Below are 69260 nucleotides of genomic sequence, written 5' to 3'. Positions count from 1 at the left end.
CTAAAAGCTTTTTCTCTAAGATCTAGACAAGGCAAGGATGCCCACTTTCAACATTTCTGTCCAACACAATACTGGAAGACCACAGTAATTATGCAAGAAAAAGAAATAAAAGGCATCCACATTTGAAAGAAAAGAGGTAAAATTATCTGCTTGCAGGTGATATGATGTTATATATAGAAAAGTCTAAAGATGACATACCAGAAAAACACCAGAACTAATAAGTAAACTCAGCAAAGTATCAGAATACAAAGTCAACACACAAAAATCATTTGCATTTCTATTTACCAACAATGAGCAATCCAAAAAAGCAAATTAAGAAAACAATTCCACTTAGCATCAAAAAGAATAAAATACTTAAGAATTAATTTAACCAAGGAGGTGAAAGAGTTGTATAATAAAAACTACAAGGGGCACCGGGATGCCCACGCTTGACTTGTGGCTCAGGTCATGATCTCATGGTTCATGGGTACGAGCCCTGTGACAGGCTCTGCACTGGCAGCTCGGGGCCTGCCTTGGGATTCTGTCTCCCTCTCTTTGCCACTTCCCCCACTTGCTCTCTCTCAAAAACAAAAAACAAAAAATAAACAAAACTACAAATATTGCTGAAAGAAATTAAAGAAGACATAAATAAATGGAAAGACACCCCATGTTTATACACTGGAAGACTCAATATTGTTAAGATGTCAATATTATTCAAAGCAATCTAGAGATCTAAGGCAATTACTATCAAAATCCCAATGATGTTTTTTGCAGAGACAGAAAAACTCATCCTAAAATTCATATGGAATCTCAAGGGACCCCAAATAGACAAAGCAATCCAGAAAGAGAAGAACAAAGCTGGGGGACTCATACTTCCTCCAAAACTTTCAAGCTTACTATAAACTATGTTTATTACAAAAGTTACTACAAAGCTATAGTAAGTACTTAGTAAGTACAATGTACTTACTGTCACAGTATTTTGTACTTAGTAAGTACAAAATAGTGTAGTACTAGCATAAAGACAAACATATAGGTAAATTAAATAGATAAATGTAAAACAATAGATTCTAGACATAAACCTTTGCATATGTGATCAAATGGTTTTCAACAAGGGTGACAGGACCCTTCAGCAGGGAAAATCAGTCTTCTAAACAAATGGTGCTGGGGAAACTGGATATCCACACACAGAAAATGAAGTTGGACCCTTACCTCACATCATACACAAAAAATTAACTCAAAATTCATCCATAACCTAAATCTAAGACCAAAAACTATAAAATTCTTAAGACAAAAACATAAGACAAAAGCTTCATGGCATTAGATCTGGCAGTAATTTCCTACATATGACACCAAAGGCACAGACAAAAATTAAGAAATGGACAAACTGGACTTCATGAAAACTTTAAAATTAATTTCATTGAGGTGGCTCAGTTGGTTAAGTGTCTGACTCTTGATCTTGGCTCAGGTCATGATCTCATGGTTCGTGAGACTGAGCCCTGAGATGGGCTCTGCACTGATAGCACAGAGCCTACTTGGGATTCTCTCTCTCCCTCTCTCTCTGCCCCTTCTCCGCTTGTGCTCTGTCCCTCTCTCTCTCAAAATAAACAAACTTAAAAAAATAATTAAAAAAATAAAAATTAGTTGCATCAAAAGATTCTACCAACAGAATAAAAAGGCAACCCACAGAATGTGAGGAAATATTTGCAAGTCATGTATTTGAGATGGAATTAATGTCCAGGATATATAAAGAATTCCTACAACTCAACAACAAAAGAACCTGACTCAAAGATGGGTAAAGGACTTGAATAGTTATTTCTCCAAAGATATGCAAATGGCCAAAAAGTACATGAAAAGATGTTCACAACATCACTAATCATTAGGAAACGCAAATCAAAACTACAATGATATGCCACCTTATACCTATTAGGATGACTGTGATCTAAAAGCAAAAGGAGTGGTGTCTGGGTGGCTTAGTCGGTTAAGAGTCTGACTTCGGCTCAGGTCATGGTCTCACGGTTCGCAGGTTTGAGTGCCGGATGGGACTCTGTGCTGACAGCTCAGAGCCTGGAGCCTGCTTTGGGTTCTGTGTCTCCCTCTCTCTCTGCCCTTCCCCTGTTCATGCTCTGTCTCTCAAAAAAAATTAAATTAAATTAAATTAAATTAAATTAAATTAAATTAAATTAAATTAAATTAAATTAAAAATTAAAAATTAAAAATTAAAAATAAATAAATAAAGATAAAAACAAAAGGAAACAAAACCCGGAAAATGACACAGTGATGAAGAGGTGGAGAAACTGGAACGCTGTCCAACACTGGAGGTAATGTAAAATGGTGCACTGGAATGGAAAGCAGTACGGCAGTTCCTCCAAAGACTAAGCATAGGTCGCTATACTTCAATTTAAAAAAAGTTAAACAGGGGCACCAGGGTGACTCAGCTGGTTGAGCATCTGACTCTGGATTTCAGCTCAGGTCATGATGTCACAGTCATGAGATTGAGCCCTGTGTCAGGCTCTGAGCTGGGCATGGAGCCTGCTTAAGATTCTCTCTCTCCCTCTCCCTCTGCGCCTCCCCCTCTTACACGTGTACACTCTCTCAAAAGAAAAAAAAGGAGGAAAACTAAACAATTCAACAGAACTGCCATGTGATCCAGTAATTCCACTTCTGGGTATACATATAAAATAACTGAAAGTAGTGTCTCAAAGATATTTGTTCACCCACGTTCATAGCAGCATCATTCACAATAGCTAAAACATGGAAGCAACCCCAGTGTCCATCGATGGATAGATAAGCAAAATATGGTATATGCACACAATGGAATATTATTCAGCCTTAAAAAGGAAAGAAATTCTGATGCATGCCGCAACATGAATGAACCTTAGGGGCATATGCTAAGTGAAATAAGTCAGTCACCAAATGACAACTACCGTATAAGTCTACGCACATGAGCTACTTAAAGACAACTGTCCCACGATAGGTCTTGCTACTCTGAGCGACTAGGGATCAAGGACAAAAGTACTCTCGATGTTGCTTCGGAAGGGCCAATGTGTCTTCTGTCTGGAACTGGGAAACAGGCTAAGATAAAATGTACTACTGGCTCCAGGACTCATTACCTCTGATGACTGCACAACTGGACAAAGCGTGTCTTGGCAACCTATTTTCGAGGCCCTTCTGACTCACAGACAAACCTCATCCCGAGAAGGCACTCAGGTATGGAGCTCGGCAGGCCTCCAGGCCTCCCCGCGCCTCCCAGCCGTCTAGCACACCGGGACCGCCCACAGCTGCTCACCAGTGTTGCGGATGATGTAGTCCAGCACCACCAACCGCTCGAACTGCAGCAGTAGTTGCCGGTTAGTGTTCTCAGGGAGAGGTTCTGCTTCAAAACGCCGTAGCCAGTAGTCTGCGTCTTTGTAGCCTTCAACAAAGAGCTGGAATGAACCAACCTGCAGCCAAAGAGGAGGAATAAAGAGACTTCCCTGTAGCTCGAGTCCAAAGAGCCCAGGAGTAAGCCAGGTCGCCCACAAGGCACTGTGGAGTTTATATCAGAAAAAGGTCATGGGAGTGCTTGCCCAATCCAAATTCAAGAAGCCTATCTAAATGGGCCAGAGGAGTAAAGTGAGAAGTTAGGAGCTCTGTTCTCTGGAAAATTATTCCCCAAACCTTAAAAATGAGGAAGACAGGAGCCTCAAGGCAGGCTATTCGCATGTCTACATGCAAGTCTCTAGGTGCCTTGTTTCACCACTTGGATGGTTATGCCACCATAAATCATCACCTTTGCAGGTGCAGTTTATACCTTTGGCGGTAGCCCGATGCGATTAAACCGCTGCCCAACTTTTGGCACTTTCTCTAGTGCAAGCCGCTTGCCCCTGGACTTCACTCGGTCAATGGCACTATAGTTGAAGGTATCGCTGGCCAGATACACTACCTATAGTGGAAAGAGAAGAGATATCTAGGTTACAATCGAGTATAAGAACTATACCATTGGAAGGGAACAGCTGGACGCTCACCAGTGCTGCTCCTCTCCCAGGGCATGCAGAAAGAATGCACTTCTCAGCCCTTCTAAGGACTAGTTCAGGCCAATGGAATGTTGACAAAGTGATACATGTATATCACCTGCAGGGCTGGCCCCTAAAATCTCCCATGATCCTTAGTTCATACTCTCCCATCTGTGCAGCTGGAAACGAAGGGCTCTGAGATGGCAAAAACACATCATGGAAGGATTTTAGATCTCTTGTTACTACATGGAGTGACAAGGGATCTAGGAGAGCTGACTAACTGGCATGGATCTATTATGTGAGCAAGATCCATTAAACCACTGAGACCCAGGGTTTGTTATAGCAGCTAGCATGAATTCCTCTAATACAGCCACCACCTGGGTTAGGAGAAGAGGGCCCAACACCTAATTTCTGTCCACATAAAAACAAATTGTAATTTACTCCATACCCTTATATTTAATTTTGAATTTTGTACTATGTACAATTATTCACATTTAAAAAATAAACACTAGGGTCGCCTGGGTGGCTCAGTCGGTTAAGCGGCCGACTTCGGCTCAGGTCACAATCTCACGCTCTGTGAGTTCGAGCCCCGCGTCGGGCTCTGTGCTGACAGCTCAGAGCCTGGAGCCTGTTTCAGATTCTGTGTCTCCCTCTCTCTCTGACCCTCCCCCATTCATGCTCTGTCTCTCTCTGTCTCAAAAATAAATAAACGTTAAAAGTAAAAAAAAAATAAAATAAAATAAAAAATAAACACTAGGGGTGCCTGGGTGGCTCAGTAGGTTAAGCGTCTGCCTCTAGATCTCAGCTCAGGTCTTGATCTCAGGGTCATGAGTTCAGGTTCCGTGTTAGGCTCTATACTGGGCATGGAGCCTACTTTAAAAAATAATAATAATAATAAAAATAAATAAATAAATGTAAACATTAAAACTTGTTTTAATTTTTAGTAGATTACTATATATAGGCATATTTATGCAGACTGTATCTGGAATATTATACAAGAAACTAGTACTAATAGCTGCCTCCAAGGAAGGAACAGAGTGGCTGGAAGACAAGAGGTGGGAGAGAGGCTGAACTACTCTGTTTACCCTACTGTGCCTTCTGATCTCTACACTAGATGTATGCATTGCCTATTCAAAAAAACATTTTTTAATGGGCCACCAATATTACACTTGGTTGTTAGGGTGCCTGGGTGGTTCAGTCGGTTAAGCTCACAGTCATGATCTTTGGCTCACGTCATGATCTCACAGTTCTTGAGTTCGAGCCCCACGTCAAGCTCTGAGCTGACAGTGCAGAGCCTGCTTCAGATTCTGTATCTCCCTCTCCCTCTGCCCCTCCCTCCCACCTCCCTCAGAAATAAATAAACATGAAACAAAAAAAAAAGATAACTATGATTGATTGTCAAATTATAGTAATTTCACTACAATCTGTATGTGTCCATTATCACCCTTTATCACACTGTCTTGCGATTATCCATTCATTTATCTAACCCCTCTCTTAAGATTAAAGAGATTTGGGGAAAAAGAGATCATATTATTCACATTAGCATCCTCGGTACCTAACAAAGTGATTGGTACATGCTCATTAAATATTTATTAAGTGAATGTAATATTTATTAAGTAAATGCATATTCTTTCGGAGATAGCAACAAGTGAGTTTCAGCATATAAATACCTAAATTAAATAAAATTAAATTTAAAAGAAAATTCTTTCTTTTCCTAAGCCTTGCAGAACTCATTACAAATAACTAAATATTGTGCCTATGAATCTTAGGGACGAAATCATTCCCTCCCTCCTTACCCATCCATCTGTCCATCCAATGTTAACAGAGTATCTAAAATGGATGTGCAAGTTCCTGTAAGTTGGCATTCTCTGCTGAGGAAACACATGCACAGGAATCAAGGGGGAAAAAGGCCTTCCTAGGGACTACCTTGTCAGTTTCCACAGTGACAACCCTTGCTTTTCTCAAGTGATAAACTACCCTTCCCCCCTCCAGTCAGATTTATCTTCTGTCGTTCTCTTTAACAACCCACTTTTTCCGTATGATTAACGAAGCTATCATAACCTGAAACCCCACAGGAACACAGAGCAGAGACAGCTACTGAATGAGAACTACAGCCTTACTATTTGAAGCTCCATCACAACATGAGCCCCGTTTCCATAGTGACAGATGCTCTAATCAACTGGATAGAATCTTGTCAGAAGGGTGGGTAGGCTGGGAGGGGAGAGACATCCTCTCATTATTCTTTAGCAACTCTTTGTTAAACTTGCAACGTTCTAGCTCATCTCAGTCTCATGGAAGACAAGTATTTTTTTTATTGTCGCTGACTTTCTCATGCAAAAGATCATCAGGCCACATTAAAATTCTCCATAGGGACAGAGGAAGACCAGAGATGGGGAAGAATGGGATTTTGGGGGGTGACATTCTATTATGATTAGCACTGACATAAAAATACTACGGGCTAGGACGTGTGGAGTGTTTATATTGTGCAAAGGCACTAGGCTACGTGTTTTACATGGATTATCCTGTGTAATCTTAATAGCTGCCCCATAAAGTAGGAACTATTTATATCCCTATTTTTATAGTAAGGAAACTGAGCAAGCAGGGGATATGGGGGTGTTTTAAGTGACTTGCCAAGGGTCACCCAATAAAAAGCTGCAGAGTCAGAATGTGGCCTCAACCTCTGATTCTCAGGCACTGCACTCCAGAGGCACAAGCAGAGCAGGCACATGGCTAGGCGCTGACTATTTACCTAGTGAAGAAAGGGAATGACAGTGCTGAGCAAGGAGTATTTAAAACAATTTCTAGAATCTAGGAGGGGCCTAGTAGGAGGAATTCTGGTTAGGCAGGAGATCTTTAAAGCATTAATTATCATACAAGATGTTCAAAGTGTGCTATTTAACTCTGTGTACAGAGAAAACTAAAGCATAGAGGGAAGGAATGAACTGTACAAGACCAGGCAATGAATCAGATGTCCATGGGAGCTACAAGCATACGCTCTCCCCACGGACCTGAGTCGGGGGGATCTCTAGAATTGTCCCTCCTGGTTTGATACTCGCTCACTGACTCAACTGGCACTTATGGAATACTTCCTATAAAAACAGCACTTTGCTAGGTGCTGAATATAAGAGGAAATTTCAAGAAATGGTCCCTGACCTCTACAAACTTACAAACCAGCTGGCTTATTGTTTGGAGTTCAGTGGCAAAGGAGCAGACAGTTAAACAACCACAACAATCACAATTTCTTCTAAAACACCCTGGGAAACAGAAAAAAAACAGGTTTGAAGGAAAGCTTCTATCTGCTGATCAGTCTCTGCCCACAGTCTACTATCTAAACCTTCAAAGAAAATCTTAAGCAGGGGTTTTTAAGCTAGAGGCATGGTCCTTACAAGGTAAATGAGTAGATTGCAACTGGTCCATGAACCATCCCCCTGAAATTCTATGCAAACAACAACTGCAAATATATGATTTTTTTTCTGGGAACAAGATGTATAGCTTTCATCAGATTCTCAGAGGATTAAAGCCCATAGCTATAAAGATGCTCCTGCAGCCTCAGGGCATATCAGATCAGAGCTCCACCTTGTTACTAAACCTGAGGTAGCCACATACTAAATGGGTGATGATGTGTCCTTGAATGTTCATATGCTGACCAGCAGATTCCTTCCCCTCATAACTCTTGGAAAGTTTCATGTAACACCCCGCAGTACAGGGATTCTTAGCCTGGCATCAGTAAATGTCCTGAAAATGCAAGCAAACAATTCTGTATTTCAGCATATTGGGAGGAGGGGGAGGGAATCATTATTCCCTTAGAACCTCAGCTAAGTCTATAACAAACATAGGGGATGTGCAAATCCATTCTAAGTGTGGATTTGCCTGGATCTGGGACCCTGATTTTACTATGTTCAGAGAAGTACAAGAATTTCACAGCAAAAAGATGGATGAGAATTCCAGGTCAGTTCCCTGCACAGGTTCAAGCCAGACTCTCATCCCATCCTAGATTCCTCCTTGCCAGACCTTGTATAAGTGATTAGCTGACATAAGCTAGTCCATTCTAGATTATCTCTAAATCATGGAATAGCTCAGAAATCTAAAAGAATGAGCTATAAAAGTAGCTAGGTTTCTAACCAGTTTACAGTTACCAGGGATTGAGAAACACAGGGAATCCGTAAGTGTGCATCAGAGGGTCAGTGAATTTCCTGAAATTGTGTGCAAAAATTTTATGCCTATCCTTCTCAGGATGGCTTCCATCAGATGATCAACTCATGAGCCTAAATCTACTATCTGCCCCCCCAAAAAGGCTGAGAACCCTAGACTCAGGACATAAACAGCCCTCCCTGGACCCAAGCCCCATTAACATGTAGCAGGACTTAGGCCCAGGAAAACTCTGGATAGGCAGTAAGGTTCCCTGGAGAGACAAGTCACTGACCTTTGTACGGGGTACAATGTTGAGTTCCAGTTTTTGGTCCACCAGACTGGCCCCTGCCTCTGACAGATAGCCCTGGTTGAGGACAAGGCAGTCACGGCCAAAGCAGCAGGGACAGCATAGCTTCTGCAGCCACTTGGTCCACTTAGGATTAAGGTGCCCATATGGCTCTTCATTCTTGGGTTTGAAGACAGCAATGATCTTCTACACAGAGAAAAGAAAAATAGGATGTTAAAGGCAATTGATTCAAGTAGCTCATAGACCAGGTCAGCAAGACTCTAGAAAGAAATGAGAAGGCACAGGCAGACAATAGCTATAGACAGACACTAGCTTCTCCCAGCTTGTAAGGGGAAGATACAGCTCATGTGTGCAGCTAAGAGACCCAGTGCCAGAAAGGGTTATGGCCAAAGAAGATGCCAAGTCTAGTATACATGGTAAAACGGACTCAAAGCCCAACTTCCAAGGTACATTCATACAAACCGTTGCTCTGCATCAATTAGGTAAAGACTCAAAAAAGTATCAGTTGAGAGGAAATTAGTAAAGTATTATGGAATGGGATTAAGGAAACTCCATCAATGGCTGATTTCCTCTAGCAGCCTTACTATTCCACTCGCAGGGTATTAACAAAACCTTAAAAAGTTTACGAAAGACAAACAAAGAAAGCAATGGAAGGGAAAAATCACAACAGGAAAAATAATCTGCTACCTGGTTAGAATGGGGTTCTTTTAAGTAACTCTGGTAAGCAAGAGACCAGGACATGAGAGTCCCCAAAGATTAAAATCCACCTTCTCTTGCAGGTGGTAACTTAATCCTCAGAGGTCCTTGGAATATGGGACAGTGAAGCAATCTATACACTATGGACCTCCCTCCTGAGGTTTTCTTCCCCAGGCCAGGGAGCCCTCCAAGGTTATTTCACATTTACCTCATTCCCTCCAGTCCCCAACCTGGTAAATATGAAGAAGAGGAAGAAAAGTAAATATGCTATCTCAGTGATTCATCTTCATATCATATGACTCTCCCTCTCCCCTCACCCCACAGCCAACTCAAGCTAGTCTGGGTCATAAGACATTTTCCTGTGGGTGTCACTTCCTGACAGGCAGGTCACAGCAAAAAACATACACCCATCTGCCTGCATTAAGTATGTACTCATATTAGGAATTGGCTGGGTGCGTGTCTCCAACAATAATTGGTCCATCTGGAGGCTAGTTCTTTCAAGAAGCCTTGCAAGAATTTGAGAAGCAAGAAAAACACAGAAGTCTCCTCCCTCCAAAGGAAATCAATTTATTCTTAAACACAAACAACCTTACATATTCAGGAGAGAAGTCAAGTGCATATATTCATATCCTAAATCTTCAGGATTACATTCTTATCCAAAATGGCTAGCAAAAGGCCTAAGGGACAGCAATCTTCTTGTCTCCGTACCCCCTGGAACCCAGGGCTCGGAACCAGACAGCAGCAATAGCAAGGGGCTCCTGTCACTCACAGAATGACTCATGAGTCCATTGTAACTCTCTGGAACTGGGCAGTAAAACCACAGGACAACTTGAGGCATGCCCTACAACTCAACAGTCAGTTCGACTGAGGTACAAAGTGGAGTTCAGCAAGCTGGTCTCCAGTGGAAGGAAGACTGAGACATTCTTTCTATTAGTATTTTTCAGCTACCCAGACTGAGGCTTAAATACTTCCATTAAATAAAACAGAACTCTGGGGTGCCTGGGTGGCTCAGTCAGTTGAGTGTCATGACTTCAGGTCATCATCTCAAGGTTCGTGAGTTTGAGCCCTGTGTCAGGCTCACTGCTGTCAGTGCAGAGCCTGATTCAGATCCTCTGTTCCCGTCTCTCACTCTCTCTCTCTCAAAAATAAAAAAATAAAGGAAATAATATAAATTAAAAAAAAAAACAAAAAACAAGAAAAGCAGAACTCGAAGGCCAAGATTGCAGCCAAACCATCATTTACAGACTGACCTCTCAAACTTCTCAATTTCCTTCCAACATAAAGAGAATCAGAAAGCATTTCAACAACTCTAAAAGCATTAGTAATCATCATTATCTCGGAATCACACAGGTTTCATTAAATAAAGACGTGTGGACTGGATAAAGGAGGAATGGTGGGTGGGAAGGATGGAGGAACCGAAGGACATTAGGCAGAAAGGAAGACAAGTGCCTTTCAGGACTAAGTGTGGCCTCAGTTCAATTCAATTCTGTTAACGTTTGCTCAGTACCTCATTTGTGTGAGCACTACAGGTTTGCCAAATGATACATAACAGCATTGGGCCTAATTTCCAAAGCTAATGTGAACTTCACATTTTCAACTGTGTTCCTGAATACTCAAGGATATCTCCTATTCACAGAAAACAAACTCTAGAACCATTCAAATTAGAAAGATACCCACCATTATTTGGTTGAGAAAGAAAATGACTACTGCCTAATTTTTCTGTCTTCTCTCTTCCCTACTATAACTTCAATTTCTTTATTACATTTAGTAGTAAGCTTTGGTTTAATGCTATTTTTATTTTATTTTATTTTATTTCATTTTATTTTATTATAATTTTATCTTATCTTACTTTAGAAAGACAGACAGAGAGAGAGAGAGAGCAGGGGAGGGGCAGAGGTGGGGAGAGAGAGAGAATCTTAAGCAGGATACACGCTCAGCACAGAGCCTGACGCGGGGCTCGATTCCACGACCTTGGGATCATGACCTGAGCCAAAATCAAGAGTCGGGGATGCTCAACCAACTCAGCCACCCAGGAGCCCCTGATGCCAATATATATTTTTTTGATGTTTTATTTATTTTTGAGAGAGAGAGAGAGACAGAGTACTAGCAGGGGAGGGGCAGAGAGAGAGAGAGGGAGACACAGAATCCGGAGCAGGCTCCAGGCTCTGAGCTGTCAGCACAGAGCCTGATGCGGGGCTCAAACTCACAAACTGAGATCATGACCTGAGCCAAAGTCAGATACTTAACTGACTGAGCCACCCAGGCACCCCGATGCCATTATTTTTAAAAAGGCTTTCCTTAACATCCCCTTACTAACCCTCTTTAATAAAGAGGGTGAAGTACAGGTAGTTTAAGCAATAGCAGTCAGTGAAGCTAGGGATAAAAACAGAACTGCACAGGAAGAGACCACTCACCGGCTAGTGTCAGAACCCACAACAAATACTAAGAGACCTGGAACTCACAGGTTTCTCCCATCTGTCCAACAGCCCTAAAAAGGAGGGTATTATACTGTGCTAACATTTAAGATAGTTTTGGAGTGCCTGGGTGGCTCAGTCAGTTGAGCATCTGACTTCGGCTCAGGTCATGATCTTATGGTTGATGAGTTCCAGCCCTGCAACAAGCTCTGTGCTAACAGCTCAGAGCCTGGAGCCTGCTTCGGATCCTGTGTCTCCCTCTCTCACTGCCCCTCCCCTGTTTGTGTTGTCTCTGTCTCAAAAATAAATAAACATTAAAAAAAAGAAAAGATAGTTTAAGCATATCACTCACTGTTGCACGGTGAAATATACAGACACAACTTTTAAAAGTTTTTGTTTAATTTGTTAAACATGAAGCTGATGGTTCTCAAACAATTTTGGTCTCAAGATCCCTCTAAACTCTTAAAAGTTAGTAAAGACTCCCAAAACTTTTGGGGGTAATGTAAAATCTACATTTGCTGTATTAGAAATTAAAACTGAAATGTTATGACTGTTAATTCAACTTAATAATAAAAATAGACCTGTTACATGTTAACCTAAGTGATATGTTTTTATGAAAAATAACTATTTTCAGAAACAATTTTTAGTGAGAAGGCAGGCACTATTTTACATTTTTGCAAATCTCTCTAGTGTCTGGCTTAATAAAAGGCAACTGTATTCTTAACATCTTCCTTAATATTCAGTCTGTTTCAATATCACACATCATGTAGCCTCTGGAAATCTCCACTGTATACTTACACAGAAGTGAGAATGAAAATGGCAAATAGTCTTAAAATTGTATTAAAAATAATTTTGACCTGTGGACATCTAATAGGATTCCTATGGGTCCTTTGGCCCCACTCTGAGAACTGCTGCATTCTGTATTAGCAGTTGGATAGAAATAGCACTGCCTGACTTGGCTATTTAGGCAAAGAAGCCTTATTTACATGCTAACTCTCAGAAAAGAGAGGGATGGGCTACTCTAAATGTATGAGACCCTAAAAGAAGATGGGATCCAAATAGAAGGCAATAGAAGAGATTTAGCCTGTATTTATTTTCCTGTCCACTGCCATTGACCCAACCTTCCTCATCCATTACAACTTGTGGTCTGGGACAGGTCCCTAGAACAGACAGTAATGATGCTTCAAAATCTCAGGGGTGCCTGGGTGGCTCAGTCAGTTGAGCATCTGACTTCAGCTCAGGTCATGATTTCCCGGTTCACGAGTTCTAGCCTCACATCGGGCTCTGTGCTGACAGCTCAGAGCCTGGAGCCTGCTTTGGATTCAGTGTCTCCCTCCCTCTCCACCCCTCCCCAACTCGTGCTCTGTCTGTCTCTCTCAAAAATAAACATTAAAAAAAAATCTCAAGGGGGCGCCTGGGTGGCGCAGTCGGTTAAGCGTCCGACTTCAGCCAGGTCACGATCTCACAGTCCGTGAGTTCGAGCCCCGCGTCGGGCTCTGGCCTGATGGCTCAGAGCCTGGAGCCTGTTTCCGATTCTGTGTCTCCCTCTCTCTCTCCCCCTCCCCCTCCCCCGTTCATGCTCTGTCTCTCTCTGTCCCAAAAATAAATAAACGTTGAAAAAAAAAAAATTAAAAAAAAAAAAATCTCAGGAACTACATCTAAATATGACATACAAACTTGACTGCCTCTTAACATTTAGGTAAAAGACAATTAATTATCCTGTTTGAGATCTTTATTCTTTATCAGGCTATCAGTGTTACTCTCAACCACGTGTAAGGACATCAGAATTTCTTGGGAGGGCACAGGTAGTTGGAAGAAGCACATTCAATATTATAACATAATTTTATATTTGAAAAATGAAAAAAGAAAAACCTGTATCATTTTATGACAAACTCTTGGTCGATAAGTTTGTTTAAAAGATTGAATATTACTGATACAAGGCCTAGGTCCTAGCACATGTGATCAGTATCTGTAAAATTCTGAAGCAGATACAAATTAGCATTAGCTAATAAATTACTATTCTCAGTGGTCATAAAATCTTCTCAAAATTATACTACTTTTGCTTTATTCAATGCCATGTGTCCAACAAAGCCTAATCCAGGGGTCAGTGGGCATACGACTTAATAAAAACCAAAATACTCTGAACCCCTGCTAAGCAACAGGAACCACGCCAGGGGCTTTCATGTGGGATATCGCATTTAATCTTCTTAGTAAACTCATGAATCACATGCTATTCTATGATTCTTGGAATATGAACATCTAATATTACTAGCCTCGCAAAATAAAAAAAGCTTTAAAAATATTTTCATAGGTGATTGAGCTTAAGACCAGAAGCACAATAATACAAGTGAGGAGGGTAATATGAGCGTTCTCTATCAGGCCTTCTGATCTAGCCTTTTCCATCTTACGGTTCTAGGTCCCCATTTGCTCGCCCTGAGGGAGAAACCAGCCTAAATTGGGAAAGGGAATCAGGGTTATTATCTCCAAGAACCTTCTAGCCTCTCTAGCTCCAAAAGCAGCTCTGGCAGAAACAGCTGGTTTCCCCAAACTCTGTTCCCCCTTCTTCCTTGGACATAGGACTCCTGATTTTTAGTGGGGCAAAATAAAGACTACACTTCCCAGCCACTACTGCAGTTAAGTTCTGGACAATGGGATGTAAAAAGAGTCTGGTGCAACTTCTATGAAACGTCTTGAAGGAAGAGGGCATACTCTCCCTCATCCTTTCCTTCTTCCAACTGGCTGAAAAACAGACCAGTTGTCTGCAGTCTGAGTAGCCATCTTGGATTATGTAGTGGAAGCCACATTCTAGGGATGGCCCATCAGCTGGATGGAAGGAGGCACATTGTTCATACTGCCATGCCAGCCCTAAGCAGCCTATAGACTTCTTCTATGAGAGTTAGGCGTACTTTTATTCAAGGCATTGTTGTTTTAAATTTTGTCACACATAGCCCAATGTAATCCTAACCAATATGGTAAACAAAAAGAAACCAAAAATTCAGATGACTGACTTCGAGGCAGCCCAGCATAGAGGTTAGGAGCATGAATTCTGGACTCAGTAGGCCTGAATCCTGCCTCCCACTCACTAGATGTTAGGACCCGAAGAAAATTAGTTATACTGTGTGTCTCAGTGTAATCTGTCGGAATAATAATAATAGTACCTACCTTCAAAGGTGTTATAAGTACTAAGTGAATTATTATTTGTAAAGCATTTAAAATAGTATCTAGCATATAGTAAGTGCTACCTATGTATTTGTTCAATAAAATAAATAAACTAATTTGGAACAGGGCCAAAGACCACACGAACAACTACAGTGAGTCTGTGGTCCCTAACCTGACCCACCACAGCGTTGAGGAAGTGATCCTCTGCTCTGAACCATATTTTACTCAGTGGGACTAAGATGGTTATATTAATAAGTTTTGCCAGGGCATATGTGTTTTGACTTCCTCTCTACGAAAGGACAGTGGCCAGGAAATTTTAGACCTTGGGATCCTGCAAATCACCAAGAAACATACCCACAGTCTGTTATTCTCCGTGGCCCATGCACAGAGGCGGTAATACTTTACCTGCCAGGGAGAAGTGAAAGATCTTATTACTCCCACCTGTCAGAGCACCAGGTCACTTCTCAGCTGACCTGACACACTTCCAAAACAACTGTAACAATGTCACGAAAGAAAAATAAAAACCTTCCTACTGCTCCTATACCTATCAAAGATACTCAGCTCCTCCTTACATCAGCCAACAAGCTAAAAAAAAAAGAAAAGAAAAAGTAAAATAAACAAAAAAATAAAAACCACTTATATAAAAGATGAAAGCATCTTGCTAGCATTTAGACCTAAGGAGACCCACTTTTTTTCTAGAAGTAATGGTTCCCCTTTGAGCTTTCAGTTTAACTCACTCCTCCCCTTACTTGAGGGACTTGCAAAGACTTACTATTCTCAAAGTTTTCCCCACCTTTTCCCCAGCTCAGTTTATGGTAACTGAGTTGATGGTATATTGCTTTCTGGTTCTTGAGAATTCAGGGACAACATCTGGAAGAATGACCAGATCATTAAATGAACCTAACCAAGAGCTACAAGTCAGTCCATCCTGGCCACTTGGCACTCCTATCAGAACAGCACGCCAGCCATGTAAAGAGTTCACACAGGAGAGATGCAGGGAAAATCTGTGGGAGATTTGACAATCATCATTTTAATAAGTATCACAATAATACATTTTTCCAAGAAACCATTCTGATCTATCCAAGAACTCTGACAGGGAAAAGTTAATACTTTTTGACCCACTGATATTCCTCTGATCCCTCTGGTCTTATATAAATGCCTTAAATTCTTCTGCAGCTATCAAAAGAATAAAGGTCACCGCTCAGCTGCCCTGGTCACCCCATGTCCCATCCCAACCCATCTCATCCCCATCCCCCTATTTATACACATGCAGGGGACAAAATAAAGGCCAGCAAACACTTTGCCTTAGCTAAAAAGAGAACTGCTGATAGTCGTAGGAGAGAAATGAAAGTAAAATGTAGCAGGTAGTCCTGTGTTTCTAAAACTCCACATTCTTTACTGAGAAGACATGAAAAAGAATTTGAACAATTTCCCAGAAGTGAGCAATAATCAAGGCAGATGAAACTGGTAAGTCCACCCACTTCATCACCGACGTTTGCCAGTAAGAGACCTGGGGCAGTGGTAGACATCCCCACGACACAGAAGGCTGGAACTGAACCCTCAGAGATCCTGATGGGTCACCCGTCCTTCTCAATAAACAGCGACAACGCTGGTTCGGTCCAAAAAAAAGGAAATGGGCCCAAATCTCAAATCTGTAGTACAATGGACAACGCTGGTTCAGTCCAAAAAGAGGAAATAGACCAAAGCTCAAATCTGTAGGACAATGGCCGAATAGCAGTCTCTGTAGTTTAAAGCTAAGGAACCTACTAGAAAGCAGCATCTCCCCGCGCGTCTCTGTCGAGAAGCCGATTGTCCCACCACACCGCTGGGCCCCTCGCCTGTATCTGGTCAATTTCTCTTTTTCATTCTCCGCTCACTCCTCCCCCACCAAATAGGTTCTGATTTATTTCTTCATTCCGCAGAGCTTCTCCATCTCCAGTCCTCAGGGGCATTCCAAAATCTTGCCAAGGGGCTCTGCACTGTGAAGTTTCTCCCTTTTGCAGCCTTTCAACCCCCCTTTTCCCCGTGGCTGTGCGAAGCTGCTAATTCCCCCGGACAGGCCCACCCTCCCCGAAGGCAGCGGCGGCAGCCCCCACCCCGCTCTCACCCCCTGAGGGTCCTTGACGAAGTAGCTTCCGCTGGAGCCCTGGTAGATGCGCTCGGGGAAGATGCAGCGTTCGATGGCCAGCTCCGCCTGCCGCACCACCGTCTCGAACTCGGGGTCCTCCGGAAACTCATTCCGCTCGCGGTGGGCCTGCGCGGCGTGCGCCGCCGCCACCGCCTGAGCGGCCAGGGCTTGGGCCTGCGCCGCCACGGTTTGGGTCTGGCCCTGGGCCGCCGCGCCCCGAGCCCGATCCAGCAGTGGCTGCCGCTCCCGGTCGTGGCCTGGCGAGCCCGGCGGAGAGGGGGCCGGGCCGGCCGCCGCCGCCACTCGGACCGCGCCCCCCGGCACCTGCGGAAAGTGAGCGCCCGAGCCGGACGGGAAGGTGTAGTCCGGGGGTTGGGCCCGCTCGGGGGACACCAGTGGGCTCGTTTCGTCCATCCCTCAGGCCGCCGGCTCCGGGTCCCGGTGCGCTCCACACAGCTGAGCCCCGGGCAGGGACCAATCGGAGACACCCCCAACCCCCGCCTGACCAACCAGGTCGCGGCGCCTTGCCGGCCCCGCCCCTACCTAGCCTGTTTACTTGGCGACGCGTAGGCACGACCCCTCGCGCGCGAACGGTAGCCAATCAGAACCACTGTCTACGTAATCGCGCCCTCCGCATTTTTCGCCCGTCACCGTCGATAAAGACCGCGCATGCTCCAGGAGCCAGACCCAGGTCAGACACGCCCCTTGCTCTTACCAGCCCCGCCCCGCCCCTAGCTTCCTGTTGCTGACCTGTCTCTGGGAGCTTTCAATAAAGTAGCCTACCTAATCAGTCATTTGTTGAGTGCCTGCTATGAACCAACCAGCTGTGAAACTGGAGAGATCTAGTCTTTGTATCTGCATTCATTCAATCATGCACTCATTCATAAAATATTTATTGAGTACCTACTATGTTCTAAAGTGCTAGCGAGACAAAAATGAAGCAAAGAAAAATACCTAATCTGCCTAAATAAAAAGGTTTTTAAAAATCACAGCCGTAATGCAATTTACACAGTGTCTGGCCCGGATGCTTAATGCTTATTTGTTAATTGATGGAAGATACGGTCTTAGACTAAAAAGTTCCATGAGGTAAAAGTCCATGACTGTTTTATTCACCGCTGTAAAACCTCAGTGTCTAGACACAATAGGGACTCAGTATATTTTTAGTAGTGGAAAAGAGAAGGAAGATCAAGCTGAAGACACACAGCCCTCTGAGGCAGCAGAAAAGGAGCCAACAATGAAAACTGAAAACTCCATAATAGAAATTCAACGATTTGGGGGGAGGGCTTCAGCAAAGGCCTTAAAGGGGGTGTGTGCTATGAAGGAATAATGTAATTATATTACTGGAGGAAAAGAGAAAAAAGAATGAGAGTCATTTGAGTTTGAACCCCATCTGAACACTTAAGGAGTGTGTTTTCTCATCTGTAAAATGGGAATTATCCCTTCCTCAATTAAATAAAAATTAAGAGAAGGTATGTAAAACACTTAGCATAGTGGTTAGTACACTCAACAAATGGTAGCTTTTTTATTGTTGGTGCTGTTTTTGTTTTGTGCTTAAAATAACCAGCAGACTAGACTATGGGTTTTCACAAGAGATGACCAGCCAAATAGTAACCAATATTTCATAATCATTCTTTCTTGAATCAAAGTATTGCCACAGCTAGTAAAAGTACTGAATCGAAACAACTTATTGTTTATTTTGTTTTTGTTTTTTGTTTTATTAAGTTTATTTATTTATTTTGAGGCGGGGAAGGGGCAGAGAGAGGAGTGAGAGAATCCCAAGCAGGCTCCACACTGCCAGCTCAGCCCCTGATGTGGGGCTCGAACCCACGAACCTTGAGATTGTGACCTGAGCCAAAACCAAGAGTCCAATGCTCAACCAAGTAAGCTACCCAACCACCCCGAAACAACTTATTATTTAATTACATGTATGACAATGTCTTAATGTTTTTTTGGCATGTAACCCATTTTAGGCAAAGGTCCATACAGTTTCCCCTTTCAGTTACAAGACATATATTTCCCTTCCCTATACAGATATAAAATAATTCAGTAGTACTTGCCCTTGTGTCTGAGGGATCATAGTCACAGAGATGATCTCTTGGTATTGATCTCATTTAGCCCCTAAGCTTCAAATTGTCAAGGAAAGCTGCAAGATTTAGAGTTCTCCTTTGAATTCTGGGTCTTCTCTATGGAAAACTCTCAGAATTTTTTTCTGAATCTACCCCTTAGAACTTGATTTTCCTTTTACTGAAAAAAAAGGAGGGGGATCAATACATTCCCTATTACCTATGAAGAGCTAGCACTCACCAAATGCTACGCACGTGCCAGGCTTTATTTTTTGTATATTCCATGGATGTAAATGGACTACATGTAACTGGCATTACAGCTCCTATGATGTTAGAAACTGAGTAATGTATGCAGCTGGTCTGTGGCAGAGCTGGATCCAAATCCAGGCACACCAACTCAATGCTTTTAACACTATATTGCTTCTTATTAAATATCTCTATGGGATGTGTCTCATATGAACCCCCTTTCTTTCCATTTTCATGGATGCCACATTACTTTTGAGACTCTCAAGATGTCTTAGCTATATTATTAAAATAGCTTATGAATTTGTTTCTCTGCTTCCAATCTCTCTGATTATCTCTGAGTATCACTACCAGATTAATTTTCTTAAAATACTGGTTTCCTTTGGGCTCCCGGGTGGCTCAGTTGGTTAAGCATCCAACTTCAGCCCAGGTCATGGTCTCACGGTTTATGAGTTCAAGCCCTGCATAGGGCTCTCTGCTGTCAGCACAGAGCACACACTTCGGATCCTCTGTCTCCCTCTCTTTCTGCCCCTCCCTCATTCTCTCTCTCTCAAAAATAAACAAACAGGAAAAATGAGGAGACTGAGCTAAAAGATTAAAAACAACAACACTGGTTTCCTTGTGTCACTGCTCTGATCAAGAAACTACATTTTTGGGGGGTGCCTGGGTGGCGCAGTCGGTTAAGCGGCTGACTTCAGCCAGGTCACGATCTCGCCGTCCGTGAGTTCGAGCCCCGCATCAGGCTCTGGGCTGATGGCTCGGAGCCTGGAGCCTGTTTCCGATTCTGTGTCTCCCTCTCTCTCTGCCCCTCCCCCGTTCATGCTCTGTCTCTCTCTGTCCCAAAAATAAATAAACGTTGAAAAAAAATTAAAAAAAAAAAAGAAACTACATTTTTTGGGGGAAAAAAAGAAACTACATTTTTGGGACGTCTGGGTGGCTCAGTCAGTTGAGCATTGGATTCTTGATTTCTGCTCAGACCATGATCCCAGGGTCATGGAATCAAGCCCCAAATCAAGCTCTGAGATGAACTTGGAACCTGCTTAGGATTCTCTCTCTCTCTCTCTCTCTCTGTCTCTCTCTGTCTCTCTCTGTGTCTCTCTCTCTCTCTCTCCCTTTGCTCCTCTCCCCTGATCATGAGGTCTCTTGAAAAGAAAACATTTTCGTTGCAGTAAAATATGCATAATATTTATCATTTTAACCATTTCACAAGTGTACAATTCGTTAACATTAAATACATTCACAACGTTGTGTAACCATCACCACTGCCTATACCCAAAACTTTTTCATCATCCCAACAAAAACTCCATATCCATTGAACAGTAACTCCCTCCTCCTCTAGTTCCTGGTAACCTCTATTCTACTTTGTGTATCTATGAATTTTCCCATTCAAAACACTACATTTTGCAAAACATATCTTCCCCCTAATTTTTCTCCATAGTTTAACCACAACCCATCCTTATTTCATCAAATTTCGATATATATATTCTTCAATGCAATAAGATCTATTTTCTTGACACTCCATTCTCTCAACAACTAATTATATCTATATTCGGTACCACACAGTTTAGCATGTTTAACCATTGAATGTTAGAGCTGGTTGAATCTTATAGGTCTGCTAGTCCAATCTCATTTTACAGGCTGGAGAGCTTAATAACTTGTTTGAAGCCCCACACATTTGGTGGCAGGCATGGGATTTGAACACAGAATCCAAGTCTTTTAAAATAATGTAAGAATGGTGTTTATTGAGCACTTATACACTGTACTGTCATACAAGTCCTGGGGAGTCTTTATCATTATTATTATCATTTTCATTTTCTATTCCACAGATGAGGAAAACCCCAATTGAGAGAAGCAGTTTGCTTATTCTCTTCACGCGTTTGCCTTCTTTTAATAATTAAATATAATCTTGAATTTTACATGTACATGAATCTTTTGTTCTCCACATGGAGGCAGTAAGTTCCAGGAGGGCAACGATCGGTGTCTTTTCTAGCTGCATTCACTTTGTTCAGTAAATAAATACTGTATACGGATAAACGGATTGGTGTGCACGGTATTTGGAGGATTTGCTCCAATATTGACACTATATATATTTTTTTAATGTTTATTTATTTTTTGAGGGTGGGGGCACAGAGAGAGAGCCGGGGGGTGGGGGGAGAATTCCAAGCAGGATCCGTGCTCTCAGCGCAGAGTCACAGGCGGGACTCCATCTCATTGTTTGAGATCCTGACCTGAAGCCGAAATCAAGAGTCTGAGCTTAAGGACTGAGCCACCCAGACACCACAACACTATAAATACAAAGGATCTGAGTAATGACAGCACAAATCCTAACAACGAATGAATGCAGAAGTGTCCCGATACCACAGTGCTGGCACAGGGTTGACGCTCATTCAACTGCAGTTGCCTAGTCTAGCATGTTACCATTTACAAAACCGAACCTCAAAAGCCAGATTTGGGTTCTGCCCTTAAACTCCAGGGAGGGGCCATTTACAACTCTGAAGGTCCGCACAGGATCGGAGCCCCTTGAGATGGTGGTCACTGTTGCTTCTGACTCAGGTTTTGTTTTGTTTTGTTGTGTGTGTGACATTTCGGCTAGGTTGTCTCTGGGTAGGTAAGACCTGAGGTCTTCGCCAGGGTGGCCAAGGTGGGATCATGGGTTCAGCCCCACCCCTCTCTCGGATGTTTGTCCAGAGATCCAGAGACACTCCGCCCCGCACAAAGATGGCGCAGAGTTCGGGCCGGACCAATGGAGAGTGGCGTTGCTCCCGGTTGCCTAGGTAACAGCCAATGGGCAGCGGGAACTGCGCCCAGTGCGGCCGCCGGGGATGGCGGCGTCAAGTGGGGCAGTCTCTGGTGGAGGTGGTGGAGAGGCAGGTGGCAGGGGCGATCCCGGCGGAGCGGCGGTCCCGGCAGCTGGATCCCCGCGTCGGGGCGTGACTGTCATCCCGAAAGGCGGAGCTCAGGTTGGCTGGCAGAGCAGGAGGGAGGGGGCCAGGAGAATGTGGTCGGTGAGGAAGGGACTGAGGAGACCATCCCGAGATAACCGGCTGGGGATCGTGACTCCACCCAGGACGCGCTGACCAGAGGGTGGGGTCCATAGGGTGTCAAACCCAGACCTCCAGTCTCTACCGCTGGGGCCGAAGTCCGAGAGAGCCCACGGTACCCGGCTTAGCGCGTGGGTGGGGGCTGCGTCCGGAGTGGGTGGCAGACCAGTGTGAGCAGAGACCTGACCCAGGCGGGAGAGCAGAGCTCGGGTAGAGGGAAGGATCGGTGCTGGGATGCAAGAACGGGGTGGGAAATCGACTAGGAAGTGTTGTTAGTTGGGTCTAGGGCTTTGTTTGCCCTGGGTCCGCCTCTCACACTCTGGTGGAGAGACGTCCCACACAACGAGGCTTGGGGAATGAGATGCCTCAATTCATGGTGGCACCCCTGCTGGGTGGCACCTCCAAACTGCTTAGATATCCGCGGGCGTAACTCGGCTTTATTAAAACCCGGTCCAGGCATTTTCTTTTCCATGAAACAGAATAGTATCGTGGCCGTCCCCATCACCCCTAGGTTGTTTTGTTTTGTTTTGTTTCGTTTTTTTACTACCCTCAGTTCTAGTGTCAGGATTTTCTTCCCACTTTCTTCGATCTAATCGCCACACCGGTCTTCCTAAATAAGACCTTTATCTAGTAGCAACACATTTTTATTAATTTTTTTTTTTTTTTTTACTTTTCGAGTTCAAGGGAGATTTACAGTAAAAAGACTTGCAGACTTATAAGAAAAAAACAGTTTTTTCAAGCTCATTTAAAACATTTAAAAAAGAATGTTTGACTTTTTGTTCTAGGTTTCTTACAAGCCTGTTTTGTTCATCAAGCTCTTCCTCTTCTCTTTAGGATTCTGAAAGCCTAAGACTGCTTCCTTTATAATTAAGAGAACTTTGACAAGACGTTCATACTCTGGGGAGACTTTGGAGGAACCATGTAAAGGTATATGTGGGAAAAGCTGGCTGTCTCAAAACAGTATTCTTAAACTGAAAATCTGTTCCTTTTTATGTTAGTTTTTAATCCTCTGAATTTGGACACAAGTTATTGTGAATGCATAAGTATTTTTTTTAACAAGTTTGATTTCTAAGATCTGAAAAAAGACAAATGGAATACAAATAAAAGTTACATTCCTGTCTCCAAGTTCTATTTGGAAATGTCAGGGTCAAGAGAAAATAAAGATAGCAGGGAGGTAGTCTGTTGTGCAGACCAATCGTGTATTCATTTCAGGGACAAAATAGTTATTTTCTTTTAGATAAATGTTTGGATTGATCCTTTGCAACGCATCTACCAAAAGAGCAGAAAGGGTGGGTATCTGTTTAGAGGCATGAATGTTCTTGCTTTTGTGACTAGATTCCGTATGCATAGCTGAAGCCTAAACTCCTAGGCCACCTGTTCTCTTTAAAAAGGCTTTTATGGTAACTGACACAAATACTGGTTTACATGCTTATTAAAGTGTTGGGTTTTCAGTCTTCATTAGCACTGGCTATACTGTATTGAACTAGATTTGTCTCAATGACCATGATTTCTTTTTGGGTCATTGGATATGCAAAGTGACTATTACTTAGCATGGCTAGTGACAGAAGTTATAAATGAAGATCCCGACACTGTCCCAGGTGGTGACGGTATCAATTATTTGGACTAGGTAGAAGTTTCTAGTCAAATGTGTTCAACCATGGCCTGAGGCCATAGAGTCTACATGTGTTTCCTTAATTAGCGCTTCTGATTATGTTCTTGGGGATGGGCGTCATTTTGACCAGCTGTTGAAGGGAGTTTGCTCTGTCTCCCTAGGTAAAAAAAGGAATGGAAATGTATTTTTGAAAAACAAATGAGAGATGATGGTGGCAGGGTTAAGTGGAGAGATGATGTTCCACTTACTATATAGCCATATAATATATTACCCCAAATCTAGCTGCTTAGAACAACCATATGATGCTCACAGGTTCTGTGAGTCAGGAATTTGTACAGGGCATCATGGGGATGACCTCCTTCTGCTCCATGATACCTTAGATGGGACGCTGACTTAATGGCCGGGAGCTAGAATCATCTGAAGGCTCCTTTGCTCACAGCTGGTGCCTGGGCTGGGCTGATTCAAAGTTGAGAGCAGCCAACTAGAGCACCAACACGTGGCTCTTTGTGGCTTAGCTTCCTCACAGCACATTAGCCTCCAGGTAGTCAGACTTCTCATGTGGTGGCTCAGGTCTCTAAGCATAAGTGTCCCATTGAGCAAGAGGGTAGATGTATCACCTTTTCTTTCTTTCTTTTTCTTTCTTTCTTTCTTTCTTTCTTTCTTTCTTTCTTTTCTTTCTTTAAGTTTTATTTATTTTGAGAGAGAGAGTGAGCATACACAAATTGGGGGAGAGGCAAAGAGAGAGGGAGAGAGAGAATCCCAAGCAGGCTCCAAACTGTCTGTGCAGAGCCCGACTCAGGGCTTGATCCCACAAACCGTGAGATCTTGACATGAGCTACTAACAAGAGTCAGACGCTTAACCCATTGAGCCACCCAGGTGCCCGATGCATCACCTTTTCTGATCTGACCTTAGAACACACCATTGCTTCCATCGTGTTCTGTCAGTTGAAGCATTCATAAGCCTGCCCAGATTCAGAGAAGAAGAGTTACACTCCATCTTTATCATGGAACAGTGGCAAGGTCAAATTGTAGAACGTGTAATACAGGAGATATGATTGCAAACGTCTTTGGAAAATACAACCTGCCCCATTGGGTAGAGGATGATCTCTCAAGTTTCACTGGAAAATTTAGGATATATTCCCTAAGAGCTAACAGCATACCAAAAGAGTGGCAAAGTTTACAGTTTGAGTGGCCGGCTAATACTTTGTCCAAAGATAGTCTTCAAACTGGAGAAACACTGTTCACTTTCTTTCAGGGACCTTCTACTAGTCCATCTGAAAGGAGTGGGATGCCACTATGTGGAAATTTCATGTAGCCTTGAGAAAAAGCAAACAGGGGTGCCTGGCTGGCTCGGTTGGTAGAGCATGCAACTCTTAATCTCAGGGTCTTGAGTTCAAGCCCCATGTTGGGCATGGAGCCTACTTAAAAAAAAAAAAAAATAGGGGCATCTGGATGGCTCAGTCAGTTAGGCATCTGACTTTGGCTCAGGTCATGATCTCCCAGTTCGTGGGTTTGAGCTCCGCACTGGGCTCTGTGCTGTCAGCGCAGAGCTGGCTTGGGATTCTCTCTCCCCATGAGCCATTGGGCAGTCAAACTGACTCCTCACATGACACCACAAGAACTCCTTCCAGACCTCTGAGTGAAGACAAGTTAACAGCTGCCAAACATCAAAAGGAAATGCCTTTATCTTATCATCTTACTGCCTGAATAATGATTTTGTGTTTTATGTTTTGGAACGGTGGTTTAGTTATAAGATTTATTATAAGATATGGCCCTTAAGATTCTGACTTGTTTTGAAGGAATGAAATATTTCAGCTTTGTGCCATAAGCTGCGTTTTCAGCGTGCTGACCTCACTAGTTCTGGGAAGAGCTGAAGACGGCCTGTAGTTATCAAAGCCTATCTGGACTGGAAAGTTTTCCTCTGGCAGTTTCAGTGGGAAACTGCTTCTCTTCCTCTCATTAATGTTGTATTTGCAGCACAGTCATGCTGGCCTCTACCCCAGGCACACTGATGCCGGGCTGACAACAAGAGGCTTGTGGACCTGAAATTGGATGCTGACCTTGTGGAACGTTGATGGGACAGAGATGGCACACCAGGAACCAGCGTCATCTCTCAGAGAAGATAGCCCCAGAGGTTTTGAGGGGCTTTAACACACGAAGAAAATGGCCCCTGTCTCAGGATATCTTCTGCTGTGTGAGAGACCCTGGACATGGAGCTCCCAAGTCGCCACAACAGCGAGAAAATCCCTGGGGACGCTGTGGAAGGGGCTCCCAGACATCACTGGAAGAGCTTCCGAAGCTGGCCTCATTAAGGAGGTAGAAACAAATGCGGCTCCAGGTTTGGGTGAGAGCAAGGGATTCTCAAAACTCATCTGTCCTCATAGCTGGGAAGAAACGCGAGCTTTGAGACAGGGCCAGGGCCCAGAAGATGTCACTGAGCCCCACTCTGTTCAGGCCCAGCTGTTTGCACATCACACCATTTCTGGGCTTGCGGCATCTGTATCAAAAAGCATCATGACAGAGGCCAAAATCAAAATATCCCGTAGGGTGGTGATAAAGAATACACGAGTGGCAATTGTAGTTTACTTTTCCTCACCTTAGAATTTTCACCTCATTAGTCAACATTGGCTGATTTTTTTTTTTTCCAAAATGTTATTTGAATCACGTTGGTAGCATTTTTATAATGAGACTTTAAAGAAATTTCCATTACAGTAGATGTGAATGTGTGAGTTTAGGTGTCTGGTTTTTGGTTTGCTTTTTTATTTTTTATCTTCAAAAACATTTCTTTAATATTTATTTTTTGAGAGAGAGAGAGAGAGACAGACAGACAGAGCATGAGCAGGGGAGGGGCAGAGAGAGAGAGGGAGACACAGAATCCAAAGCAGGCTCCAGGCTCTGAGCTGTCAGCACAGAGCCCAATGCAAGGCTCAAAGTCACAAACCGCGAGATCATGACCTCAGCCAAAGTCAGACGCTTAACCAACTGAGCTACTCAGGTGCCCCTCCAAGTTGAACATTTAAAGCATTTTAGTATCAAACATGCCAGATCCCTCTTGTACTGTGGAACCTACTTTTGGCGACCCCATCTTGATGTTCCATAATGGAGACAGCAATACAACCCTTAATGTTGTGTGTGATTTGAGCTTTTCTGGGACTTGAAAGAAGCTAGCCATTGGCGCCAGGCCTGCAGGGATTTAAAATCTCACTCCTGTTTGGTCCTCCAGGTCTGGCCCCCATGTTGTGAAGAAGGGGTGCACTTGTCCTGTCGTAACTCAATCAGATGCTTGAGGGTCAGACTCTAGCTTCACTGTTAATAACAGGGGACCTTTCAATGATGATTTCTAGGTCAGGGAACTTTCACACATAGTATAGCTGTTTATTGGAGTAGTAGTTCCCATGCTTTCAAATGTTTAACAGTCTAACGATGTGCTTGTTGAAACTGCAGATTCCCAGGCTCTAACTTACAAAATCTGATTCAGTAGATCTGGTTGTGGGCCTAGGACTCTGCATTGTCACAGTCACTTGCCAAAATGTTTTATTGCTTAGATCTGGAAAAGATGAGGTGAGTAAAAAGACCTAGGAAATTATAAAAGGACTAGGGATTGCATTTTTAAAAAATATGTCAGATGATTCTGTTTGTCTATGCATTTAATGATATTTTGGGTTATCTTAACCCCCTTCTTTTTTTTTTAATTTTTAAATTTTGTTTAAATCCAAGTTAGTTAACACAGAGTGTAATAATGATTTCAGGAGTAGAATTTAGTGATTCATCACTTACATATAACACCCAGTGCTCATCCCAACAAGTGCTCTCTTTAATGCCCATCACCCATTTAGCCCATCCCCCACCTAGCACCCCTCCAGCAACCCTCGGTTTGTTCCCTGTATTTAAGAGTCTCTTATGGTTTGCCTTAACCCCCTTCTTATTGGATATCTTTGAATCGAATACAAGCATTCTTTTACTACACCTGTGAAGCCATACCTAGCCAGCCTCTCTGTCCTACTTATTCCTTCCTTCTGCTCCCATTATGCTGTTATCCCCTTAGCTCAGGTCTTATGATCTTGTACCTGGGTGTATCAGTTAGCTTTTTCTGGGTAATAACACACCATGGCTTAAAATAACAACCATGTATTTAGTCCGTGATTCTGTGGGTCATTAATTTGGAGCTGGGCTCGAGAGCAGCTCCGCTGGTCATGCCCGAGCTCACCCTGCATCTGTGGTCAGTTGGTACGACAGCTCCACGTGACCCCTTGTCACCGGCCGGCTAGCCCGGGCTTGTCCACATGGGGGCAGAACAGTTCCAAGTGCAGTGAGAAGGCAAGCCCAGTGTATAGGCGCTTTGCACACCTCTGCTGTATCACGTTTGTCCGCGTTCCATTAGCCAGAGCAAGTCATAGAACCCACCCAGACCCAGTGCGTGGAGGAACAAACTGCCTGTTAATGGAGGTGCTGCCATGTCACATCACAAGGGCATGAGCAGAGGGGGAGTAATTTGTGCTCATGTTCACAGTCTACTGAATTAGCACATCTCCCGCCTTGCAAGCTTTTCTGGCTGTAGGCTTTTGCTGCTCCAAAGCATCCTGCTTCCCGCTTCCACATTCATTTTCCATGAGCGCCGCTTTCATATTAACATCCCTGTTCACAAACCCCCAGAACCTTCCCCTTTCCCCCGTCTTATTAGCTGTAGACTCTTCTGCCTAGCTTTCGAAGGTCTCCTTAAGGTAGCCTGGCCCTGAAAGCAGAGCATGCAATACAAGAGAGAAAGAACCAGCAGCAGTCAGGGGAAGCCAGGGCACTCGTTCCAGCTCGGGCACAGACTTGCTTATAACTTCTCTGGGCTTCTGTCTCTCCATCTATAAAATGAGGGCGTTTGGATGAAATCTGAAAGGTTTTTTCAGATTTCAGATTTCGGCTGAGTACCTAAGACAGACTTGTTTCCTGTTACTCCTTAAATAAACCTTCAACTGCAGTAAAACCCACATTAATATTTTTCCACCGAACATACAGGCATCATTGCTCCTTGTGCGTTCATTGCCCAGCTTTTCTCTATCTGCAGCTGCCCTTTGCCCTCTTCACTGCTTGTTTGTGGCCCATGCTATCTTGTCTTTGTTCATCTCTGCCATCCAGTCTGATGCTTAATTACATGACCTCTCGTCTTGTTCAGTGGTTCAGTTATTAGCCTCAGCAACTAGATTGCAAACTCATTGAGGGAAGAGACTATATTTTATACATCAACTAAACACATAGTAGGTATCAAGCCAATATTTGTAGATTAATCCTCAGTTTCTATCCCAGGTCATAGAAAATTGGAACTGGCTGATAACTTTTTATTTATTTATTTATTTATTTATTTATTTATTTATTTTTTTTTTATGTTTATTCAGTTCCTGACAGAGAGAGCACGGGAGGGTCAGAGAGGGAGAGGGAGACACAGAATCCGAAGCAGGCTCCAGGCTCTGAGCTGTCAGCACAGAGCCCGACGTGAAGCTCGAACTCATGAACTGCGAGATCATGACCTGAGCCGAAGTCGGAGGCTTAACTGACTGAGCCACCCAGGTGCCCCCTGGCTGATAACTTTTAAGATCAGTAGGAGGATAAGACTGCTTGAACAGAGGGGATGGTTGCGGGTGGGGTTTGGAGAGGTGGGTATATTTGTTAAATGTATCTAAGGTAATATCTATATACTTACCAGGCTGGTAAGTATATAGAATATATCTGTAAAATTGCTTTGCTGGCCTTTCCTCCAGCCATCCTGTGACTCCGATTCTCCTCTGCTTGTTCCCTGCAGTTTTCATACTTTTCTTCCATAAGCTGGCATCATGACCCTCACAAAAGGTTCCTTCACCTACTCTAGTGGGGAGGAATATCGCGGCGAGTGGAAGGAAGGTGAGAGGGCCCCTAGGGGTCAAGTGACGAATACTTCGTATGACTAAAGGACAAACACATAAAGCTATAGAAGCCAGCTGGATGAGTCTTCATGTCTAAGTCCAGGATTTAATCTGAATAGCGCCTTTCCTTTATTTGATTTTAGGCTTAAGTAAAGGAATTAGAAAATGCTGTTGTTTGCCCAGTCTCCAGCAATGAGTTAAATCTTAGCAGTTCTGAATATAAAGTGTTTTAGTATCCTTTTACCCTTTAATCATGTGGGAATTGTTTTTATAAATGCTTATGTACCAGGCAGAGTACAATGAATTATTTTAAGTGCCCATAAATTAGAAAGTGCAGAATTGATTGTAATGACTTGGTTCTAGTGCATCTTAAAAAGTTAAGGAAGATCTAGAAATTAGGACAGACGCTTGAGAGCAAATGACATCCATTGCCTTGAATTTCCTGTGACAGCTCATTACATTCGGAAGTAACTATTCATAGGAATGGTGAAATTCTTCAGAGCCTGAGAAACACAGTCTGGCCACTTAAAAGCCTCGTGGGTCCAGTCCCATCAAGCCAGGAACCACCCCGAGGAGAGGAGCCTTCACTTCCCACAGTCAGTGAAGAGACATTCAGGCTGTTTCCAGACACGCACCCACATCTTTTCACGCTAGATCCCTGCAGCTGATGAATCCTTGAGCCTTGAGAGGAGAAACTGTGCAACTGGGTGTGACCTTGTCTCAGTACACCCCCGTGCCTCTCCCCTGCCTCCCCAGCACCTGCTGTCCCCTCGGCTCCAGCCATTTAGAGCGGCCACCCTCTGTCCCCTGCAAGGGCTCCGTCGTACTCTGTTAGAGGACAGGATTGCTCCTCCAGCATCTTGCTGTTTTCTGGTAGGTCAGTGGGTAAGCACAGCCCTGCTGACCTGACCAAGCCCAAACCAGCGTCGTCATTCTGGCTGGTAGGTTGGAGCCCTGGCTTCGAGGTGCAGAGGGGCACTTGTTTTCCTCAGAGGGCAGCATAAGTAGGTGTTGAGGGCTCTCTGGCCAGGATGCCTGCCGCATTTGCTCTCTTGCTCTGCTACTTAACTGCTCTGTGATCTCGAGTAAGCGATTTGGCTTCTCCCTAGCCTTGGTTTCTGCATCTGTGAAATGGGAACAATAATAGTACTGTGCCCACCTCCTAACGCCGTGAGGATTAAATAAGATGATAAGCACAAAGAGCTCAGAAGAGTGTGTGACACACAGTAGAGGGCCTCTTATCATTCATACCTACAGAGACCTGCTGCCAATCTGATATTTGTGACAAGATGGGAAGGTCCAGGGAGCCAGATTTTCCTGCCTGACTCTGGGTAGTAGCTCTCTGCCCTGCCAGCGTCACTGCTTCTCTTCTTTCCTTTGTGGGTGGGGTGGCAAAAGGCAACAGATGTTAAGCAGCGAGGGGGGGTCCCTGAGGCTGCCCCATCCCAACCTGACGACTGTCTTTCTCTTTGCTCAGGCCGCAGACATGGTTTTGGTCAACTGATGTTTGCAGATGGCGGCACCTACCTGGGTCATTTTGAGAATGGGCTCTTCAATGGCTTCGGGGTACTGACCTTCTCAGATGGCTCAAGGCGAGTACTGGGTCATTCCTTTCTCAGCTTTGGTAGTGATAAATAGCTGGTCAGACCTGAGATGTCCCAGGTCCTCTGAAAACAGGCAAGGAGGAAGCAGTTCTTTTATTAGTTACTTTATAAATAGATCTAAAATTTGAAATGGCGTGTCGCTGAGCGACCTTCCACCCCACTGCCATTCTCTTCTGTTATCGCCTTGAAATTAGAGCCTCACATCACACTTGCTCTCTGGCCCGTATCTGCCGGTTGGGAGTGGGGTGAGTGGGGGCAGGGTGGAGCTTGCTCCTTGGCATTAATAAGGAACACTTACTGGGCGCCTGGGTGGCTCAGCTGGTTGAGTGTCTGACTCTTGGTTTTGGCTCAGGTCATGATCTCATGGTTCATGAGATTGGGTCCCGCAGCGGGCTCCACACTGACAGCATGGAGCCTGCTTGAAAATTGTCTTTCTCCCTCTCTCTGTCCCACCCTTGCTCATTCTCTCTCTCTCTCTCTCTCTCTCTCTCTCAAAATAAATAAATAAACAACACTTATTGGTAGCTGCTTCATGCAGTTAACCTGGACTGCCCACTACCCCTCTAAAGGCTAACGTGTCGTGTTTCTGCAGGTACGAGGGGGAGTTCGCCCAGGGCAAGTTTAACGGCGTTGGAGTCTTCATTCGACATGACAACATGACATTTGAAGGGGAATTTAAAAATGGCAGAGTGGATGGTTTTGGTAAGTCACAGCCCACCAGGACGGGTGACTGGGGGAGCATCATACGGGCGGAGGGACACCTTGTCAGCTGTAGTGCTTTTATGGGTGTCCAGCGATCCAGAGTGACCGGGCCCTCATTCCTATTCATCGAGTGCGTGGACTGCACTCCAGAGCAGACCTGTGAGTCCTCCTCACGGCTTGGCATCAGGCCGCTCCCTGAGTCACTAACGCCCTCGTCCATCCCGAATTTTCTCTGTCCCCCTCCAAGGCCTGCTGACTTTCCCCGATGGTTCTCATGGAATACCTCGCAACGAAGGCCTGTTTGAGAATAACAAGCTGCTGCGGCGTGAGAAGTGTTCCGCAGTCGTGCAGCGGGCCCAGAGCGCCTCCAAGTCCGCCAGAAATCTCACTGCCTGACGGGGCGTCGTGTGCCAGCTGACAAGTACTGGGTAAAGCAAAGGCCCTGTTACTCACTCAAGGTGAACAGATGTACTGGCTGTGAGAGGACATGAGGATGCCCGCAGAGAGCAGAAGCCTTGGGACGCCCCCACACCCGCCAGGCAGGGATTCCATCACAGAATTCTGAGACTCGGGCCCCGCTGCCCACAGCAGGGTCACCAGTTCTCTTTCCTTCTCTCACTTGTTGGTATTCTGTGTCCCTAACACCTTGGGTTGCCCAGTGCAGACCTGCCTCTCCTTGATTTCCTGCCAAGCGGGGCAGAGCCTCTTCGTTCCACCTGTATTTGGGGCAGTTGATCCCAGCCCCAAATTAGGGCTAATGCTTTGTGCCCCCCCGAAGAAACAGGGAGAGAGGCAGGGGTGGCTTAGGCAGTTTAGCAGTCCTGTGAAAGCCACGGCCAGAGCTTTTCTGCGTGTCCCCCCGCCGCCTCCCCATTTGCTGCTGGTCGACTTCATGGCTCCAGGCCTCCCCCTTTGTCTTACCAGACTGCTATTTGTGTCTGCTTATTCCCCCTGTGAAGGGTTTGGTAAGAGTGCTGTTTCCCTGTCCCTTGACTTTATAAGCTGTCTTCCTTACCTGAGTTCCAGCAGCTAATGTGTTCCCTTTTTTGTGCCTCTCCTTTCTTAGACGGGACAGGATCCCTTCTGGGGATAGTCAAGACACTGATGTAAAGAGTCACCTTAGGACTTGTACTTTTTAGTTACTCCAGGGTGAAGGGCAGACATCCCTGGCCCATTTCAGGCCCTATCACGGAGTAATTGAATCCTTAGGGATGGCTTGGGCTGACACAGCCCCTTCCCAGTGGACTAGGAGGTCAGACCCACCTCAACCCCTTGGGGTTTGGGTAGAATTGGACCCATTCTAGGAATGCAGTGAACCAAAAGAGAATTTGGCTCCCTGCATTTGGTCCACTGTTTACTCTTCCACCATGAGCTTGGCCATCAGGCCTGGGAGGTCAGATCTTGACCGATAGGATCCCTATGTAGTTCATCATGGAGGCCCCCCAATTATCCTGTGACCCAGACACGCCCAGCCCACTCCCAGCCCCTTATCCTCACACTGAATGTCTCCTCAACAGCAGACTGTGGTGGAAATTATAGCCGTGTGCCTCCATGTATTCTCTGAGTTGTACTGTAGAAACGAGTGTTTATGAGGAATAAACAAATCACCAGAACTGCCTATACTTCATCACTTTACTCTTGCTCTGCATCCTCATGAATCAACCCATTTGCTGTTTCTAAAAGTTAATCACAGATGGGGACTTAGTACCGACATTGCACGCTTTACTACATAGTACCTAATTCTCAAGACCTCTGCAGGGTAGGGGCATTTTTTTTTTTTTTTTTAATCAGACAGACTCAGGTTGCCCAAACTAGGAAGTGGCAGAACTGAGTGGGATTTGTCTCTCAGTCTTTCTGATTCCAAATCACTTTCTACTGTATCCTTGCCCGGAGCGTCAAGAGTACCCACGTCCTGAGACCAGTTATTGTCACACCTGCTGGGTTACCTCAGGCAGGTCAACTCCTGCTGGGGTTTCCCTTCTTCTGCAACAAGTAGAGTAATCCTTCCCCAGCTGAGCTAATGTGCAACATTCACCAGTCATGCTAACCCCTTTTAGTAAAAGGCGAAAGATTTATACGATCTGAAGAGAAACCAGAGTATTAACCCCTTTTACACACACGATCTTACATAGCCCGGAGAGAAAGGGACTGTTTTAACTATCCCCAAATTACAGATCAGATTGGGCAGCGAAGTAGCTGTCCAAGGTCCCCAGACCATAAGTGGCAGGTCTAAGAACTTAAATGCAGGCCTGCTTAATTTAAGCCCAGAGGTTGAGTGCTTTACCAGTGTACTAGCCAGCCTCCCGAGTCCTAATTTTTTGCCCCATTCCTTAAGCTAGATTCTCCGCTGAGCCCAGATCTGCCAGACTTTGCCTGTGAGAAGAGCCCAAGTGCTAAGCCCCAAGCCTCAGTACCATCCAGATGGCGGATTTCAGTTGAAGATTCACACCTTCCCTCTAGCCTCTGTCCTAAACAAGAATCTGTTTACCTTCCTTTTCAGCCAGAGTAATTTTTAAAAAATTCATCCTTGGTTTACTGCCACTAGTCAAGTATCACTAAAAGTTAAACATTTTTGGAGAAAGCAACCTTTCTGATTAATGGGCTACATGTTTCTAAAAATCTTAGTTGAACTTTTTTGCCTCCTGCCTCCCACTCAAAACTTCAACTAAGCCTTTCCTCTAGGCCACTGCTAATCTAATACCTGTTTGCTGAGTATTGTTAAGGCCTCTCTCAAAGCTGAGAAGGCCTTGACAAGTTTAATTGCTTCAGGGCGCCTGGGTGGCTCAGTTAAGTGTCAGAGTTCAGCTCAGGTTCCTGAGTTTGGCTCATGGTTCCTGAGTTCAAGCCCCACATCTGGGCTCTCTGCTGTCAGTGCAGAGCCTGCTTCAGATCCTCTGTCCCTCCCCCCTCTCTGTCCCTCCCCACCACACGCTTCCTCTCCTCTCAAAAATAAATAAACTTAAAAAAAGTTAAATTGCCTCTAGGAAGGTTCTTGACATCTAGGCAGGAAACCTAAGGCTTGCTTAGCAGTGAAGTGTCAATTTTTACATAGCCACACTGTTTTAACTTACTCAACTTTATTGCAAGAACAAAATATTATTTTTAACAACAAAAGCACAGTGCCTACAGGCAAGAGGATGGCCAGGTCTCAGGCCAAGTCTTCTTCCCTAATGTTTCAGACCTAGGTTAGCTAGAAGTCTCCTAGAATGTAACATTTATCCACCAGGTGTCATTATTTACCAATTCTGGTAAGTCACTGGGCCGGGTCTGTGCTCTCTAGTTAAGATCAAGGCTAGAGATGAGACTATGAGATGATCGAAATGGGTTTAGGAAAGAGCGCTGTGTCTGGAATGCAGACGGGGTGGGGGTGGGGTTGGATTTCAAAGGCTAGTGATGCTTTTCTGACCAGGTTTCCTAACCCACCACTTTCCCTGGAAGGAGTCAGAACTTGGGTTCTTAAGAATAGCCCGGGCTCTGTGCTGCATGTGCTGGGCTCAGGTGTATACCCCAAGTCTCAGCGGTCTTCCCATCAGTAAGATACATGACCTTCCTTGTACCTGGTTGCCCCCCCTGTTCTTCCCCTCTGGCTCCTAGTCACATGTCCTGGGGCACAGGAAAGCACTTGCTCCTTCCCAGACTGAAGGTCTCTAGAGAGCCAGAGTTCAGGATACAAATGCCAGCAGTCATAGGACTATGAAAATAGGAAGTGGGTGTGCACAGCAGAGCCTGGTCAGAGGCTACCTGCAAGGCTGAACTAGGGAAATAGGCCCATGTGCCTCTTCAGCTCCAGGTACAAGCAAGGCAGGAAGACGAGATGGGCTCAGGCCAGGCATGGCCTCTCCTTGCTCTCAGAGCCAGCCATTACTGGTGAAATCCATACGCAGCGCCTCCTCATCCGTGGGGCTTAGCTCCTGTAAGGGGGCGCGGCAGGGGCCTCCGTAGTAGCCAAACCAGTCCATGGTTTTCTTCAGCCCAGGGATCCCAAAGCGCCGGGTCACCTGTGAAGCAGGGCCTTTTAGAAGAAACTGGGGAATCCCTGCCCACGCATGTCTGGGATCCAGACACGTGTCACTCTCAGAAAGTTAAGGTTCCCACCCTCTTCCCCTCGTAAAGTAACTTTTTGTTTTTAACGTTTATTTATCATTGAGAGACAGAGAGACACAGAGGGTGAGCAGGGGAGGGGTAGAGAGAGGGGGAGACTTAGAATCTGAAGTAGGCTCCAGGCTCTGAGCTGTCAGCACAGAGCCCAATGAGGGGCTCGAACTCACAAACTGAGAGATCATGACCTGAGCCGAAGTCTGTCGCTTAACCGACTGAGCCACCCAGGCGCCCCCCTTTGTAAAGTAACTTTATCAAATCTGTGACACCAGGGTAGATTGGAAATCCGGATTGAGAGACCAGAAGGCAGGTCAGCAGTAGAGAACACGATGCCAAAAATTCAGATTAAGGAAGGAAGTCACCTCCTCTTGTTTTAGGGGTAAAATCCACCCCATTGGGGAGAAAAGTGGCATTTGGTCATCAAGCTGGGATGCAAGAAGATAGCAATACTTTGGGCCTGGGCACTAGATCATCACAGGTCTGCAGCCCAGGTTCCAGGAACCAGTTCCCAGGCCTGGTGTGCCCTGGGAGTCAGGAAGGGGAAGGGTGTGTGAGAACTATAGGCATAGTCCAGACTTTGGCCCTGCAGCAGGGACCCCCACCCACCCATAGCACCTCGCTGACCCCAACTCTGAAAAACAACGCATCAGTTGCCCTGACAAGTTTCACTGTGTAACCTTATATTATGAACTTACTATATCTGAGCAAGTTCTAAAAAAATGCTCACTAAATCTGAGCAAGTTCTAAAAAAATAAGCTATTGTCATAACTTAAAATCATGCATGGGGTCTTACAGAAAATGAATTATCGAGCTTCTTGGCTTTTGGCATAGCAACTGGTTATTTCATGCTGATCAGAAGTGTTAGAAGACTCTTTGACTACCCAAAAACTAAGAATGTAATCATTACTTAATAAAGTTTTATTTGAAGGGAAGTTAAAACCTTAGAAGGGTGGGCTTCACGAAGGGTAAAATAATAAAAGGGGTTTCTTGGGGTAAAAAAGTTGAGAGCCACTGATGAATGACTGACTAGTAACTATTTACCACTCGACGCCAGGGAATTTTTTCTTGGAATGAGTGACAAGCCACCCTCCTCCTAAGCCTGGCCTCAGCCATGATGTTCCAATAACCTGGGCTTTTCACCCAAAACCTGAGCAGGGTGGGAAAGACCTAGGAGAGAGGATAGAAACAAGAAGTACCTAGAAAAAAGTCTTCGTCCACCATAGGTGTATAAGATCTCAGAGTTGCCCCCTCCTCAGACCCACAGAAAGAATTGAATGCTTTGGTGTGTAAAGAACATGGAAAGTCCTAAATATAGCCAGGGCAGGAGGCCGGCTGGGTGGGAAGGCGGAGGAAGGACATTGTGTTCAAGCAGGGCAATAGGGTGACATCAAGCTGCTCCTGGGGTGGCTGAGCCCACAGCCCAGGCAGCAGAAAGGTGTTCCAGGCATTCCTGAGTGTGTGCCCAGAGTTGGCACAGGAGGAGGCACAGAGTGGAGAGTAAGGCAGGATGGCATGCAGAGAGCTAGGACGGCAGCACACATCCTCTCTTCCCAAGGGGCCGCCCGCTGCTTCATCTGTAGAACGAGGGAGAGGACAACACCGACCCCACGTCACAAGAGTCATACGAGAAAAATGCCACTGCGAGACCCGATCCCAGGAGACCTAAAAGTTACCCCTTTTCCTGTCCTGGGGGAATGCAGCTTCTGGGACCGACTCTCCTGCAGGTGGGTGGGAGTGGAGAGCAGAGGTCCCACCCCAGTGGCATGTCCAGTACACAAAGGACAGTGTGTTCCCTGATGGGCCTCACTTCTGCAGTTCTTCCACCCTCTGAATAGACTATCCTATCCCAGGAGGACCGTCACATCCAGGAGACTCGTGCTTGCCTCCCCAGCTGTCCCTTCTCTAACTCTGAGTGAATCTGCCCCTTGGAGGTAAACCTATAAGCTGTGAGGGAGATCTAGAGCCCACCCCCCACTTTACCCAAACAAAACATTACCCGCTTAGCCTGGGACTACCAGCTCAGATGCAAAACTTAAGGGAATGCCAAAGAAATCAGTCATCAAGGTAAGTAATATTTAGTGCCAGATTTTTTTAAAAATCAAAACCGATGCAAGAAAAAAAATCCATAAATGAACAAAGTGTCAATGTTTTAAACAAAGACCAGATCCAACAGACCCATGCCCTGCCACATGTAACCTGAGGCAAAAGCAAACGCGGGCCCTTCTATACATGTGTTGTGCATTTTTCATTGGTTCATTTTTTTTTTCTAGGAGTAGATGCAGAAAAACAAATTTTTGATGAGGTTGTTTTTATTCAAGCTGGGAAAGCAAAATTATAATAAATTATGTTTTTAATATATATAATACTTAAAACTAGAAGAAGGATGTTTTAATATACTTACTTTTTAATTTTTCAAAATTTTTTTCAAATAGTTTAATGTTCTACGGGGAGGGATTACCATTTAGAAAAATACTTAGAGGGCTGGCTCAGAGCCTACAACTCTTGATCTCAGGGCTGGAGAAAAGAAGTGAAGGAAGGAAGGAAGGAAAGAAGGAAGGAAGGAAGGAAGGAAGGGAAGGAAGGGAGAAAGAAAGAAAGAAAGAAAGAAAGAAACTTAGAGTTTCCACTTGCAGGAAGAGGGAATAAATGTACTTTGCCCTATTCCTCCCAACAAATATAACTAAAAAACCTTGGACATTATATAAAAACAAACATGAGACTCCAAAAGGTAGAGAGAAAGAAGATGAACTAGGGACTTCAGGACCCAAGGAACACAGCAGTAAGTTCCCTGGCCTCCACTTGAAGTTGAAGCAGCCGGCGATGCTGAAATGCATTCAATGGGTACAGATAATAAAAGCTCCCAAAAAAGCCTGTTCACTCAAGCCAAGGACCAAGAAGTTGCAGCCCAGCAAGATGGAAAACTTTTAGGCCATCACCACTCTGCTCCAGCCAAGTACCCCAGAAAAAAACCATAGCCCTACCCCCACCCAGGCTAGCAAAGGTTGAATTGGGAGCCAGAACTTCTACCCCCCACTTTGCCCCCTCCACAACAGATGTTTTCAGCAGAGGCCCAGGGAGGAAAGTCAGAACTTTTCACACCACCGCCCACACTTAAGGAAGCCACTCTCCCCAGACATATTTGCAAAGTCAGTGGAGGCCAGGTGGGAAGCAATAAGGAAGCATTCCTACCCCTTCAGGTCAGGGAGGTGTCAGTGGAGGCCAAGGGCAGAGCTGTACTTTTAAAAACCTCCCCTCAAAAGAAATTTCCAGGTCCAGATGGCCTCACTGGAGAATTCTAAAAAATGCTTAAAGAAGATTTAACACCAATTCTACACAGTGCCTTCCAGAAAACAGAAGAGGAGGGAATACTTCCCAGTCAACTGATGAAGCTATTATTACCCTGATACCAAAATCAGACAAAGTGCCAAAAAAGGGGGAAAACTACATGCCAATATCTCCTATGCATAGACAGAAAAATCTTCAACTAAGAATTAGCAAATGTAACTCAGCAACATACGAACAAGTTACACACCATGACTATGTGGGGTTTATTCCAGGAATGCAAGTCTGGTTCAATATTAGAAAATTATCCACGTAACTCACCGTATCAGCAGCCTAAGAGGAAAAACAATCACATGATCATATCAATCAATGAAGAAAAAGCATCTGACAAAATTCAATACCTTCTGCAAAACCACACAGACTTGATTACTGTAGGTATATAATAAATCTTAAAATCAAGGGCGCCTGGGTGGCTCAGTCAGTTAAGCGTCTGACTCCAGCTCAGGTCATGATCTCATGGTTCGTGGGTTCGAGCCCCATGTCGGGCTCTGTGCTGACAGCTCGGACCCTGCTTCAGATTCTGGGTCACCCTCTCTCTCTGCCCTTCCCCTGCTCACACTCTGACACACTCTTTCTCAAAAATAAACATAAAATAAAATTTTTTTTAAATCTTAAAATCAGTAGACTAATTCTTCCCACTTTGTTATTTTTTCCCAAAATTGTTTTAGCTAGTTTTTAATTCCTTGGCCTTTGCATATAAACTTTAGAATAATTTTGTATGGTTTTACAGAGGAATAGATAGACATAGATAATGGAAGCAACAGAGAACCCAGAAATGGAACCACACAAATATGCCCAACTGAGTTCTGATAAAGGTGCAAAAGTAATTCAATGGAAGAAAGATCATCTTTTCAATATTGGAGCAAGTGAATATCCAGAAGTGAAAAGAAAAACAAAACAAAACAAAACAAAACCCTCCACCTAAGTCTCACACATCCTACAAAAATTAACTCAAAATGGGTCATGGACTTGTAAAACTATAAAACTTTTAGGAAAAACAGGAGAAAATCTTCACCATCTAGTGCTAGGAAAAGTCTTCTTAGGGTTGACACTAAAAGCATAAATACAAATAAAAATATTGATAAATTGGACTTCATCAAAATTAAAAACTTTTGTCCCGTAGAAAACCTGTTAAGAGAATGACAAGGGGCATATGGGTGGCTCAGGAGGTTAAGTGTCTGACTCTTCATTTTGGTTTAGGTCATGATCTCATGGTTCGTGAGTTTGAGCTCCATGTTAGGCTCTTTGTTGACAGTGCAGGGCCTGCTTGGGATCCTCTCTCTCTCTCTCTCAAAATAAACAAATAAACTTAAAAAAAAAAAAAAGGAATGACAAGACAAGCTACTGACTCGGAGAAAATATTTGCAAACCACATACCTCGCAGAGGACTGGTATCTAAAAGATATAAAGAAAGAACTTCCAAAATTCAACAGTAAAAAAAAAAAAAAAATCCAATCATAAAATAGGCAAGAGACATAAACAGACATTTAATTTAAGAAGATATAGGGGTGCCTGGGGCTCAGGCGGGGCTCAGTCGGTTAAGTGTCTGATTTCGGCTCAGGTCATAATCTCATGGTTTGTAAATTTGAGCCCCATGTTGGGCTCTGTGCTGACAGCTCAGAGCCTGGAGCCTGCTTCAGATTCTGTGTCTCCCTCTCTCTCTGCCCCACCCTGCTTGCTCTCTCTCTCTCTCTCTCTCTCTCTCTCAAAAAATAAATATTGAAAACAATTTTTTTAAAGAAGATATACAGATGGTGGGACAGGACAAAAAGAAGATATAGAGGTGGCAAATAAATACATGAAAAGATGTTCAATAGCATTAGCTATCAGAGAAATGCAAATTGAAAGCACAATGAAGTGTTACAACACACCTATCAGAATGGCTAAAATGTTTTAAACAGTAGTCACAGTGCCTAAAGCTGGTAAAGATGCAGAGAAAATGAGTCAGTCATACATTTACACTGATATAAATGTAAAACACTCCAAAAAACATTTTGGTAGTTTCTTAAAAAACTAAACATGCAATCATCATATGACCTACCAACTGTGTATTTATCCCAGAAAAATGAAATTTTAAGGTCACGCAAAAGCTTGTACATGAATGTTCATAGCAACTTTTAATAGGCCCTAACTGGGGCGCCTGGGTGGCTCAGTCAGATAACTGTCTGACTTCGGCTCAGGTCATGATCTCACAGTTGTGATTCGAGCTCTGAGTCCAGCCCTATGCTGACAACTCAGAGCCTGGAGCCTGCTTCAGATTCTGTGTTTCTCTCTGCCCCTCCCCCATTTGCACTCTGTATCTCTCAAAAATAAACAACATTAAAAAAAAATAAAATAGAAAAAAATGGTCCCAAACTGGAAACAATCTAGTTGTCCTTCAACAAGTGAATGGTTACACAAGCTATGGTATGGCTGTACCATGAAACACTATTCATCAATAAAAAGGAATGGGCTATTGCCCCAGGCAACAACTTTGAATCTGAACGGAATTATGCTGAGTGAGGAAAGCCAATTGCAACAGGTTATATACTCTGAGGCGCCTGGGTGGCTGAGTCAGTTAAGCATCCAACTTCAGTTCAGCTCATGATCTCGCGGTTTATGGGTCTGAGCCCCACGTAGGGCCTGTGCTGACCGCTCAGAGCCTGCTTGGTATTCTGTCTCCCTCTCTCTGCCCCTCCTCCGTTATGCTCTCTCTTTCTCAAAAATAAATAAATAAACATTTTTATTTAAAAAAAGGTTATATACTCTGATTCCATTCACATAGCAGTCTTGAGCTGACAAAACAATAAAAACAGTGAACGTATTTGTGGTTGCCAGGAGTTAAGGACAGGATGGAGGTAGGAGGTGAGTAGATGTAACCATAAAAACATAACATGAAAGATCTTTCTGGTGATAAACATACTCTGTGTCTTTACTATATCAATGTCAAAATCCTGGTTGTGATATTGTACTTTAATTTTGTGAGATGTTCCATTGAGGGAAACTAGAGGACAGGTACATGGACTCTCTTGTATTATTTCTTACAACTTCATCTGAATCTACAGTTATTTCATAATTAAAAGTTTAATTTAAAATATAGAGGGGCACCTGGGTGGCTCAGTTGGTTGAGCGTCCGACTTCAGCTCAGGTCATGATCTCTCAGTCTGTGAGTTTGAGGCCCGTGTTGGGCTCTGTGCTGACAGCTCAGGGCCTGGAGCCTGCTTCAGATGCTGTGTCTCCCTCTCTCTGTGCCCCTCCCCCACTCATACTCTGTCTCTGTCTCTGTCTCTGTCTCTGTCTCTGTCTCTCTCTGCCAAAAATAAAATAAAACATTTAAAAAATAAAAAAAATAAAATAAATAAAATAAAAAATATATATAAATGTGTCTATAGGAACACACATTTTCCTTCCTGCCTCAGACTCCAGTGTGGCTCTGAACAGCACTGCCTGGCTCTTGACAGGCATTCCACCTTGGCTCTTCTCCTTGACTTGCCCAATATGGAATTGGGGTACAACCGTCTGACTGCAGAATAGATTTTTTTAAATGTTTATGTATTTATTTGGAGAGAGAGAGAGAGAGTGAGAGCATGAGCAAGTGTGAGCAGGGGAGGGCCAGAGAGAGAGAGAGGGAGAGAGAGAGAATCCCAAGCAGGCTCCATGCTTTCAGGGTAAGGCCTGATGCGGGGCTCAAACGCACGAACCATGAGATCATGACCTGAGCTGAAATCAAGAGTCGGATGCTTAACTGACTGAGCCACCCAGATGCCTCAGAAATAGACTATTTGAAGACAAAACTCTCCTGGGAAATCTGGGCTCTGAATGCCTCCAGCCTTCCAACTCCTTTATTCCCAATCATTCTGTTTTCCAGGATTTGGCCCTTTATAAAGCTGATGGAAAGGCCCACGGCTCACTCTTTCTAGGCAGTGCATCTCTAAGCAAGGTCCCGGGATTACTTATGTCACCACAATCAGCCAAGATGTTTGTTTCAAGGCTTATTCCTGGGCCTAAAGGATTAGAATTTTAACTAGCACCCTAGATGAATTCCAATGCAACCAATAGGGCTCAACTTTGTCTGAAGTCATGATTTTCTGGAGAGGCACAAGGAGTTCCCACACTGGGATATTCTCTAAAAGGACTTTCTGAAAGGGAAGAGGCTAAGTGGGGACCCCTGTGCCTGCCTTGGCTCCTGCTCCAGTGAGGACACAGACACCCCCCCCTCCCCCTTGGGGCCATTGGCTGGGAACTCACCGCAGTGTTTGGCTCAATGAGGCGGTGCTGCAGCTTCTGGGCATCTTCCCATTGCCCTGTGAGGCAGAGTCGCTCCAGCTGGCACACCTGAGCCCCCAGGACATTGGCCAGGGCACACACGCCCCCCACAGCTCCTGCCCCAGAGTAAGATGCAGAACATCAGCCAGAGCCTCTTCTCACAGACAATGTCAGACCCTGGTCCCCAGCACCCCTTATTCTGGGGAGAGAGGATGTGGATTTCTGTGCCACTGGCCGGCCATGTCAAAGGCATGCTCTGTGAGTCCACAGAGAACAGATTTCCAGAGAGAAAAGCTGCCAGCATATTTGAAGTAGAATCCCACAGGCTGAAGGTCAGGGAACAGAGCCTGAGGCTAACCTGAGAACAGTTCCTTCCGTGCACCCCCCCCCCCAGTACACCTCCCAGAGTAAAGTCCCACCTGCCACTTGACACCTCCATGATCCTCTAATAAATAGCCCCCTGACTCATCCGTGCGGGAAGGGGGTGGAGTGGACGGGAAGCCTTTGCTCTTCTGAAATCTTATTCCCCCCAGTGAATTCAGCCTGGGACAGTGCTGGGGGTGGGGGGCAGTGGAAAGACCTCTGGACACAGTCAGGAGACCAGGCATTTCCTCCCATTGGTTGCATGAACTTGCACAAGTCATAGACCTCCCGGTCCTCTTTGTTCTTATCTGGGCAATGAAAACGGGCTGGCTGTGATCTCAGGAGGCCCTGCCACTCTGCCAGCCTGGGATGTGATTCTAAGTCTAGTTAGGAGTGGCCTCAAGACTGGAGAGTGAGAAATTTGGAATGAGCTTATATAGCTGCCATTTACTGATCCCCACTCTGCCAGGCACTATGCAGACACGGGGCCAATGCTCTCAAATTCTTGTAACACCCCCCTGCTTTAGAGGGTAGAAGTTCAGGCCCAGAGAGGTTGAACACCTTGCCAGGCGGTACCCAGTACATGGCAGAGCTGAGATTCCAACTCACATCCCCGAGCCTCCAGAGCCTGTGCTCTTTCCAGCTGCCCCCCTCAGGAACGAGGCTTCAATCGGTCCCCTCTTCTGCCATTGCTCTTTAGAGACTGTGACGTGGCAGAGGAGAGACGTGCAAGGTCCTAGACAATAAGCCAAAGTCTTTGGAGACCAGAAAAAAGGAATGGGCACTGCCCTCTGCAGTACCAGAAAAGTAACTCAGATCTGCACTTGCTGGGGCTTCAGCCGAAGGGAGAAAATGCTTCTTCTCCTCCCTCTTGAGGGCTTAAAACCAACCCGAACCCAAGCACCTTGACCCACAACAGACAAGCTCATTTGGTCCAATGGTGACATTCCCGGGACCTTGAACTGGAACAGAATCAGGCAGCTGAAGGTCCCTGGCCCATTCCTACAGGTCTGATAATTCCTTCCGGCCTAGCACCCAGGTGAGAGGAAGCCAGACTCCTGGATGAGAGGAGAGGCCCTAAGGCCTGTGTCCTCAGAGAATGATTTACAAGGTGAGATCAGAGGAGCTAAGTCTGTTACCGAAGCACCGAGCTCAGGACTTAGAACAGCAGGCATCCCTGATACAGACCAAGGATGGTACAGAGCCACCCTCTTCTGCCCAAGAAGGTCACTCGTAAGCACCCAATATTGAGACTTCTAAGGTTTCCAAGCAGACAGGCTGGCAAAGGGCCCCCTGCAGACCCAGACGCAGCCTGCATGGTTTCTCCCAGCACACCCAGGGTGGTGGGGGTGGGTGGGCACGGGTCCTGGGTGTACCACCCATGACAGTGTGAGAGCGGCGGGAGGCCTACCCACGGCATAGCTGGCCAGCAGGAAGCCAGCCGATCCAGCCAACACCTGGAAATCCTGCCTCCCGGTCTTGTGAACAATCAGCCCCATCCTGGTCACCTGCAACAGCAAACCCGGGTGAGAGCTGCACCCAGAGCCTCAACACCAACGGAGAAGGGGGCTGAGCGAGAGTGGGAGGAGAGCCCAGGCCTCAGAGAGCCACCCCAGAACTCAGACAAAGCCCCAGAGAGCCCACACGATGGAAAGAACCCAAACAGGAGCCCAGGACTGGAGCGGGTTCCAGAGCTGCCCTGAAGTCGCTAGCACAGGAGAAGAGGAAGGAGCCCCAGCCAGGAGCTGCTGCCACTCACATCGCCACCACTGTCCTTGATGCCCACGATGTTTGGGTGCTGGGAAAGCGTGACCACCGCATCCACCGGCAGGTCCAGCCCCGTGTTGGCTGGGACGCTGTAGAGCACCACAGGAATCGGGGAGAGGTCAGCGACCTGCGAGAGGCAGAGAAGAGGGGAGAGGCAGAGGGCAGCTGCCCCAGGCCCGCCACCAGCCCACCACCACCAGCTCCGGGCCTGGGGCGCTACGGGGCCCCTGGACAGGCCTACCTCCTGGACTAGAAGTCACAGTGCCACGTGCCCTGCTTGTAAGCAATTGATGAGTAATATTTCATGAGTGCTTTCTGTGTGCCAAGCTCAGTTCTAAGTCCTCTATATTCTGATGGAACTTAGTCCTCACAACAACCCTGTGAGGAAGACACCATCATTCCGACCATCTGAGAGGGGAGGAAACAGCAACACAGTGTGGCCGGGCCAGTGGCCCGGCACCAGGTGGCGGCTAGCGCCTGGGGGCATCCCTCCCGTCCCACAGGTGTCATTCATGGAAGTAGGCTCACCCCTTGGCCCCTGGCCTCTCTGCCTCCTCTCCCCAGGCAGTCTCCTCTCCTCGTCCAGCCTTCCCTTGGTCCCAGGCCCCAAACCCATGCCCAACCCTCACACCCTACCTTGGTGTAGTGGTGAATGAGGGCGGCACTGCTCATGCGGCCACGATAGAAGCAAGGGGTCACCACGATGGCGGCGTCAGCCCCAACCTGGGCCATGCTCACAGTCATCTCCACCGTGGCTTGAGTGGCTGCAGGAGGAAAGAGGGAGTCTTCCCTGTAGGCCATGGAGGGTGAGAGCAGGAGGCAGAAGGGCAGGGCTAGGACCCTGGGGCAAGCAAGGGGGGCAGAAGGGAAGGAACCAGCAGGCTGAACCAGCCCCAGGGCCAAGGAGCCTGGCTTCCCACCCCAGGCACCCCCAAGTACCCCTAGGACCCAGAGCATTGTGGCCTCACACTCGCAGCCAGAGCCAGCTAGCAGCAGTTTGTCCTTGGGCATGGCCTGGCGGACTCGGCTCACCACCTCCAGCCTCTCGCTGCTGGTCAGGAAGGGGAACTCGCCATTGGAGCCCTGCACCACGAAGCCTGATGAACAACCAGGATATTGGTGTTACACTCACACAGGTTCCTACCTCCCCAACACCATAGCTTTGCGCGTATCTCCTTCTCATCTTTGTCCTGAGGCAGGCAGAATGTTTCACCCAGTTGCGGTCACAGTGTCCACACCGTTTTTCTTTGTGTTAATGAAATGTGTCAGCTATACCCCAAAGAATCGATGATAATGTAACCCACAGGTGCATACCCAACAGTCATGGCAACCCTCCCCTATCACGTTTTTCTTCCTCCTCTAACCGTCCTGACTCAGGTGCTATTGTTCCCACTCAAGTCTTATACCCTAAGACATACATATGGACCCATAAACAACATATAACAGTTGTGGCCATTTTAAACTGTATAGAAATGGAATCAAGATCATACAACCTTCTGCAGTCTGCTATTTTTGCTCCAGATTATGCTGTGAGCTTTGTCCATAGCAGCGCACAGGTCTGATTCATTCATTTTAACGGCTACAGAATATTCTATTTGAAGTCAGGCTACAATTTACTTTTCATTTTCCCTCCGAGGACACTTAGAATGTTTCCTTAGTTTTGCCATTACAAACAATGCTGAAACAACCATGTTCTACAGTCTTCTGTGCCCATGTCTGAGCTTCTCCACGGTTTCTTTAGGTTTGTAATTGCTGCATCACACGTATGTGCATTTTCACATGCCAAACATCTCTCTCATTAGCCAGTTCATACCCCATCAGCACATAGAAGAGTCTGTTAGTGTTCATCCGTGTCAACACCGGGTATTGTCAGAATTAATATTTGCCAGTTTTCTGGGTGAAAAGTGGGTTGAAAGTGGGTGAAAACACGTTTTCCTGTTTTATTGATCATGTGAGAAGTTTCTAACATCACTAGGTAAGGTGTCAACTCTTTTTTATAAATCCATGAGAGACCAGGAGATTTGATGCTGTTTGACTGAATCCGAAGGGAAGGTTAGTAAAACCATCCTCCTCTCCGCTTTTTCATTTAACTCTCTCTACCCTCTTCTTCCTCCTCTCTACTCCAGTCCATCCTCAAAACACTGTTCTTAAATAGATGGCAAATACAGCATACGGCACGGCGAGACTATTAATAAACAGGAGACTGCTTGGGAGAAAGGAATGAAAAGAAAGCTGGAGGCGATACTGATCTACAACACAAAATCCCCACTGCACCGTTGAGGAAGATGGGCCATCATTTTGATTTGGAGCTTCCTGACAGTCCGAGCTAAAAGGGAAATGTGATCAGCTGACAGATATGCAGAACTCCAGATAAAAGCAAGGCAGCTGCCCAGGGGAAACACACAGTTTCCTGGCATCGGGACCAAGAGAGACTGTTCCCGTGAGTCATCCTTAAGGGACACAATGTGATGTAGAGTCAACTTTTCACCACAAACCTTTTTCCATGCTGTTCGCTTCACTGTTAGATTCCACTCAGTGGACTGCCAGAATGGCTCACTGGATACTTAGCAATCCCACCCCCTGCCAGCTTTTTGCCTTGGTGATATTGTAGGGAGCATCTTGAGGCAAATAGTTTTTGGCTTCTGTTGTGCTGCCTCCTCAGGATCCATTTCTCCGTGTCAGGCCAGGAGCCTCCTTCTGTCTCGGTACAAACGCTGTTAGTGCTTTCCCAGTGGGTCACCCCCACTCTTGAGTTGCCAACCCTGGAGAGAACTGGACCAGCACCCTCTGACTAGGATTCTGAGGTCAGGCTTTCACCAGTCTCTCTGTGCAAATGCCAAAGACATATCCCTCCCTCCCCAACCCTGCCCGCTTGCCCCCACCTTGCCCCCACCGCCCAGCCCGGTTCTTACTCCAGCTGCTTCTTCAGCCATGTCCACTCACTCCCAAGTCCCGCTTCATTCTGGCGGCCCGTGCCACGGGCCCCTGAGCAGTTAAGACCGCTGGGTCTTGCACTCTCAGACAGGAAGCAGGCCCCTGTGCTCTAGACTCCCGGTGGCCTTTCCCTTGTCTCCTGTAAAGGAGCATCTGACCCAGGCCTGACTCCCGAGGAGGAGGCCAGGCCAGGCTAGGGAAGAGGGAGTATCACAGAGTCGGGGACGCACTGGACCCAACTCCCCTCTGGCTTTTGAGGAAGTTAGTTATATCAGGTCTCTGAGTCCCTGTTTCCTTTTCTCTGGGATGGTAATAAAATCATTTTGATCCTACCTTATAAGGCTACGTTAAAGGCCCGAACAAGAAAAGGTAAGAGAAAGCATCCTGAAATCTGTGAACTGATGCCGCCGAGAGCCCCCTCCTTCTCCTTGGAGGGATGCCCAGTTTCAGGCCCGATGTGCCTCTCTCTGCTGGTGCAGCAAGGGGACTGGAGGAGTGGAAGGGCCAGGGTCCCAGATGGGTGGGGGAGTGAAGACAGGGAGCGGTTCTGAACTCAGAGGAACCTGGGTGTAGCTCTCAGTGCAGCCCCTGATCAGCTATGAGATCTTGGGCACGCGGCTTAACCAAACCTCAGCTTCCTCACATGAAAAATGGGGAGAGTATTAGTGCTCTCCTTAAAGCATTGTTGTGAGGCTCAAATGAGATACTATGTATAAAGTGCTTGGATGAGAACCCAGCCTGCCGGCCGTGTTAGCTGTAATTACTATGGAGTCAGGAGAAAGTGCACAAGCCTTAAATGAGAAGGGTGGCAGCTTTCCATCTGAGGTGGAGGAGGATGGCTGGTGTGGAAGGGAGGCCGCACTCAGGAACCTCTCCCGTCCCCTCCAGCTGCAAGACAAAGGGGCTCATCACAGAGGCTACTCTCTCTTGGCGCCATGGTCAGGCTGGCCACTCCAGGGAGCCAGAGCGGCCTGGGAAGAGGAGTGAGTGTTTGGGGCTGGGGATGCCTATCTCCTTACCAAGAGAATATAATTGAGTTGGTGGCTTAGTGGCCATTTTCCCTATGGCACAACTGTAATAAAACCTTGACATTTTGAACTACTTTTAAATTAATAGAAAAGTTGCAGAAATAGTGCAGGGGATTTCCACACCTCCCTCACCCAACCTCCACCAATGATAAGGTCTTACTATTTATTTAGTACAATGATCAGAACCAGAGAATTAGCGCTGGTAAGGTACTAACTTGCAGACTTTAGTTGAATTTTGCCAGTTTTAAACTTCTTTAAAGATTCCAAATTCCTAATTAGCCAATCTGAAATTGTATGCAATAAACTTTTAATAAGGGATTTAAGATCTTCCGGATAAATGCATGCATTTTATGCATTTTTACAATCACTTTCAGAAGCCACACCTCACCACCCTTGCTTTTTGTCTAATTTAGCAGCTTCCAACATTTTCTAGTATGACAGACCCCATTTTTTTCCATTAATATTTTTGCAATAAAGTATTTTACCTTTTTACTTTTTATTTAATTACTGTATTTTTAAAGTAGGCTCCACACCCAATGTTGGGGCTTGAACTCATGACCCTGATCTGAGATTAAGAGTCATATGCTCTACGGACTGAGGCCACCAGGCTCCCTTATTTATTGTTTTAAAGTAGTCTCTACATCCAATATGGGGCTTAAACTCACAACACTGAGATCAAGAGTTGTGTGCTCTACCAACTGAGCCAGCCAGGCACCCCTGTTATGAAGTTCTGAAGTATTTTAAATTTAAAGCATATGTATGGGGCACCTGGGTGGCTCAGTCGGTTAAGCGTCTGACTTCGGCTCAGGTCATGATCTCGGGGTTCGTGAGTTCAAGCCCCACGTCGGGCTCTGTGCTGACAGCTCAGAATCTGGAGCCTGTTTCAGATTCTGTGTCTCCCTCTCTCTCTCTGACCCTCCCCGTTCATGCTCTGTCTCTCTCTGTCTCAAAAATAAATAAACGTTAAAAAAAAATTTTAAAGCATATGTATATTAGTATTTATATAAAGTCACTATTAGTAATGTTAAAAATATTCAAATACTGGGCATCTGGCTGGCTCAGTCGCTGGAGCATGTGACGCTTTTCTTTCTTTCTTTCTTTCTTTTTTTTTTTTTTTGTATTTTGAGAGACAGTGAGGGGAAGGGGCAGAGACAGGGAGAGTGAGAGAATTCCAAGCAGGCTCTGCTCCTCTGCGTGGAGCCCGGCGTGGGGCTCCATTCAGGGCTCGAGCTCACAGACCATGAGATCACGACCTGGGCCTAAGTCAGACACTTAACTGATGGAGCCACCCAGACACACCTGGAGCATGTGATGCTTGATCTCAGGGTTGTGAGTTCGAGCCCCACGCTGGGTATGGAGATTACTTAAAATAAAATCTTCAGAAGTGCTTGGGTGGCTCACTCGGTTGAACGTCCCGACACTTGATTTTGGCTCATGCCTTGATCCCATGGTCACGGGATAGAGCCCCATGTCGGTTCAGCGTGGAGCCTGCCTAAGAGTTTCTCTCCCTCTCTCTCTGCCCTTCTCCCCTGCTCGTGCTTTCTCTCTAAAATAAAATAAAATAAAAATTTAAATAAAATCTTAAAAATAAAAATAAAAATATTCAAATGCTTCCAATTATGTTCGATAAAATCAATTGACCACACTTAGGGTGTTTGTAGATTTTTCCATCCTTTGCAAGGATTCGGGGGACCTTCTTCCCACAGGTTGAGGCCAACAGGCTGGGAAACACTGGTAAGTTCACAATTGATGCAAATGGGACACTTCTGTGTAAAGGAGTCATTGGGGGGTTAGACAGTGCTGTAGAGCTGACCTCTCTCAAGTCACCGGAGAGATAGCTGCCTCACTGGAGATCATCCCTTGCCCCAGAAACGGCTTCTTTAGACCCAGGAAGAGGAGGCAGGGAGAGTCCCAGGCTTGTGGGAGGGCACAGAGAGTGTCAGGACACGGGGGAAGAGGGCAGGGATAAGCATGAGTGAGGGAGACCCGTGTGGGGACGGCGAGGCACCGGCCTAAGGGGCAGCACAAGGAAGGGATTTGGGGTCTGAGCTTTGGAGTCGGGCAGAGCTGGGCTCCACCTCCAACAACATCGCATAGTGTCTATGCCCTATCAGGCGAATGACACCTCTGAGCCTCACATGTCTCATCTGCAAAACGGGGACACTGCAAACCTTCCTAATGGGGGCCTTGCTGTAACAACACACAGCATGGCGTAGACTAAAGTCTGAACAGGAAAAGAAAAAAAATTAATAGTAATACTACTAATTAGTAGCACTAGCATCAGCGGCAGCCCCGGCATTAAGAACATAAACAAGAAGGGAGAGTATGGGGCACAGGGGCTCTGTAGGCAGGTGGTGGGAGGCACTAACGCAGGTCCCAGTGGGCTGGGGGAAGCAGGGGGGGCAGGGGGAGGGCACTGCAGTGCAGGATGCCACACGACTTGAGAAGCAGCAGGCAGGGTGAAGAGGACACCAAACAGGACAGGAGACCCACATCCCAGTTTGCATACGAGCTTCTGAAAGCCTGTCTATCCCCCCACCACCCACACACCTGGCTGCTTCCTCCTTCTCTGGCAATAGCAGATTGGTGGGTGCTGAGCTCCCTGGAGACACCCCAGAACCTGAGACCCGGAGAAGATTTATGGACTTTTTTTTTTTTTTTTTTCTGATTTACGGAGTCTTGAATCAGCCTAGCATAAAGGCCCACACAAAGAGGACTTTGGGGCAGGAAGCCTCTCCCCATATCCCTTCCCAGTGCTGAGGCTGGCCACAGAGCCCCCAGACCCAGAGTGAGGGTATACAGGGCTTTATTGGCTCAGTTCCAGGCGTTCGGCATCAGTGTGGGGCTCTCAGCTGCTCGTGGGCTCTGCCTCTATCTTCTCCCGGTGGGTCTTCAGGGGCCTGCGAGTCTGTCTCAGCTGCTTCGCTTCCTTCCACCCCCGCCCCCTCTATCGGGGGCCATTCTCTGTGGCAGACCGTACTCACAGAGCCAAAGGGGCCTAGGGCCTGCCCTTCAGGAAGAAGGGATTTGGGTGGCACCATCTCGCCACAGGAGAGAAAACAGGCCTGCAATTGTGTGCCAGCCCTGTTGGGGGAAAGGGGCGTCTCCATCCGTGGTTAGGTGGCTTCAAAGGGGTGGTAGGTCTGGTGGCTGCGGTTGGGCAGGCTGTGGCTCTGGTGGCTCGGATGACCCTGGTGTCCATAGTGACCGTGGCCATGGATGGCGTGTGTGTGGTTCGTGCCAGCTAAGGTGGCTTCCCGCTGGGTGAGGAAATTCCCTTTCAGCTTCAACTCCACCTCCTCGAGGGCCTTCAGCTCCTCCTGGTTGACGTCTCTGGACTCCAGGTGGCCTGAGTTCTGGTAAGCTATGGCACGCTGCAACATGGAATTAGCCAGCTGCTGTCCTAGGGTGTCAATCTCCTTGGTGCAGGCAGCCACAGCAGCCCATGTGGGCTCGTCCATGGACGAGGATTTTGCAGACTCCTTGTGGGTCTCTTTGGTCACTGAGGCCCCAGACGTCCTCTGCTTGCTGGTGAAGGACTCCCGGCTCAGAGTTGTGCCCACCTCTCTTTGCCTTGTGGTGAGAGTCTCCATGTGAATGGTGGTGCTGGCTTCTCCACTGCCGCTCTCGGGTGGTGGGGTGTCCGTGCTGCTGCAGGAGGCCAGCTTCTCTTCGGAGAGGCGACTAAAGTGAGATTTAATCCAGTTCTCATTCTTTGCTTTGTGACATTCCGGTGGCTCCTGCACATTTTGTGCAGACGCGGCGGATGCCTTCCTTCTCCTCTTCCTCTGAATCCACAGCATGAGGCCTCCCCCTCCGAGTAAGAGGGCAGTCCCCAGCACCACCCTGCATGATGGTTGCTGGATGAGCTCCAAGAAGGCCTCCAGGACCCTAGGCTGGGCGGGCAGAGCTAAGAGCACACTGGGAGTGGAGGAGCCCGGATGGTATGGTTCATGCTTGAAAGGGTAGGTTCCCAGAGGCTGTCTGGCAGGTAGGGCCCCAGCTGTACCCTTCCTAGGATGCCCCTCCCACCTCAGCAATGAACCCCATTGTGAGGAAGGTGGTTGGGGGGGCAGGGCGGGGGGGGGGGAAGAGGCCACAGCATCCCTCATGTCCAACCTGGTAGGCATTTCCTGAGGCCCAAGTCCTGTCTCCCACCTGACAGCTAGTCCCAAGGTGAGTGGAAAAGCAGCTTCCCCAATTCTGAGTTTCTTCCACCTTCTGCTTAAGACCCATTCTGCAACTCAAGCCTTCTTATTTTCCAATCTCTGGTTTCTCTCCTTCTCTATTCCTGTGCCCCCTCCCCGGGGGTGGGGGGAGGCAGGAGCCACTGACCATGGCTGAAGGACCCCCTTGGCCAGGCTGGCATCCATCCCTGGCTGCCTGACACAGGTGTCTCCTTCCATTCAAGGTCCACCCCTGCTGGCAGCTTAGCACATCCCATCCCCATTTGCAGCCCCAACCGCCTTAACTAAGCAGAGTCCAGAAGGAAAGGGGCCCAGGAAAGAGCTCATTCTAGAATAACATGAGGTCATAACTGTGGGGAGACAAGCAGTGGGTTGAGAAGGCAGAGCAGACAGGACAGAGGGATTCACCAGATCCCAGATCTCAGGGGCCATTCCAGGATGGGGGCTGCTACCTCTTGTCTTAGTGAGGCACCTGCAAACCCAGAATGTGCCCCCCTCCTCCATGTGCCCTGGTTAAAGGGCACAGTTTAGATTGTGAGCAGGTGGACCACCTGGCCAGGCTCTCTGTGGGTACAGACAATGGAAAGCCTGGCCCACAATCCGAAATTATATCAGAGCGTCTCGGGGGGAGAAACAGGCCTGGGCCACTCTATTTTTCTTCCAGAGGCACATAACACATTAAAAAAAACATATTTTTTACTCAAAAAAAATTTTTTTTCCTTAAAAATAATTTTCACTTAAAAATTTTGTTGAATGTTCATTTTTTTTTGAGACAGAGGGGCAGAGCATGAGAGGGAGAGGGGCAGAGAGAGAGAGAGAGAGAGAGAGACAATCTGAAGCAGGCTCCAGGCTCTGAGCTGTCAGCACAGAGCCCGACGCGGGGCTTGAACCTGCGAACCGTGAGATCATGACCTGAGCCAAAGTCAGACGCTCTGCCAACTGAGCCATCCGGGTGCCTCAGTATATTTCACTTTTTTAAAGTGAAGAAATACCAAAACAGGGTTGTAGAAATTGTGATTTTTTTTTTAAAAGTTTGTTTATATAGTTATCTCTACACTCAATGTGGAGTGTACACATGAGTGTACTGATGACCCCAAGGTCAAGAGTCACGTGCTCCTCTGACTGAGCCAGCCAGGTTCCCCTACCCTGTGGGTTTTTTTTTTTTTAAGCAGAATATTTTATTTAACAAAGTAACGGCTTCAATATATACCATAATATCCCCAGTCTACATACTAAGGGAATAAGATACAAGCTCATAGTTTTATGGGTAACATCTTCTTTCTAGTCCTGCTGAAGTAGCTCTGTGGTCATCCACTAACCTCATGTGGAAATAACAATTCAAAGTTCATCTCTGAGGTTGTTTGTGGGAGTGAGTTCAGAGCCAAATGGCACCTCTGCAACAATCTTACCTTCCAGTCTCTAGTTATAACTTTCATTTAAGAATGATACTCTTTATTCATATAATCAGGAAAATTTAACAATGCAATAACAAATAGAAATAGAGAGCTACACAGTTTTGGCAATACCTTCCAGAAGAATCTCTTAACTGTTCACTGATTCATCAAGAGTAGGTTCCCACCTCCTCTTTGGAGGACCTTTAACTTATCACAGGAGGCCCTGGCTATGTGGTATGCAATGGCTTCTTCCTCTGCCCCTGAGTGTTGGGCTGCAGAGCCAGCCCTGGGGGCCCGCATAGGGCCAGAGAAACATTGTTTGTACGGCTAAAGTTGCTCACAGCTCCTTTCCTGGGCATTCTGGCTGTGTCCTGGGAGCAGCGACAGGACCCTATAGCTCTATTCCTTGTGCCGGGGCCTCCCACTTGGAGCTCCTTGAGGGAATGCATTAACCCGGTGGTTCAGTTTCCATTCTAAAATGAGGAAATCAGACTAGAGAGGTTCAGTGATTTCTCCAAGGTCGCCGTAACCAGCAACACCAGGACTTTTATCCAGGCCTTCTCACTCTCGATGCTGAGCTCCTTCTACACAGCCCACTGCCTCCCTGGCGTGTGGGTAAGAGAGAGATGAGGCGGAAACAGGAGCCTGTATGGGTTGCACGGGAGACAGGTTAGTGGGCACCTGTGGCCCGAGGCCTGCCAAATCCACTGCAGCCTGTGCTCCTGGGCACCTCCATGCCCTCTGCAGGAGTGGGTGAGTGGGCAGAAGGAAGGGAAGGGTCCAGAGAAGAGCCTGTGGGTATCCGTGGATTCTCTGGGTAGCAGGCAGACACTGGATGCAAAGTTCACCCTCCCTACCCCTTGCACTCGGGTGTCCTTGAACCTGGAAGGTGAAGAAGAGTCTTGTCTTCCCTCCTCTTAAGACTCAAGGAGCTAGGGGTGCCTGGCTGGCTCAGTCAGTGGAGCATACAACTCTTGATCTTGGGGTCCTGAGTTTAAACTCCATATTGGGTGTAGAGATTACTTAAAAAAATTTTTTTAATAAATAAAAGATTCAAGATTCTCAGTTTGCTTCAAAAGACCCAGGCCTCGGTCCAGACTTTCAGGCCCCAGTGAACTGAGCCCAAGTAGAAATTTACTTAGAGTTTGTGTCACTGCTCAATGTGGGCATCCACAGGGCATTCATTGTGCCCTAGGGAAGGGTCGCATCACCTCAGCACTGGGATGGGGTTTCAGTCAGGCCAGCAGTCACTGTCATAAAGCAGCTTTTCCCACAATGCCAATGGTGCTGTCATTCTAGCAATTGTTATCACTGGATCAATACCTTCTAATGTATATCACCCTTTAACTATTTATAGCATGCTTTCATTTGCACTCTCTTGGATTTTTCTCCCCGCCATCCTATGATGTACACCTTATTACTCCCGTGTCAGATGGGGAGAGTGGGGTTTAGAAAGATTATCTCAAAGCTAAGTCAGTGGCAGAGCCGTGATTTAAATCTAGACTCCCTTCCCCCTTGCCCTGCCTCAGTCAGAACCTCTCCATTCCCAAAGCTGGTGCCAACCATACTTTATTTGTTGAAACAGTCTGGTCTAGTGATTCAGTGGTTAGTGCAGTGGAGTGAAACCAAGTATGGTCCTGCAGTCAGACCTGGGGAACTTGGGCAAGTGATTGTGTCATTCTGAGCCCCAGCTTCCCATCTGTGAAATGGGGCTAATGAGATGACTGTCTCAGGGACTCGTCATGGGTGATAGATGAGGGTGGGCAGAGCAGGATGGGAGGAACTGACCACTTCTTCTTTCCTTCATTTATTGTGCCTGTGGCTGTGTCGTGTGTTGACTGTCACAGACGTCTGGTCCCAGGCCTCAAAGAGGGGAGATCCACGTGTAAAGAGAGACATGAGTCAGAGGATCCAGAACAGGAATTCTGCCAAGGGAGGCTTGGCCCAGAAGAGAGTGGGCTAACACGGCTTTTAGGGGGACGAACCCACTGGCTGAGTTGCCACGTGACACCCCCAGTTGCCTTCCCAACTGCACAGTGTTTGGTTGACAAGGACTTTTATACCCATTATCTAGTTTGATCCCCACAATCATGCTGCGCTAAGAAGGCACTTTGGCAGTGAGATTCAGTCAAGGTTGCAAAGCAGCAAGGAGCTTCTGGCCTGTCTCTTGACTCCAGACCAGTGCCCCCTGCTCCTTTCCCATAAAGGACCACCGGGGTACCCAACTGTCTCTGAGTAGCTCACTGGCTGAGGAGATTGGGGTCATCCACATCTCCCCCCAAGTCCCCCAGAGGACAGGCCCCACTTACCTCGGAAGGGGAAGGCACCCAATTTGTGCAGATTCTCCTCCAGTTTCCCATAGTCTACCTCCGCGGTGGCAGTGAAGGGGGTAGTCACAGGGGGGTAGATGCCTGCAATGTCCATCTTCCTTCCCTCTCCTGAGGCCCAGCCCCCCACCTTCCTGGACAAGCCCCTGCTCAGCCCCTGCCTCAGGGAAGACCAGACTCCACGGCCCAGCATCTCTGCAAGAGGCCTGAAGCCCAGCTGGTCTCTGCCCCTGCGCGAGGCTGAGTTTGGACTCCTTCCTACCCTGTTAATGATCAGTGTGTCTAGTTAAAAATTTGCTGCCCCCTGACTGTTGGTGCTGGGGCAGGCCTGGGCTGGGCGTCCCCAGGGTCAGAGGTCAAGACTTTAGGCCCCATGGGTTCTCTCCCTGTAGGGAGCAGCTGGAGAAATGCCACAACCCAGCGTCCCTCTGGCCACAGGGCGGGTTTCTGGGGTACCGACCCTAAACGGCTTCTCCAGCGGGGCCTGGGCCCTCCTCCCACAATCCCCAGCCCCAAAGCCAGCTGATTGGCTGAGCAGGCCCGGCCCTGCGGGAGGCGCAGCTGGGGAGAAACTGCAGCAGCGAGGCGCTGCTCTCCGAGCCCCTGAACCCCGCCAAGCTCCTCCTGTGCGGGCTGCCACGTGACAAGGCTGTGCTGGCCACATAGCCCCATAGGACGCGGTCACCGGTACGGAGCGGGGGAGGGGTGGGATGGGTGCGCGGGGAAGCTGGTCCGTGCTGGGGATGTGGGAGGAGGGCTGGCAGGAAAGAATCAAGAAGACACCCCTGTAGGAAAAGCAACAGGGCCGGGGCGGAAAGGTTCTAAGTTCCCCTCTTCCCCGAGCCTGCCCTTGCTCCAAAGTTTTCCTTCATTCCTAAACATTTCGGACACAAATAGAAACAAACATCACAAATAGCAAAAACGACTTTTTTTTTTTTTTTTTTTTTAATTGCGGTAGCTTGTGGGTGCCCGGGTGGTATGCAGAAGAATGGCAGGGTTGTCAGCTCTGGGGGCCATTACTGTGATCCTCTGGCTGTACCCAAGGGACAGCCCGGGTGCCAGGGGCAGGTGTTCACTGGGCTGGCACAGGCTGGGGGGTCTCCTGCACACTCTCAGCAGGACCCTCCAACCCGTTCTGCTCTGCCCCTGGCTCTGGGTGCTCCAGAGCCTGCCGGGTGTCAGCCTGCCACAGCTGCACCAGGTCCGTGGGGGTCTTTCCTGCCTGGGGGAACCAAGAGGAGATGCCGTCACTGTTCAGAAGTTTGTACCAGGAGGCGCCCTCATCTAAACCAGGGCTTCCAACTGGACGCACTTGGCAGTGTCTAGAGGTGGCTTTGGTTGTCACCATCAGGGGAGCGGAAACTACTGGCATATGGTGCACAGAGGTCAGGGATGCTGCTTTAAAAGCCTCCAATACGCAGGACAGTCCCCACAACAAGGAATTATCCAGCCCCACTTACCAATAATGTTGTGGTTGAGAAGCCCTCATCTACTTCCTCCCCACATCGTCCTGACTTTCCCATTATCTCCTTAGCCTTTCTTGAGGCAGGGGGACCTTCCCATTCCCCCCTCTTTTGCTATTGCACTGGGCCCCAAAGAAGAGCTTGGGCTAGGGGACATAGGACCCTCGGAGAACTCCAGGCCCGCCAGGCCAACACAGTGTGCTAGCAGTGGTTGCGCCAACCAAGTGCTTAGTTAGGTTCCTTCTAGCTCTGTCCCTCCATGATTTTGGCCTCCCTGGGCCTGGACATTAGGACTTCCTTGCATCTTTTGGGAGGGGGCTTTGGAAAGTCCTCTTACTGCCCCTCCTGGCCGTTTCTCTGCACTTGCACTCTAGACAGAGACAAGCATAAGAGCGAGTTGGGAAGGTGGGTGGTCCCCAAATCTCCAGGGGCCCAAAGAGACCTTCCACTGTGAGGGTGCTCCAAGGGCAGGCTGAGTCTTGCTTGGCTCTGTATTTCCTCCAAGTTCTTGGCACAGAGCCTGGGGGAGTCGTGCACACTGATTACTGAATCTGGGAAGGAATGAACTTACCAGGTTCTTGGTCATCATGTCAGCCCCATGCAGAAGCAGCAATTTGATGATTTTGTAGCGGTTGAGCCTCACAGCATCGTGCAGGGCACTGTCCCCTTCCTAGAGCCAGTGTGATACTCAGTATGGCCCATGGGGGCGTGTGGGAGCCCTCAGGCTGCCTGCACCCCCTTGGGGTGGCTGAGCAGAAGGGAAGCTGGACACTCACTCTGTCTTTGGCATTGATGTCCATGCCCAGGGACAGAAAGTGCTGCACAATCTCCACCTGCCCCGTCCGGACTGCCACATGCAGGGGGGTACTCAGCAGCTGGGTGGGGAGGAAACAGGAACTGCTAGCTGAAGGAGCCTGGACTGTGGTGTCTCCGGGAAGGGAGGCTGTCCTAATTCTAGCCTAGTCCCTTCCCTGAGTCGTAGTGTCAAGGCCTGAGCCCTGGAGGGGCTGGGAATGCTACAGTTTCCACCATCTTATCCAATGGTTTAACTCTGAAGTATTTCATGCCGTCTTCTCTGGGAAGCCTTCTATGGTTCCTCTCTCACCCAGCTGTGAGCAACTGCTTACTCCTCTGCCCTTCTTTTAATAATTATAATAGATGTGGGGTACCTGGGTGGCTCAGTCGGTAGAGCATGCAACTCCTGATCTCGGGGTTGTAGGTTTGAGCCCAATGTTGAGTACAGAGATTACTTTAAAAAAATCTTAGGGTCACCTGGGTGGCTCAGTAGGTTGAGCATCTGACTCTTGATTTCAGCTCAGGTCATGATCTCACGGTTTGTGGGATGGAGCCCTGCGTTGGGCTCTGTCCTGATGGTGTGGAGTCTGCTTGGGAATCTCTCTCTCCCTCTCTCTCTCTGCCCCTTCCTGGCTCTCTCTCTCTCAAAATAAATAAACTTAAAAAAAAAAAAAAACGCTCCAAATTGTTAAAAAAAATAAATAATTATACTAGATGCCATTTACTGAGGGATGACCATGTATTAGGCATGGCAGAAGCTTACAAAACATCAGCCTTATGCTGAATAAATAATTTACATACACTTTCACGTCTAATTATATAATAATTTTGTAAAACATTTGACAGATAATAACATAGGCTCAGAGGCTGTCTTGAACCTATCTGTCACTTGTTCAAGGCTATACACAAAGGAATGAATAAACAGAAAAATGGTGGGTGAACAGATGAATAAATGAATGGATGGATGGACAGATAAATAAAGGATGATAAAGAATTGCGTGGATGAACACACCCTGCATCTTTTGAGTGATCCCAAAGCCCCCCGATAGTGGATTTCTTCTCTTCTCTCCTGCCCTTCTGCTCCCATCCCCAGATGGTGGTCCCCAAGGACCTACAGTTGATGGCAAGGACCCCTCCCTGGGCTCTGCAGCCACTCTAGAAACCAGACTAGCTCACTACCCTCCTGCCCTACTGGGCTTTTCTGTTCTCTGCTTCTTGCCCTCCCCCTCCAGCTACCCTAATATCTGTGAGCATTATTGCCCCACCTTATCTCTTATGTTGGTGTCTCCTCCTCGGCTTTGCAGGAGTTTTACCACCTCCAAGTGGCCCCCACGGCAGGCCCAATGCATGGCCGTGCAGTCCAGCTAGAAGGGAAAGATGGGGCTTTAGGGAAGAAAGGAGCCTAGCGGAAAGGACCCCAGCCAAGAGGGTGGGAGGAATCGAGGGAAAGAGGGCAGGGAGGGGGCTGGGGCATGCCTATGCCTGGGCTATGGACCAAGCAGAGCAGGAGAACCCTCAGGTCCATGCCAAATTAACGAAGGGCGGCCCCAGGTCATACAATCTGCTAGAGATGAGGCCTGGCCCCTGAGGAAGCAAGAGTGTCTTCCAGGTTGGCACACGTTTACGGGAAGAGGGGGTCTGTTGGTGCTGGGCCTACCTCCTACCTCCCGCCCAATACCTGCTCTATAGCTCACCCGATCCTGGAAGTCCACAGTAGCCCCACTCTCCAGAAGCTTCTCCAGGATCTCCATGTGGCCTTCCAGGGAAGCTCGATGCAATGCTGTCCGGCGGAACTGTCCCCAGAGAGACTGTCAGGGCCTGATCTCTGGCCCCAGGCTAAGACCCAGGACTTAACCCAGTTCGATTCTGACCCCTATGCTCGGTCCCCCTATCTTCCATGTCCTGCCAGCTCTTTCATGTTCTATCTAGACCAGCTGCGGAGCCCTCTAATGCCCTGGGAACTCTGACCTTCTCAATGTGCCCTCTCCCAAGCATGTCACGCTGGGCCTTGGCACAGGCTGTTCCCTCTGCCAGGAATGCCTATTTTGCCCTCACTTCCTGTGAGTGCTTGATGAATTCTTGCTACTCCTTCAAGAGGCAAGGCAACTCAAGTGCCATCATCTTGAAACCTCTGGGCCAGAGCTGTGCCTTGGGTGACCCAGAGAACCTTCCATGGTGAGAGGGTGTTGAAAGGCAAGCCAAGCCTTACTAGACTCTGCTTCTCCTCAGTGCCTAGCCCAGGGCCAGAATGAGCAGGTGCACACAAATGACTGATCCAAAGAAGGAACGAGTTTCAACAGTTTGCTTTGATCTTTTGAAACACTCAAGCCATGGGGCATATCTTTCCATAGTCTAAAGATCTGGCTATACACCAGTCTCCCTCTACCCTCAGCCCTGGTCTTCCCTTTTTTGCACACCCCCCTCCCCCCACCCCAGCACCTGGTACAGTGCTCAGGGACAGGAGGTGCTTGGATAGACCGAGAGGATTCAGATTCCAGAGTCTAAAGAATGGAAAGGCCATGCAGTCTAAGCCCACAATGATACAGGCTGAAGGGAGTGACCATAAATTTGCTTAATCCTGGGATATGAGTGTGAAAGAGCACCGTACCAAGTGTGAAAGAGGCAGTTTTCAGGGAAAACAAAACGAAGTGTGATGGATGATGGAAATGTTTTGAAAATTGTTGTGATGATTGCACAACATGGTGGATGTAATTAATGCCCCTGAATTGTGCACTTAAAATGGCTAAAATGGGGGCGCTTGGGTGACTCAGTCAGTTAAGCGTCTGACTTCGGCTCAGGTCATGATCTCACATCTTGTGAGTTCGAGCCCTGTGTCGGGCTCTGTGCTGACAGCTCCGAGTCTGTAGCCTACTTCAGATTCTGTGTCTCCCTCTCTCTCTCTGCCCTTCCCCTGCGCACGCTCTGTCTCTCTCTCAAAAATAAACATTAAAAAAAATTAAAATGGCCATTTCATGCTATATGTATTCCACAATAAAATAAAAATAATTTTTAAAGGGAAGCATATTATATAATGCAACACAAAAATAATATCATTTCCTAGTATGTGCTTTATAGTTTTTTCCTTCATTCAATAATGACTTATTAAGGCATTAATATTCTGTTTGATCCCCATGACATGCTCTGAGGGAAATAGGCCATTTTATAGGGAAGGAAACTTAGGCATGGAGAGGTAATGAACCTAGCAATGGTCTCATAGCTAAGGTCCCGTACAGATGGGATTTGAGCCTCAAATTCTTCGTTTTGTCTTTTTAAATTTAACTCTATTCCTCTTTCTTCCCTAAAGGACCACCTGACATTTGTTTCCTTGGAGGTGGTTCAACTTGAAAAGGGCCTAAAGATTTAGATAAGTTCCCGCACGGGCAAGAGGACATCCCAAATCTTCTAAAGACCCCTTTCTAAAGGACACCCAATGCCTGTTCTCAAACAGGTCCACAAGTGGGAGGGGTGGGGGTGGCAACTCTGAAAGGGAGGCAGGCACAGGTGCAGGACTATCACCTGATCACAGGTGTCCGGGGAACCCCCATCGGCCAGGAATTTCTCAATGACCTTCATTTTCCCCTCCACTGCTGCTTTCAGGAATGTCTCTTCGTCCACAGGTCCAGTCTGGAAGGCATGAATCTAGTCATGGAGGGCTGCTCTGTAGTGATCAGAGGCCCCCTGCCCACCCCCACCCCGCCCCTGACAACACAGGTGTTTCCCCCGCCCCAGGACCCTTACGATCTCCTCAGGCTCTGGAGGTGGCTCCTGGGGGGCAGTCAGTGCTTCCCGCTTTTTCTGCTTGCGTTTTTTCCGCAGCTCGATGAGGTTCTGGATCCCACCCACATCGATGATCTCCCGCCGAAGGTCTAGTGATGTCTTGCGCACACGCTCTTGACCCTGCATGGAGGGGGGTTCATCAACCCCCATGCTGGGGGCTTGGGGACCCTGAGCTGAGCTGGGGGAGGAGGATAGGGAGAGCTTCTCAAGGGAGAAAGAATCCAGGACTAGAAGAAGCAGATGAGACAGGGACACAGATGGCTCAGATCAGGGGACAAGGGGAGACTTGAGGGGACTGCGTAAGAGCTACCAGCTTCAAGGCTTCACGTAGGTGAAGGGTAGGATGAGAGAATCTCAAAGGCAATCCTTAGCCCAGGCCTTCTGAGCGGAGTATGAATCCTCAGCTTTCCTTCCATGCAGTTTCATGTGTGTGTGTGTGTGTGTGTGTGTGTGTGTGTGTTATGATAAAAGTAATACATGATTAATATTAAAAAGAAATACAGAAACATAAGAGGTATGAAGAGAAAGCCCTTCTCTCCCAGAGGTAAATTCTAGTGTGGCTTGGTTGATGTCTTTCAGACAAGCATCCTATGGGATCATCCTCCACAATAGTGCTTGGGAAACTGTTTTTCTCTTACGAGCACGGAGATCTTTCCAATCTGCACACGCAGTCTCCCTGAGCCCCTTAACACCTGCATGGTGCCTGCGGTAGGGCCACTCAATAACTTGGGGCTTCCAAAATAAATTCCCTGGGATCTTGTACACATGCAGATTCTGACTCACCAGGTCTGGGGTGGGGCTAAGATTCTTCATTGCTAACACGCTCCCAGGGGTGCTGAGATGCTGGTTCTCATACCACACTAGGAGCAGCAAAGCCCTAACTGCCTGTCCTGTCCCCTAAGCACAGAGGTTGGGTTCTCCTGACACTTACCTTAACCTTTTGTAAGGCCAGACTCGGAGCCCCGTGGTGCTTCTCATCCTCCAACACCAGCATGTCCATGGGCAGCTTCTGCTGGGCCTTTCCTAGGAGTTTCTGGTGAGCCAAGGAGAGGACATGCTCCAGGACCTGCCCTCAGCAGGCCAGGGAGGCAGAGAGCCTCTCTCCCAACCCACTCCAAGGGCACCCTACGGACCTCCTCCTGTGTGACCCCAGATCCCTTCCATGCCCCACTCCTGACTGGAGAGCCGCAGGCCAGAGCAGGGCTCCCCATAATTCCCCAACCCAACCCTGACCCCAACCTCAGCTCAAACACCTGTCTATTGATGGTTGTGGGTCCTCAGCAAAACAAGTTTAAGGGTTACTGGAATGAGTTTTCATGAAATTAAATATATTCACTTTTTAAAGCACCGAGTGATGGTGATTTTACTTTGCTGGCATTAAAAATTCACTTTGGGTGCCTGGGTGGCTCAGTTGATTGAGCGTCTGACTTTAGCTCAGGTGGTGATCTCATGGTTCTTGAGTTCAAGCCCCACCTGGGGCTCTCTGCTGCCAGCACAGAGCCCGCTTCAGATCCTCTGTACCCGGCTCCATCTGCCCCTCCCCCACAGGCGCTCGCTCTCTCTCTCTTAAAAATAAACATTAAAAAATTAAAATTTTCACATTGATGAAATAATTGTGGTAAGAGTTGATAGTTATTTTTTAAATAGATTCACATACCAATAAAAAATTTTGGCAACTCTCTGTTAGATACCAACTTTTTTTTTTTTTTTTTTCTCAGATTTTACCACTTCATGATATCCTGGAGCTGGAAACCTGCTGTTCTCAGGGAGTCTGAGGGATGGGAGTTACACTTTCACTTCTCACTAGCTTTCACTTTAAAGGGACTCTTAGCATTAACCTTATTCGCATTGTAATTATAGGGGTGAAACTCCTGCCAAGTCTCCTCACCATTTGTATCATTGACTTGCCTGGACCACTTCCTCATGGCCTCCTCCTCTTTTCAAGGAAACCACTTTTTGTGAAGTGCTGTACCGCTATCTCTGAAGGGCTGTGTGCCGGGAACATTCGCCCAGGTTGGAGGATGCTGAGTCCAGATGGGGAGGAATGGCCACCCTCACAGAGCTCTCAGCTGCCTTTTGCATTTGCCACTGAGCTCCGGTATTGTACTCCTCAAGAGCGGTTTTGGGCGCTGATTTCCCAGCTCTTCATTGGGGAGGTCCTGGTGCCCCCTGGCTTCTCTTTTCCGCGTTGGCTTTACATAGTTTGAGGTGTCCCGGCGCCGGCCTCCCGTGAAACACTGCATCTTCTTCCAGGAACGAGGGATGACCTCGGGCTGTGGCTACTACTGGTGGGGTCTGGCCGGGTCCCACCGTCAAGAGGGTGGGCTTGGGTCTGAATCATCTTGGTAACCCTAGTCCCTGTGACAGGGCCTAGCATATAGCAGGTACTCAGTGAATGTTTGGAGGATAAATGAATGAATAAGCAAGTGGATGATGACAGGTGGGCTCAGCAACTCTGTCCACCCTGAAGTCCTGTCCACCCTGAAGTCCTCAGTGATGACCTGACCCGATATGCTTCCCACAACAGAGCCCCAGCCGCAGCCTCCCGGGCTCTCCTTCTTCTCCCACGCCAAGAAAGGGGTGCAGACTGCACAGAGGCTCCCCTCTGAGGACCTTGCTGGGCTGGGGCCTGGCGGGAACAACAACGGACTCCTATGCTCACCCTTGCCTTACCCCGACTCTACAGTCCCTTGCTTCAGATGTCTTTGTGGGCTGACATACAGTAAGTGCTCAGTAAATGTTTATTGAATTGGATGCTGGTTGGTGAAATACAACAGAACAAACTCCTACCTTACTTCATAGATGGTTTTACAGATCAAATGAAAGAAAGCCTGGACAGTGCTCAGCATGGTGCCTGGCACATAGGAGGCACTTGGTGGGAAGGCGGGCTCTGTGGGTACCCAGTGTCCTGACAGCCTGCTGCTATATTTGTTGGGTGAATGAATGGACGAAGGCTGCTCCGTGTCCCCTTGCTGAAGGTCTCTGTGTCCAGCGGCAGCCCTCCAGAAATGGCATGACTCACCTGCCTGGCGCCGGGGGAGAAGCGGCATTCCTGGAGATCCAGGGGTGCCCCAGCCAGGACTCGGCAGCGGGTTTAGCCCAAGCCCTTCCCCCACAAACTTGCCACCCTTGCCCCTCGTCTCATCTCTTCTTCCAGCAGAGTCCTGGTCCTTCCCTCTTCCTCACCCCCCTTCAGTCGCTCCTATTTTGAACCAAGCCTACCTCTGAACTGATTGGTCTCCTCCCTCCCATTACTGTTAGGGCCAGTCTTTCCCCTCCAACATGTCCTTCTCAGGCTGTCAGAGCTGCCTTCCTAAAATAGGTCAGATGGTGCCACTTGCCCTCCCTCAGCAACACTTAGTGGCTCCCCACTGCCCAAAGAATAAATATCTTGCCCAGGGCCCCCTCTGGTTTGTGCCCAGCCTTAACCCCTTCCTACTACCAGACTTTCTCAGGACAGTCCCACTGTCACTCACCTGAGCTTCAGTGCCTGTCTTTTCCTAAGCCTGAATTTCCTCCCCTCCTGATCTCTGCTCATGAGCCTTGAAGGCCCCACTCAAATGCCATCCTGCCCCTAAGAGTTCTTGAGCACCCATGGTCAGAACGACTCACCCACCTTTTGTGCTCTTTCACTTCTGACTGAACACCCCTATTTCACCGTGTCTATACTCTGCCTGTTTCTTTTTTTTAAAGTAGGCTCCCTGCCCAGCGTGGAGCTCAACATGGGGCTTGAACTCACACCCCTGAAATCAAGACCCGAGCTGGGATCAAGTCGGACACCTAAGCAACATGAGCCACTCAGGCGCCCTAACTGCCTGTTTCTTAGTGGACTGTGCGCCTGATGGATGTTGGCTAAAATGAATGTGGGCTTGGTAAGGAGGCAGGGGCTGGCCTCACTGATTCTCTTATTCCTCCCAGCACCTGGCACTTGGCAGAGCACTCTTAAGTCGAGAATTACTTTAAATGGAATGAAGAGGAGACAAGCCTGCACCCTCCTCCCTGCCCCCCCCCCAACTTCTTTATCCCAGAGAAAATGGAATTGCCCAGAGCCACATGCTCCACAGGCCTCCCCAGGTGGGGCTGGTACTCCTGGGAAAACCCGTGCTGCCTTTCCCAGCACCCTTCCTCGATCTGCTCCCAGTCTCTATTCTGTAGGGACCAAACGCTGGAGTCTCTCCCACTCCAGCCTCCCACCCAGCAGCTGTGGGAGATCTCCGGGCCCCACACTCCCACATTCCCAGACAGCATCTCAGCTGTCCCGCTCTGTGCAGCCCGGACCACCTCCTCGAGGCCTAGGTGTGTGGCAGGGTCTCGGGAACCCCGCGTGGCTCGCCCACCCTGCGGTCTCTCAGTTCTTGGGGTTGAAGCCTCAGTCACCCACGGCTAGCAACCTCCTCCACCAGGAGCCCACTGAGGCTGGAGTGGAGCCATTGGGCCGCTGGGGACACCTGCCCTCCTTCCCACTACAGATGTGGTGGCCCTTGACAGTAGAGCTGGATCTCCTTAGAACCCCTTGGGTCCCCACACCTGTGCCCGTACCTCATTCTCCTCCTCCTGTGCCAGCCGCTCCTCGATAAGCGCTGTGGCCCTCTTCACCGCCTCAGAGCCCTCCTCAGAGCCCTCCATGGTGCCGTCTATAACCAGCCTCTGCAAGCCACAGGGCCTCAGGGGCTTTATAAGCCAGGGTACCCACCCCCACCCCGCTGGGCGCCTTTGCCATGAGCTCACCGGCCCAATTCTCCACCTGCCTCCCCCACCTGTCACCTTCACCCCGGGCAGCCCCAGGGAGCTGGGGGAGGCAGGGACAGTTTGCCCACCCCCCCCCACCCCCTTGCCTATTAGAGCTGAAGGACCCAGCACCCCAAGAGCGGGGCTGCAGGAAGGAGCCTGCCCAGCCTCTGTCCTAAGTGCTTGGGTAGAGCTGAGCCTTAGCCAGGACAGCTGGGAGGCACAAAGAACCCGCTGGCTTGCCCCTAACCTTGATGGCAGTGCCACCTGCTGGATGCCTGGAAACTGCCCAGCCAGTACCAGTGAGGGCAACTGAAAGCCAACGGTGCGGACCCAATACAGGCCTGTGTCCCCAGCTGTCGTGAACAGGCCCTGCTTGCCCTGGGGTGAGGCAAACTCTGTTATGTCTGGGCTGGAGTGTCAAGGCGATGGGCAGGAGTGAGAGCAGATGCCTCCCCCTTCGCCTGCAGCTCAAGCAGGCCTTTGCCTCTTTGGGGCCCCACAGCGCCCCCTAGCGAGACATCACTGTACGTGGCTGCATGTCCATTAGCTTCGGACAAACCTTGACCCATCTGTCTGTCTTAGGAGGCCTCTGCAAAACTGAAAAAGTCTTGCTTCAAGAGGGGTTTCAGGAAGCCACCCGAAAAGGGCCAGAGTACAGTGCCAAGCCCAGTTGACGAGGACACCATTTCCTCCCAGTTTCATCAGGCCACCCTGACCGAGGTCCAGCCATGCTCGCTGAGAAGGAAAACTGTCAGTGGAGAAAAAGCAGACCTGAACTTGCTCAGCTCCATACCTAGAACTGTGGGAGTGAGCCCCGGGTCGTCCTGACCCAGGATTAACCTGCCAGTGA

General features: G+C 47.3%; 5 protein-coding genes across 18 annotated transcripts in view; 1 reads left to right on the top strand and 4 right to left on the bottom strand.

The window, feature by feature from the left end:
• Window positions 1-17298, bottom strand: part of PI4K2A (phosphatidylinositol 4-kinase type 2 alpha) — a 33163-nt gene extending 15865 nt beyond the window's left edge. Inside the window, exons 1-4 of the mRNA XM_047825481.1 lie at window positions 16786-17298; window positions 8395-8595; window positions 3770-3901; window positions 3266-3419 (exon numbers count right to left, since the gene is read on the bottom strand). Coding sequence (XP_047681437.1) covers window positions 3266-3419; window positions 3770-3901; window positions 8395-8595; window positions 16786-17220 — 922 coding nt within the window. The 5' untranslated portion in view covers window positions 17221-17298. The remainder of the gene's footprint in view (window positions 1-3265; window positions 3420-3769; window positions 3902-8394; window positions 8596-16785) is intronic.
• A 3931-nt stretch (window positions 17299-21229) lies between these two features.
• Window positions 21230-58206, bottom strand: HOGA1 (4-hydroxy-2-oxoglutarate aldolase 1). 5 transcript variants are annotated; one of them, XM_047825833.1, is made up of 8 exons: window positions 57627-58206; window positions 46743-46871; window positions 46411-46538; window positions 45767-45901; window positions 45419-45515; window positions 43627-43760; window positions 40777-40794; window positions 35047-35957 (listed from the first exon to the last, which is right to left on the bottom strand). In XM_047825833.1, exons 1-8 carry the CDS (start codon window positions 57835-57837, stop codon window positions 35808-35810), a joined length of 1002 nt encoding a protein of 333 aa, XP_047681789.1. In that variant the 5' UTR covers window positions 57838-58206; the 3' UTR covers window positions 35047-35807. The 5 variants fall into 5 exon arrangements, with proteins under 5 accessions (XP_047681792.1, XP_047681789.1, XP_047681790.1 ...); XM_047825834.1 differs by lacking the exon at window positions 40777-40794 and adding an exon at window positions 39661-39672; XM_047825836.1 differs by lacking the exons at window positions 35047-35957; window positions 40777-40794 and adding an exon at window positions 21230-21340.
• On the top strand, window positions 21934-33749 carry MORN4 (MORN repeat containing 4). Of its 10 annotated transcripts, none has more exons than XM_047825845.1 (7): window positions 21934-22072; window positions 22988-23080; window positions 25743-26081; window positions 29554-29651; window positions 31131-31245; window positions 31850-31959; window positions 32207-33749. In XM_047825845.1, the coding sequence occupies exons 4-7, from the start codon at window positions 29585-29587 to the stop codon at window positions 32353-32355; spliced, it is 441 nt and encodes a 146-aa protein (XP_047681801.1). In that variant the 5' UTR covers window positions 21934-22072; window positions 22988-23080; window positions 25743-26081; window positions 29554-29584; the 3' UTR covers window positions 32356-33749. The 10 variants fall into 10 exon arrangements, with proteins under 10 accessions (XP_047681801.1, XP_047681803.1, XP_047681802.1 ...); XM_047825847.1 differs by having other exon boundaries at window positions 25743-26109; XM_047825846.1 differs by lacking the exon at window positions 25743-26081.
• On the bottom strand, window positions 52526-53757 carry CD2H10orf62 (chromosome D2 C10orf62 homolog). The gene has a single exon (XM_047825837.1). The coding sequence runs from the start codon at window positions 53537-53539 to the stop codon at window positions 52853-52855; it is 687 nt and encodes a 228-aa protein (XP_047681793.1). The 5' UTR covers window positions 53540-53757; the 3' UTR covers window positions 52526-52852.
• Window positions 58207-58716: 510 nt separating the features above from the next.
• ANKRD2 (ankyrin repeat domain 2) lies at window positions 58717-68414 on the bottom strand. The gene is given in 10 exon segments (XM_047825838.1): window positions 58717-58866; window positions 59679-59777; window positions 59884-59982; window positions 61168-61266; window positions 61597-61695; window positions 63419-63526; window positions 63641-63799; window positions 64611-64712; window positions 68219-68320; window positions 68322-68414. Coding segments are annotated over 10 exon segments (1095 nt in total). The 5' UTR covers window positions 68400-68414.
• Window positions 68415-69260: the final 846 nt, after the last annotated feature.

The sequence above is a fragment of the Prionailurus viverrinus genome, chromosome D2, assembly GCF_022837055.1.
Source record: "Prionailurus viverrinus isolate Anna chromosome D2, UM_Priviv_1.0, whole genome shotgun sequence".
Classification (NCBI taxonomy): domain Eukaryota; kingdom Metazoa; phylum Chordata; class Mammalia; order Carnivora; family Felidae; genus Prionailurus; species Prionailurus viverrinus.
This window is presented reverse-complemented; position numbering and strand designations above follow the sequence as displayed.

What these genes read in the sequence shown, in the direction of transcription:
- MORN4 (XM_047825840.1), top strand. Translation starts at nt 25,929, where the DNA reads ATGGCCCCTGTCTCAGGATATCTTCTGCTGTGTGAGAGACCCTGGACA. An exon ending in AAATGCGGCTCCAGGTTTGG is followed by an intron (nt 26,110 to 31,130) that starts GTGAGAGCAAGG and finishes CTCTTTGCTCAG; the next exon opens with GCCGCAGACATGGTTTTGGT. An exon ending in ACCTTCTCAGATGGCTCAAG is followed by an intron (nt 31,246 to 31,849) that starts GCGAGTACTGGG and finishes GTGTTTCTGCAG; the next exon opens with GTACGAGGGGGAGTTCGCCC.
- CD2H10orf62 (XM_047825837.1), bottom strand. Translation starts at nt 53,539, where the DNA reads ATGCTGTGGATTCAGAGGAAGAGGAGAAGGAAGGCATCCGCCGCGTCT.
- HOGA1 (XM_047825832.1), bottom strand. Translation starts at nt 57,837, where the DNA reads ATGCTGGGCCGTGGAGTCTGGTCTTCCCTGAGGCAGGGGCTGAGCAGG. An exon ending in AGCTGGCTCTGGCTGCGAGT is followed by an intron (nt 46,539 to 46,742) that starts GTGAGGCCACAA and finishes TTCCTCCTGCAG; the next exon opens with CCACTCAAGCCACGGTGGAG. An exon ending in TCAAGGACAGTGGTGGCGAT is followed by an intron (nt 45,516 to 45,766) that starts GTGAGTGGCAGC and finishes TTGCTGTTGCAG; the next exon opens with GTGACCAGGATGGGGCTGAT.